Genomic DNA, 57875 nt, shown 5'->3' with positions numbered 1-57875 from the left:
ATAGTTTTCATTGTAGAACCTCCTTGGTTAGATTTATTCCTAGGTATAGTTTTTTAGGCTATTGTGAATGGAATTGTTTTCCTGATTTCTTTCTCAGCAGATTTGTTGTTAGTATATAAGAAACCTATTGATTTTTGTATCCTGATTTTGTAAACTGCTACTTTGCCAGATTTGTTTATTAGTTCATGACCCACTTTGAGTGAACAGATTATAGAAAGGAAAAAGTATAACTTTGTTGTGATAGAACCTGGCAGATACTAAGTGCTCAAAGTAAAATTACCAATAATATGGACACATTGATGTAATGTACCTCCTGATATGATGACAACTAGGGCATATCATCTCTTCTTCCCCCAAATGTGTTTTTCTCAAAATTCCATTCACTCTATAATGATGAGAAATCAACAAATTCAAATTGAGGGACATTCCACAAAATGTACCCTTCAAAAGTGTCAGAGTCATGAAAGACAAAGAAAAACTGAAGCACTGTCAGAGATTGGAGGAAACTGAGAACTAAATGCCACATGTAGCATTCTGGATTGGGCACTATAGGGAAAAAAAGCCAGTGGGAAAATAGGAGGAATATGAATAAAGCCTGTCATTTAGTTAACAGCATTGTTCCAATGTTAATTTCTTATTTGTTTTTGTTTGTTTGTTTTTTGTGGTACAGGGAATTGAACTCAAGAGCACTTTACCACTGAGCTACATTCATAGCACTTTTTATTTTTATTTTGAGACAGAGTCTTGCTAAGTTGCTAAGGCTGGTCTCAAACTTGCAATCCTCCTTCCTCAGCCTCCTGAGTTTCTTGGATTATAAGCCTATGTCAGCATGCTGGTTCCTTCTTAGTTTTAATAATTATACCATGGTTATGGAAGATGTTAATATTAAGGGAAACAAGATGAGGTGTATGCAGGAACTTTCTGTACTATTGCTATAGTTTGAATCATAAATGTCCTGCAAAGGCTGTGTTATGGCTTGGTCCTCAGGGTGGTGCTACTGGAAGGAGGTAGATAGAGGCTTTAAGAGGTGGAGCCCAGGCCCGGTGGGTTCAATCCCTGGTGCCAAAAATATAAAAATAAAAATAAAAGGAGGGGGGATCTAGTAGGAGGTCTTTAGGTCACTGAGGGCGCCCTATCAGAGGAGATAACGGGTTCCCAGTCCCTTCTCTCTCTCTTGCTTCCTAACCATGAGGGGGACAATTCTTACCTCACATATACTCCCCACCATTATGGGCTGCCTCACACAAAACAACAGGGCTGACTGATCATGGACCTCTAAAATTTTGAGTCAAAATAATCTTTTATCTTTATAAGTAGAATATCTTAGGTATTTGTCATAGTAACAGAATGCTGACTACTACGATTATCTTTGCAGCTTTTCTCTAAGTCTGAAATTATTTCAAAATAAAATGTTAAAAATAAGTTGGTTGTGTGGTTACCATGTTAAAGTCCCTTGTTTGGTTACAAGAGAGAGAAAACCAACTTAGAAAGAAAGAGACGATAGGAATAAGCAGAGATCCAGGTGTGGTAGTGCAGGCCTACAGTCCCAGCTTCTTGGGAGTCTGAGGCAAGAGGATCACTTTGAGGCCAAGAATTCATAAGCAATGAGGGCAACACAGTGAAAGCCCCATTTTTTTTTAAATTTTTATTTATTTATTTTTTGTTTTTCTTTTTGGTTTTTGGATTTTTGTTGTTTTTTTTATTGTAAACAAATGGGATACATGTTGTTTCTCTGTTTGTACATGGTGTAAAGGCATACCATTTGTGTAATCATAAATTCACATAGGGTAATGTTGTTTGATTCATTCTGTTATTTTTTCCCTTCCCACCACCCCTCCCACCCCTCTTTTCCCACTATACAGTCCTTCCTTCCTCCATTATTGCCCCCTCCCTAACCTAACTCTAACCCTAACACTAACCCCTCCCACCCCCATTATTGTCATCATCCACTTATCAGCGAGATCATTTGTCCTTTTATTTTTTGAGATTGGCTTATCTCACTTAGCATGATATTCTCCAGTTTCATCCATTTGCCTGCAAATGCCATAATTTTATCATTCTTTATGGCTGAGTAATATTCCATTGTATATATATATATATATATATATATATATATATATATCACAGTTTCTTTATCCGTTCATCAATTGAAGGACATCTAGGTTGGTTCCACAATCTGGCTATTGTGAACTGAGCAGCTATGAACATTGATGTGGCTGTATCTCTGTAGTATGCTGATTTTAAGTCCTTTGGGTATAGGCCAAGGAGTGGGATAGCTGGGTCAAAGGGTGCTTCCATTCCAAGTTTTCTAAGGAGTCTCCACATTGCTTTCCAAAGTGGCTGCACTAATTTGCAGCCCCACCACCAATGTATGAGTGTACCTTTCTCCCCACATCCTCACCAACACCTGTTGTTGCTTGTATTCTTGATAATTGCCATTCTAATTGGGGTGAGATGGAATCTTAGGGTGGTTTTGATTTGCATTTCTCTTATTACCAGAGATGTTGAACATTTTTCCATATGTTTGTTGATTGCTTGTAGATCTTCTTCTGTGAAGTGTCTATTCATTTCCTTAGCCCATTTGTCGATTGGATTATTTGCATTCTTGGTGTAGAGTTTTTTGAGTTCTTTATAGATTCTGGAGATTAGTGCTCTATCTGAAGTATGATTGGCAAAGATTTTCTCCCACTCTATAGGCTCTTTCTTTGCATTGCTGATAGTTTCCTTTGCTGAGAGAAGCTTTTTAGTTTGAATCTATTCCAGTTATTGATTCTTGCTTTTATTTCTTGCTTTTATGGGAGTCCTGTTGAGGAAGTCTGGTCCTAAGCCAACATGTTGAAGCTCTGGACCTACTTTTTCTTCTATAAGATGCAAGGTCTCTGGTCTGATTCCGAGGTCCTTAATCCATTTTGAGTTTAGTTTCGTGCATGGTGAGAGATATGGGTTTAGTTTCATTCTGTTGCATATGGATTTCCAATTCTCCCAGCACCATTTGTTGAAGAGGCTATCTTTTCTCCATTGCATATTTTTGGCCCCTTTGTCTAGTATGAGAAAATTGTATTTATTTGGGTTTGTGTCCGTGTCCTCTATTCTGTACCATTGATCCACCTTTCTATTTTGGTACCAATACCATGCCATTTTTGTTACTATTGCTTTGTAGTAGAGTTGAAGATCTGGTATTGCGATACCCCTTGCTTCACTCTTTCTGCCAAGGATTGCTTTAGCTAGTCTGGGTTTTTTATTCTTCCAGATGAATTTCATAATTTCTTGCTCTATTTCTGTAAGGTACATCATGGGAATTTTAATTGGAATTGCATTGAATCTGTATAGCACTTTTGTAGTATAGCCATTTTGACAATATTAATTCTTCCTATCCAAGAACATGGGAGATCTTTCCATCTTCTAAGGTTTTCTTTAATTTCTTTCTTTAGTGTTCTGTAGTTCTCATTGTAGAGGTCTTTCACCTCTTTTGTGAGACTGATTCCCAAGTATTTTATTTTTTTCGATGCTATTGTGAATGGGGTAGTTTTCCTAATTTCTCTTTCTGAAGATTCATCGCTTATGTATAAAAATGCCTTAGATTTATGTGCATTGATCTTATATCCCGCTACTTTACTGAATTCACTTATGAGTTCTAAAAGTTTCTGGTGGAATTTCCTGGTTCCTCTAAGTATATAATCATGTAATCAGCAAATAGGGATAGTTTGAGTTCTTCTTTTCCTATTCGTATCCCTGTAATTTCTTTGGTCTGTCTAATTGCTCTGGCTAGAGTTTCAAGGACGATATTGAATAGAAGTGGTGAAAGAGGGCATCCCTGCCTTGTTCCAGTTTTTAGGGGGAATGCTTTCAGTTTTTCACCATTTAGAATGATATTAGCCATGGGCTTAGCATAGATGGCCTTTACGAGGTTAAGGAATGTTCCCACTATCCCTATTTTTTCTAGTGTTTTCAGCATGAAGGGGTGCTGTATTTTATCAAATGCTTTTTCTGCATCTATTGAAATAATCATGTGATTCTTGACTTTAAGTCTATTGATATGGTGAATTACATTTATTGATTTCCTGATGTTGAACCAACCTTGCATCCCTGGGATGAAACCCACTTGATCATGGTGCACTATCTTTTTAATATGTTTTTGTATGCGATTTGCTAAAATTTTGTTGAGAATTTTTGCGTCGATGTTCATTAAGGATATTGGTCTGAAATTTTCTTTCCTCGATGTGTCTCTGTCTGGTTTAGGTATCAGGGTAATATTGGCTTCATAGAATGAGTTTGGGAGGGTTCCCTCCTCTTCTATTTTATGGAATACTTTGAGAAGTATTGGAATGAGCTCTTCTTTTTTTTTTTTTTAATTATAAAATTGTAAACAAATGGGATACATGTTGTTTCTCTGTCTGTACATGGCGTAAAGGCATACCATTTGTGTAATCATAAATCTACATAGGGTAATGTTGTTTGATTCATTCTGCCATTTTTTCCCTTCCCCCCCTCCCCTCCCACCCTTCCCCTCTATCTATACAGTCCTTCCTTCCTCCATTCCTGCCCCCCTCCCTAAACCCAACTCCAACCCCAACACTAACCCTTCCCACCCCCCATTATGTGTCATCATCCACTTAATAGCGATATTCTTCCTTTGGTTTTTTGAGATTGGCTTATCTCACTTAGCATGATATTCTCCAGTTTCATCCATTTGCCTGCAAATGCCATAATTTTATCGTTCTTTATGGCTGAGTAATATTCCATTGTATATATATACCACATTTGGAATGAGCTCTTCTTTAAAGGTTTTGTAGAACTCGGCTGAGAACCCATCTGGTCCTGGACTTTTCTTTGTTGGTAGGCTTTTGATGACTTCTCTATTTCATTACTTGAAATTGGTCTATTTAAGTTGTGTATGTCCTCCTCGTTCAGTTTAGGCAATTCATATGTCTCTAGAAACCTGTTGATGTCTTCGAAATTTTCTATTTTGTTGGAGTATAGATTTTCAAAATAGCTTCTAATTATGTTTTGTATTTCAGTCGTGTCTGTTGTGATATTTCCTTGTTCATTCCGAATTTTAGTGATTTGGGTTTTCTCTCGTCTTCTCTTTGTTAGTGTGGCTAAAGGTTTATCAATTTTGTTTATTTTTTTGAAGAATCAACTATTTATTTTGTCAATTTTTTGTATTGTTTCTTTTGTTTCAATTTCGTTGATTTCAGCTCTGAGTTTAACTATTTCCTGTCTTCCACTACTTTTGGTGTTGGTCTGTTCTTTTTCTAGGACTTTGAGCTGTAGTGTTAGGTCGTTGATTTGTTGAGTTTTACTTCTTTTATTGAATGCGCTCCATGAAATAAATTTTCCTCTAAGTACTGCTTTCATAGTGTCCCAGAGATTTTGATATGATGTTTCTTTGTTCTCATTTACCTCTAAGAATTTTTAAATTTCCTTCCTAATATCTTCTGTTATCCATTCATCATATAATAGCATATTATTTAATCTCCAGGTGTTGGAGTAGTTTCTGTTTTTTACTCTTTCATTTATTTCTAACTTCAATCCATTATGATCTGATAGAATACAAGGTAGTGTCTCTATCTTCTTGTATTTGCTAACATTAGCTTTGTGGCATAATATATGGTCTATTTTAGAGAAGGATCCATGTGCTGCTGAGAAGAAAGTGTATTCGCTCTTGGTTGGATGGTATATTCTATAAATGTCTGTTAAGTCTAAATTATTGATTGTGTTATTGAGATCTATGGTTTCTTTGTTCAATTTTTGTTTGGAAGATCTGTCCAGTGGTGAGAGAGGCATGTTAAAATCACCTAGTATTATTATGTTATGATCTATTTGGTTTCTAAAATTGAGAAGGATTTGTTTGACATACATGGATGAGCCACTGTTTGGGGCATAGATGTTTATGATTGTTATATCTTGCTGATTTATGCTTCCCTTAAGCAGTATGAAATGTCCTTCTTTATCCCTTCTAACTTTGGCTTGAAGTTCACATTTTCTGAAATGAGGATGGATACTCCAGCTTTTTTGCTGAGTCCATGTGCATGGTATTTTTTCCCCATCCTTTCACCTTTATCTATGGGTATCTCTTTCTATGAGGTGAGTCTCTTGCAGGCAACATATTGTTGGGTCTTTCTTTTTAATCCAATCTGCCAGTCTATGTCTTTTGATTGATGAATTCAGGCCATTAACGTTCAGGGTTATTATTGAGATATGATTTGTATTCCCGGTCATTTGGTTCATTTTTTAAAATTTTATTTATTTATTTATTTTTTTGACACAACTTGGTTCCTCCTTTATTTGACAGTTCCTTTAGGATAATTCCTCCCTTTGCTGATTTGCTTCTTTGTTTTTTATCTCTTCCTCATGGAATATTTTGCTGAGAATGTTCTGTAATGCTGGCTTTCTTTTTGTAAATTCTTTTAGTTTTTGTTTATCATGGAATGATTTTATTTCATTGTCAAATTTGAAGGTAAGTTTTGCTGGGTATAAGATTCTTGGTTGGCATCCATTTTCTTTCAGAGCTTGAAAAATGTTGTTCCAGGCCCTTCTAGCTTTTAGGGTCTGGATTGAAAAATCAGCTGATACGCGTATTGGTTTCCCCCTGAATGTAATTTGGTTCTTTTCTCTCACAGCCTTTAAAATTCTGTCTTTATTTTTTATGTTAGGTATTTTCATTATAATGTGCCTTGGTGTGGGTCTGTTGTAATTTTGTGTATTTGGAGTCCTATAAGCCTCTTGAACTTGATTTTCTATTTCATTCTTCAGATTTGGGAAATTTTCTGATATTATTTCATTGAATAGATTGTTCATTCCTTTGGTTTGTTTCTCTTAGCCTTCCTCAATCCCAATAATTCTCAAATTTGGCCTTTTCATGATATCCCATAGTTCTTGCAGATTCTGTTCATGATTTCTTACCATCTTCTCTGTTTGTTCAACTTTGTTTTCAAGGTTAAATATTTTATCTTCAATATCTGAGGGTCTGTCTTCCAGGTGTTCTATCCTATTGGTTATGCTTTCTATGGAGTTCTTAATTTGGTTTATTGTTTCCTTCATTTCAAGGATTTCTGTTTGGTTTTTTTTCAATATCTCTAACTCTTTATTGAAATGATCTTTTGCTTCCTGTATTTGCTCTTTTAACTGTCGATTGGTGCTATCATTCAATGCCTGCATTTGCTCTTTCATCTCATCATTCAATGCCTGCATTTGCTCTTTCATCTCATCGTTTGCTTCCCTGATCATTTTAATTATGTACATTCTGAACTCCCTTTCTGTCATTTCTTCTGCCATGCTGTCATTGGATTTTATTGATGTAACATCTAGATTTGTTTGGGGCATTTTCTTCCCTTGTTTTCTCATATTGTTCAGGAATCAGTGGATCATTAAGATATTGCAGATTTCCTCTATTGACTTATAATGTCCCTGAAGATTGCTAGTATATCCCCTCTTATCCTTCAATAGCCTGACGTCTTGGAGGAAGTTGATAATGCAGTGTTCCACAAGGAAGCTGCCTCTCTAGGGGTGGTGACCCTCAGGTGGGGTATATTCCCTGATAGTGGGCAGAGGTGCCTCCACTTGTTGACCAATGGTCATCCAAAGGGGAACTAGGCTGCAGGCTGAGGCAAGGCCTGTTTGTGCCTGCGTCTCTGGTTTTATGTCCTTGTGGGAAAACCTCACCTGACGGGGAAGACTCACCCGGTGGGGAGGTCTCGCTGGTCAGTTCCCCTCCTAGAGGTTCCCCTCAATCTACAACTACTGCCTGGGCTGGGCTGTCTTCCTCTGCAATGTTCCCAGGGGCCCGGACCTACCTCCTGGGCCTGGGAGTCTCACCCTTCGCAGAGGAGTCTCCTCAGGCTGCCTCTCCTCAGAGAATCTGCCCGCAGTCCTGGAACCTTCACTCCGCCCCTAAGCATGTCTCTGTGCAGCTCTTCCACCAAGAAGCCTCCTAAGTCCTGGGACCCTGCTCTGCACCTAATCGCCTGGCTATGCGGCCCCTCCTCTGAGTCACCACCTGGAGCCCTGTACAATAGCTCCGTGTCCCAGAGACCCGCCACACACCTCTTCCTCCAGACAGTCGCCTGGGGTTCCAACGCAGTCACTAGGAGTCCAAGCAACTCACTTCACGTCTCCTCCTCCCGCCAACTGCCCGTAGCCCTAGGCAGTCACTCCGAGTCCAAGTGACCCGCCCTGTTCCTCCTCCTCCTCGGGGTAGCCCCCCGGGTGTTCAGGAGCAGTCGCTCAGAGACCAAGTGACCCACCGTGCTCCTCCTCCAGGCAGGCCACCAGTGTTCAGGAGTGGTCGCTTGAGTCCAAACAACTCACCACTCGCCTCCTCCTCTGAGCAGCTGCGCGGAGCCTCTGATGCAGTCATTCCTAGACCAAGTGACCCGCCATGCTCCTCCTCTTCCTCCCGGCAGCCCCCCGGTGTTCAGAAGTGGTCGCTCTGAGTCTAAACAGCTCGCCACGCAGCTCCTTCTCTGGCAACCGCCTGTAGCTCTGATGCAGTCACTCCTAGACCAAGTGACCCGCCACGCTCCTCCTCTTCCTCTGGGCATCCCCCGGTGTTCAGAAGCGGTCGCTCTGAGTCCAAACAGCTCGCCATGCAGCTCCTCCTCAGGCAGCCACCCGGAGCCCCAGTGGTTGCTCTGAGTCCAAGCGCTGTGCTGAGCAGCCACCTCTACGATGTTCCCAGTTGTCCGTGTCTACCGCTCCAGCGGGGGGAGGGGCGTCTCACCGAGCAACTCTACTTCACAAAGTTCCCTGCGTTCCGGGACTACCGCCCCATCCGGGACACCTCCCCAATGGGAGAGACTCACCTGGCAACTTTGAGTTGATCCCAAGTCTCTCACTATCTCCTCTTTTGAATCCTGCGTCCTGGAGCAACATGAAATGCAGCCTCCCTCTAGTCCGCCATCTTGAAACCTCCAAGAGCCCCATTTTTAAAAAATGAAGGAGAGAAATTAGAGAAGGAAGGATGTTGAACAAAAACAAACTCTGAATCTTAAAAACAACCATATCTAGGGATGTAAATGACATCAAGGTTCCAAGTTTACCTTCTACATCTTTGCTTTTTCCTGTTTGGTGTCAACCTCTTTGACTTCAAAATATCTTCTTCAAAAGTGGGAAAAACAGCTGCAAATGGCTGGTGGATTTTACATCTTATGCCACCAGAGAACTTGGTTTCAAGGCCCTCAGTACCAAATTTTAAAATCCTAGTGGAAGAAATTGGTTCAGTCTGACTCAAGTCACTACCTCTGCACTAATTATTTGTGCAAAGTGTCATGTAAAGACATGGTAGGTTCACTGGAACACTTATTCTACTTTATAGAATGAAGTGTTGCCTGATTCTAGAATTTAAAAAATGAAGGTAAATATGATCTTTACACAAAATAAACAACATGGCAGGTCTTGGGTTGATTAAATTGTTGGAGGAAGTCTCCAGGAGATGACAACGATTAGTTCAGTTTTTATGTAGCAGTCCACTACATGCCAGAACAAGACCTGACACACAGTAGGTGATCATTAATTTTTGGTCACTTGTCTCTTCTTGCTTCATCATCAGAGACATATAGTATATATCCAGGTAGAGGTAAAAACACTGAGGAATTTTAAATGGAAAGTGACATTGTCAATTTCTTTCACAAACACTGCTATGCAGCAAAACTGTATAAGGAAGTTTGGCATTGCTTATCTTTGTAACTTAACCTTCAGTTATAGAATGTCCTGGTGGGGTTATAACTGAAGAGCAATTAATAGTGTCCAAGGATGCTACATATAATGACTGATGACGCTTTGTCTTCCTTTTTATTTTTTCAGGAGGTTAACAGTGGCTCTGTTTCTACAATGGATATTGCACCATGTTAAATGGAAGCCAAAGTTGAAAATGGATGTAAGAGTGGAAATCGCTGGGTGAAGTGCTGCATGCCTGTAATCCCAGTAACTTGGGAAGGTGAGGCAGGAGGATCACAAGTTCGAGGACAGCCTTGGTAACTTCACGAGAACTTGTCTCAAAATAAAAAATTTAAAGTGACTGCCCAGTGGCAGACATCTGTAATCCCAGCAACTTGGGAGGCTGAGGTAGGAAGATAGCAAGTTTGGGACCAGGCTAGGCAACTTATTGAGGCCCTAAGCAACTTAGTGAGACCCTGTCTCAAATTTTAAAAAATGAAAAAGAACTGGAGATGTAACTCAGTAGTAAAGTGCCTCCAGGTTCAACCCCCAGTACAAAAAAAATAAAATAATAACAAGGACTAGGTGGGTAGCTCAGTGATAAGAGTGCCCCGAGTTCAACCCCTGGTACCGCAAATAAAAAATAAATAAATAAAAATTATGCTTGTTACCCATTAAATTGATTTCACAATCACTGTCTTGAACCACAGTATGAAACAGCACTGGAGTAATTTTCTGTCCCAAATTCATACTTTCTCCCAACCCTCACTCACTCCTCCTCAAAGGAGTCATTTATTTGAACAGGGAGTTGAGAAGCAGACAGCTGAAATGCTCAACCCAGCAGCTTCTGAGTTGCCCCTCTGGCTCTGCCCACCTGCCAGAACTGGGCTTTGGGTTGCTCCCTACTTCTAGGGGAGGAGAGTGGCGACATTTTTCTCTCCTTTGGCTATCTTCTGCATCTTCTCAATTAGTTCTAAACTTGGGGAGAGGAGGTGTTATTTAAGACCTCCTCAGCATACTCTCCCTATTCCTACCTCCAGACATCACCTATCAAATAAGTTATAGGAACTGCTCTACACAAGTGTTAACATAAAAATAAAATTTTTAAAAAGCTGGAAGAAATAAGTAAAAATTTAAGATGGCAGGAGAACGGCATAAATAAGTAGCCAAAGGTAAAGGGAAGTCAAGTAAGACGGAGTAGAGGGTGGGGGAAAGAGTCGGGGTACAGAAGTACTAGGAACTATAAGGAAGTGAAGAGTTGTGACACTATACTGGGGGAGAGGCAGGCCCTGATGGGCACTGAAAGCCATTACTTCACAACCCTCCACAATTTGCCCCACTGAAGTGGCAACGATGCTGACGGTGCCCCCACTGAAATGCCAAGGGACGGCTATACCTCAGGCGTTTCTCGTTCCTTCTCGTGTTGTTATCTGGAAGCCTTGGCACTTGAGAGTGACTGAGGACAAGGTAGTGGGCTTAAACATTGTGACTCCTGGCCCTGTCGGTTTTAAAGTGCCCAGGACCCCAACACAGCCGAGCCCTTGAGCTCCAGGAAGTAGCCAAAGGAGAATAGAGGTTACTAGCAGTAGGGGACTGGTTCTAGTCCCATCTCTGCCACCCCATAACCGTGCATCCTGGATCCCAGGCATCTTCTTTCAATTTCCTCCCCTAAGTCTCGAAGGATGCCCTGAAGGTAGATTGCTTGGGTTTATATTCAGGCTGCACCAAAGTACTACCATGAGAATTCGGGGAGGTTACTTAACTCCTGGGTCTCAGTTACTTTTGTACGACGTACTGTTGTTAAGAATTAATAGAGAAAAGCCCTAAGCCAAACCCTTGGCGCCCAGGAAGTACCCGATAAAAACTAAGGAAATATTGCCCAGTCCCACCTTCCCCACGCTTAGCCTAGCACTCCGCACAGCACCTGGCAGTGGAAGACTGAGGTCTCCCCTCGCCGGCGGGCGCCCCCAACCCACGCCGCCAGGTCGCGGGCAGCCTGTCGCGACAGCGGCGGTGCATTGTGGGGCTTGTAGTGCGCGGCTGGGGTTGGGTGGGTGGGCGCGGCCGCTGCAGTCGTAGCGGGGCCATCTTCCGCGGGCGGGCGGGCAGGCACGGCCTGTGCAGCCCACACCTGCTCCCCTAGCCTGGCCCAATGGCACCGCGCCCGCTGGGCCCCTTGGTGCTGGCCCTGGGCGGTGCCGCGGCAGTACTCGGCTCGGTGCTCTTCATCCTCTGGAAAACCTACTTCGGCCGTGGACGGGAGAGGCGTTGGGACCGGGGCGAGGCCTGGTGGGGCCCTGAGCCTCCCCGCCTACCCCAGTGGGACGAGTGGGACGTGAGTGCCGGACCGGGGTCTGCAGAGGGGCTGGGCGGCCGGGGTCTGCGCCTCTGCACGTGTGGCCGAGGGGTGTGTCTGTGGCCTTGCCATAAGAGCGCCAGAAGCGCTGTCTGGGGCTTGGCCGCCACAGCGCAGGTGAACACGTGACGGGCAGTAATGGGGTTCCGGAACCGAGATACGCGCCAGTGAGCTTGGGTATGTGTGGCGCCGTCGTGCAATGCGGTGGGACTGGACACCCAGTCCTCAGGGTGCGGCTGAGGAGAGAAGGTGCGGCCCCAACCGGGTCTGGCCGGCGCCTGCGCAGTGCGCGCGGCACGAAGCCCGGGGGGATGCCGGGAGAAGTTCTCAGCCCCACTGAGGCAGGCAACCTGACTGCGCTGTAATTATTGTATCCTCGAGGTCCCGGGACTGGGGTCGGTAGTCTGGGGAAATTGAGGCTCCCCGAGGGGAAGCAATGTGCCCGAGATCGTTCGGAATGGCGGGGGAATTGACTCAAAGGCATCTCTAACGTCACTCCTTCAGATCCACCTGCCTGTCCCTGGACGGGAGGAGGGCAGGGATGGTGCCTTTGGTCTTTGCTAGCGAAGGGTGAGGTAGGAGGTTGCCAGCCACATCCTGTCTTCTGTCCCGCAGCCCGAGGATGAGGAGGAGGAGGAGCCGGCGCTGGAAGAGTTAGAGCAGCGTGAGGTTCTGGTGCTGGGACTGGATGGCTCTGGGAAGAGCACGTTCCTGCGTGTGCTGTCGGGGAAGCCACCGCTGGAAGGCCACATCCCCACCTGGGGCTTCAACTCGGTGCGGCTGCCCACGAAGGACTTCGAGGTGGACCTATTAGAGAGTGAGCAGAGTCCCCCTATTCCATCTCCTCATCATCACTGCTGAACCTAGGCCTGGATTCTTTAGAGAGAGAGGGAGCCAAAAATGCATGTATAAGCAGGACACTCCTCTGTATGAAATTCTTGGCACCACTCCCAGAGGCACAAGATACAGTTCCAGCTCCACATGCTGGCATTTCAGACACTTTGCAATGGGTTTCCAACATGGTCACCTGCCCCTCACTACTAGTGAAGTTCACATATCTTAACACTGAGAAACTAACAGCTAATGGTTCTATGCCAATCACCTGATAGGCATTACCTAATAAAAACCTCCCAATAATTCCCTAAAACTAGAATCAGTTACTACCCACATCAAACAAGTTCATTCACTAAGCCAAGGTCATCCAGCTTTTCCCAGTTCTAATGCAGTGTCTGGCTCTGGGCCCTCGCTATCAAGCACTGCGCTACATTGCTTGTTTCTGAAGGGCACTTGCTGGTCTCTTTCTTATCTTGTCCTTTGCATGTACTGTTCCCTCAGTCTGAAAAGCCCTTCTTCTCTTGATAAACTGCTATTATCCATCAAACTTTAACATGACATATGTTTGAAACTTTCCCTAATTCCCAAGCTAGGTTAAGGACTCCTCTGCCCTCCCCTTCTGCTGTAGCTTATGCTGCTGACTAAGCCTATGCACCTTGGACACACATATTGGTCTGTTTCATCTCTAACCACAAGGGCTCAGCCCCAAGTAGGTAGCTAGCAGAGCATGTAGAGTGAGTGATCAGAGAGGTTCTTGAGGAACCCCTGTCTTCAGTTCTAGGCTTCTTGATATTTTAGAAGAGAATAGCAGAGAGGGTATTGAGATGCTATCATACTTACTCACCTGTGTCTGGCTTAGTCTCATTGGGAAGGACAAGTGGACTTCTTTATGGCCACAGGACTCACAACATAAAGACTGGGTGCGTTTAAGTGCTAGGAGTTGGAATCAGACTTTGAGGTCCTGACTCTTGGCCTGAGTAGGCTTTTTTCCTCTAGTTTCAGATACTTGCCTGTTGGACTGACTTAACCATGTCTTCTTCTCTTCCTGCTTATAGCAAACATTCACCCAGAATTCTGGTACTTACACCAAACTTTCTCAGGCTCCTCTTCATGTGCCAGGGACACAGGTTAAATGGGGACTCTGCACTTGAGGCCTTATTTGTCAGCAGAGACAATATCGCTTTTTCTCCAGCTCTGCCAGAAGGGGATGGGTTTTTCATGCTTCCTAAAGGTCTTACAGGTAACAGTCTAAGCTCAATGGAGACACTCAGCCTAGTTTCAAACTCAGAGCTCTCTGTTAAGGACTGGTACCTTCCTCTCGCACAATTCCTTCACTGTGACCCCTTATAATACCTACCCAAGAATTGGTGACAGAATGAATGAATTCAACACTTTGATGACTATTCCCTTCCCCACTTCCTGTGCCCACTTTATTAGCCAATTCTGTCAGCTGTATCCTGATATACTCTGTATTTGTCCACCTCCCATCTCCTCTGTTGCTCCTTGGTTCAAACCACTGTCATCTCTCCTGTCAGTACTATAATAGCCTCCTTGTTATCAGAGGGAATGGCTTTACCATTCATTGCTCCAATTAAAACTTGGGAGGCATGCTAGCAAGGAAGTGGGCTTATTCAAAGCCAGTTTTGAGAAAGGTAGAGGAGAACTGTCTGTCTCAAATTCCATATTGGTGGTTGGGGTTGGGTGGGGGAGGCAGCCCAGGGTCTTTTACAAGAAGAGAAAAGGCAGAGAGGGGCAAAAAGTAGAAAATGTACATATGTAGATTGAATTCACTAACCAGATTTAGCTAGATTAATCAAAACATGTCAGTCCTGGGTTCCCTGACACCTATCAGGTCACAGAGAGGCAGCCCTTCAGCCTCAACTCAAGGAAATATGGGATGCTGAAAAAGTTGTCAGAAAGTTGTCCTTAATTTCAAATGGAGTCTTGAAGTTTTGATCCCCATGTCACACACAAAAACAACCTACCTATATACACACATATGTATTTTGTAAACTAAGTTATAATGCAAATAGTACACTTGAGAAAACTCTTTTAAAATAGCCAGTCTTATCCTATATCAAAATCTTAAATTTGACTTGAGATAAAGAATGAATAAAGCAGGATTGCCTCTCATCAACTATAGAGACATGGTTCATGTTATTTAAAATGACTACAAATAATACATAAGGTATTATTACTTAGTGGGCTTAGTAACTTCACAAAACAAAACTTGGGAAGCATGCTGGCAAAGTAACTAAAGTTACCTCTACAGTATGTTAAGACAACAGTCATGATTTACAGCATTATATCCAGATTCAGATTTCTAAAGCTTTACAAAGTGTTTGAAATATATCATTATAAAAATAGTGGTTCATTTAACCAGTTATAAACCAAAAAGAGACTTTAGAACAAATAAATATTTTAATAAATCCTAATTCTTATAGGACTTAAATCTTATTTTAAGCAATCAAAAACTAACAAAGGGCTAGGGATATTGTTCAGTGGTAGTCTGCTTGTCTAGTATACACAAGGCTCTGGGTTTGACCCTGGCACCAAAAATAAAGATAAATAAATAAATAATAACAAAAGCAGAAAACATAGGAAATTATCTTGATAAAATTTTTGGTAAGTCATTTTTTATAAACTTTGTTAAGAGCAGATCATTATTATAAGAAACCCTTTAAGTTCCTCTGGAATTTAAACATTAATCAAACAAACCAGAATAGTGTAATGGTGAAAAATATTTTATGTATTTCTTTTCCATATCTCATATGTTGATTTGTTACAAAATAGGTTTTCTCTGACCTCTGGTACTATCTAATGGCATAGGACAAGGTCTCATCAACTTTACATTGCTTTGAAGAAGTAGTCATTTAAATTTAATTCTCATTATTTATAAGGTCTTGTTATTTATAGGAGAGACCTATATCAAACCTGAAAAAAAATCTTTTAAGGAAAAATTCTAACTCAAAAGAAACAAAACTTGGACTGAGGCTGTATATAGCTCAGTGGTAGAGCACTTGCCTAGCATGTGTGAGGCACTGGGTTTGATCCTTGGTACCACATAAAAATGAGTAAGTAAAATAAAGATATTGTGTTCATCTACAACTAAAAAGAATATTTAAAAAAAAACTCACTATTATCTTATGTCTTTAGATCATTGAAAATGGAGAAAATAAAACACATTTAAAATAATATAGCTGGGTGTCTAATCATAGCAACTTGGAACACTAAGGTAGGAGAAACACAAGTTCAAGGCTAGCCTCAACAACTTAGCAAGACCCTGTCTCAAAATACAAAATAAAAAGGACTGGGATGTAGTTCAGTGGAAAAGCACCCTTGAGTTCAATCCCCAGTACCAAAATAATGTAGATCCTAGGGGGATATACCTGTAATCCCAGAGACTCAGGAGACAGACAGGAGGATCATAAATCAAGACCCAGCCTTGGCTGGTAAGACCCTATCTCAAAATAAAATTTAAAAAGGGCCAGATGTAGTCCAGTGGTAGAGTGCCTCTGGATTCAATTTCCAGTACCACTTTAAAATTAAAAAAAAAAAAAAAAGATATTTGAGGTGTGAAAAGACTAAGATTTCTAGCTATGAATTAAGGTTTCCTTATAAAAATAAAACCATTTTTTAAACTACATTTTTAAATGGAGTATGGTGGGGCACACCTGTAGTTCCAATTTCTGAGGAGGCTGAGACAGGAGGATTGCAAGTTTGAGGACAGCCTCAGCAACTTAGTGAGACTGTCTCAAAATAAAAAATAAAAAGGGCTGAGAATGTAGCTCATTGGAAGAGCTCCCCTGGATTCAATCCGATAGTGCCATAGTTACTAATTTTAAAGAATCTAATTTAAGAAAAGAATAATTTGGAAAATAGTAGTAGCTCATCTATTACAAAGAAGCAGATAAGCCTTTTTAATTTTTATCATAGACTGTTGGCATTAGGTCACATAAATAATTATATCTGGTGACCATCAATTCTATGTGGAAAAGCCTTTATTAATGGTTTTATTTATTTATTTGCAGGCCCTGGGTTCAATCTAGGGCCTTGTACTTGCAAGGCAAGCACTCTATCAACTGAGCCCTATTAATGAGCTTTTATAACAAAACAAAGAATATTTTTCTAAAGAACTTAATGACCATTTGCAAATGTATGTCTTATATTTTCATCTAATTTACTAATTTTAACAGCTGTTTTGAGACTACTCATGGGCATTGAAAGCATTGAACAGTATATCTTTAATGTCTAAATCCAAGTTGGTTTAGTAGGTCAGAAAAAAGTGCCACCAAATTGTAAAGACAGTCTTATTATCAACAAGTTCAAATTAACTTTTTGTCATAGATTTACTAAAGTCATGTGAATCAAAACGTATTTGAATGACAGGTTTCAAATTATGTGTTACTTATCTGTAAGTCAACTTGGTGCCATGCAAACACAATAGATAAGCATATAAACATATAGGCACACACAAAATTTCAAAGCTTAGATTTATTTGCTAGATTAGCAGTCTGTAAATCTTAAATATGCATCATCAGTTGAAGTCAGGTAAAAAATTTACACCTCAAAGATTCAAACCAGCAAACCTTGAATAACCATTTTCTTATTAGAGAAAATCAAAAGTTTTTAATCAGACAAAAATGTGGAATTTAAATGCACAGAATCAAAAAGAGAATAACCAGAGGAAAAACACATGAGCTCAAAATAAAGTCATTGTGGATAAGTTTTATCCATTTTGTTTACAGAGCCTCATCTGATGATTGAAGCAAGAGTCATGCTTGGGAAAATGGAATTCTCTATCTTCTGCAGATAAATCTGTGCTGTAGCCATCAGAGTTTAGTCTCTTAAGCCAATTGTCAACTTAACAAGCAGTTGCATTAAATCAGTGTGCACTTTCAGATATATAGGCCATGCTGGCATCTTTTTTTCCAAACCACAACCAAACCCAAAGGAGCTCTCCAAACCAACCAACAGAATTGCTGGAATTTTTGCCTTGAATCTTACCTCATCAATCGGTACACTGAAATCAAGTTTCAGACATTGGAGAGAATTTACCTGATACCACCCTGTATTGCAAAATTACCCACTCAATGTCTAAAGCCTCTAATGATGGAGATAAAATTCTCAGTGTGCATCTGATGTGACACCCAACTAGTGGAACTTGGTTCCCAAATAGCCTTTTCCCCTCACCAACAAAGCATTTTCAGGTAGCTGATGCTACAGCAAAGATGAGAGATGGGATTTTTCCCTGAAATTCCACCTGTAGGTTCAGCTAGCCATGAGCAGGGGAGCCCCCTTCTCCTTGGAGATTGCTGTGGGTTTGAACATGCTGCTCAAGGGCAGGATCCTGGCCCCTGGCATGGCTTGCCAAAACTAACCTGAGGGAATGGCTTTACCGCTCCTTGCTCCACTAGAAACTTAGGAGGCACACTGGCTAGGAAATAAGTTTAATCCAAGCCAGCTTTGAGGAAGATAGTGGAAAACTTTATGTCTCAAATTTCCATCCTTGGGAGCCTCAGGGGTGCAGAAAGTTTTTATAAGAGAAGTCAGGGTGGGACAAAAGATAGGTAAATTTACTTATGTAGATTTACCTAGAGCTAGGCTGTGTTAATCAGAAATATGTCAGTCTCCACTTCCCTAGACCCATCAGACTTTCAGCCTCTATCTCAATATGAGGACATATGGGATGCAGAGAAACAGTTATCAGGAAGTTGCCCTTAATTTTCAAAAGGTGGTTTTTCATCTTTACTGGTCTTTCTGCTTCCACTTATGTCCCTAGTGTCAGAGGTATCTTTCAGAAACCCATGTGAGATGTCAGTCTTACTTAAATTGCCCAAGGGGTTCACTGTGCCACCATTGACCATCCTCATCTATCATGCCCTCCTCCTTCTGGTGGTGCCTCAGCCACAACATACTTCTTTGTTTCTCAAGCATGTCAAGCTTCTCTCTGCCTGTGATGCTTTTCTCTGCCCCTTCTTTTGACTAGCTCCTTATCATCCCAGACTCAGCACCCATGCCACTTCTTCACAGACCACTTAATTCAAGGCCATCCTTGCCTCCAGCCACTTTCCCTTGTTCTGTTTTATCTCCCGCCTTTCTAGAATGTGTGTTTGTTATCACCTGGTCCATCCTGGTTAGAAAGGGAGCTCCTTGAGAGCAGGGCCCTTGCCTGCTTTGTTTACCTCTTTATACCCAGCACCCAGATCAGTGCTTGGCACCTAGTAAGCACTCAGTAAATACTTGATGAGTGCCTGCTATGTGCCAGGCATTGTGCTGAGGCTTTGGGGGAATCCAGAGGTAAGTGCCTCTAACTGAGAGCTCAGAGCACAAGTATCAGAACCAGAAACACTGGGATGCAGGTGACCATGGAGACTGGGCAGAGAGGCAGAGAGGATCAGGAAGGCAACCAAAGATGGAGACACTACGTGGACAACCAAGTGTTGGTAGAATTGAGTATGGCATTTCCAAGAGAAGAGAACAAGATGACATGAGAGCAGGGAATGACTGAATAGGCAGGGCAGAAGTCCTGTCTTCTCTAGGCATCGGGACTTGTGATTTCTCATCAGAGCCATCACTGACCTGGGAGAAAGCTAGGAAATGGTAAGAGGCAAGGCAGCCCGGAGTGAGAATGGTAGAGCACCTACATGCCACTCCTGTGAAGGGTGCATTGCATATGGTAACTTTGGGTTTTAGTGCAATCCCTGATAACTTCAGTGAGGAGGGGACTGATGCTCAAAGTAGCTTCTTCCCCTAAGAGACCTGGCTGTCAGAACTACAGCCAAACTCAAGTCTGATTAGTTTTGAACTCTGTGGTCCTTTCATTGCCCCTGGTTGGTAGAACCTTGGGAAGCAGGAAGTGGGGTGGGGTTGGGTTGTGAATAGAGAATCAGGCCCCAGGGAGGCTCTGATCTGGCGGCCCCTGGCCTCTTCTCAGTTGGTGGCAGCCAGAACCTACGCTTCTACTGGAAGGAGTTTGTGAATGAGGTGGATGTGCTGGTCTTCATGGTTGACTCGGCTGACCGGCTGCGGATGCCCTGGGCCCGACAAGAACTGCATAAGCTACTGGACAAAGACCCTGACCTGCCTGTCGTCGTGGTTGCCAACAAGCAAGTAAGGGTCATGGAAGGCTGGCTGAAGCCAGTTGGACTTCTCACGTGTGCCTTGTCAGGGCAGAGAGCACTGTAGAAGGATTTGGGCCCATGCTTGGAGGACTTGGCTGAGATATTGTCCCCCGCCTCTTCTACCTATACTCTTTTCTCATTCCTCCTCTTTTCTGATCCCTACCTCTGTCTTCTCTTTGTCTCCCTATCCTCTGTCACCCTAGAAACATAAGGGAAATAATTAGTAAGTATGTACTGTATACCAGGTGTGGTTCTGAATGACATTTCTTCTTGGGCTTCTGTTGACCCTACAAGCTGTGGGATAGTCTCAGAGAGGTTTGTTATCTCTCCAAATTTGTGGAATTGGGAGAAGAGGAGTGGAATTGGGATGTACCTTTGCCTGGGTATGGTGGTACATACCTGAAATCTGAGCAACTTGGGAGGCTGAGGAAGATCATTGCAAGTTCAAGGCCAGCCCGAGCAACTTAGGGAGACCCTGTCTCAAAAAGTAAAAATGTCTGGGGATATATCTTAATGGTAGAGCACCCCTAGGTTCTGTCTCTGATACTAGGAGGGAAAAAAAAAAAAGCTTTGTACCTTTTCCTCTCTGCTGTGCCCTTTCAACTTCTGGGTATAGACCAGAGAGCTAAAGTGACAAGAAATAGAACAGGTTAAATAATAATAACATTTATTGTGTGCTCACAGTGTTCCAGACACCTAACAACCATGATCTCACTTAATTCCTACAAAAGTCCATGATGGGCCCTGCGGTCATCAAATGCCTGAAGTTATAACTTCAGCAAAGCCAAGACTCAAACTCAGGTCTTCCTTAATGTTTCTGCTCTTAACCATAACAGAGGGCTACCTTGGGTCCAGCAAACTTCAACATCACAGAACCTTAGGTGCCATAGGGCTCTGCAGTCCAGAACCCTATCATACTCCCTATGGCCTGTGCCTGTGTGTCTGGTTTTTTGTTTGGCTTTTGGTGGTACTGGTGATTGAACTCAGGGCTCCAAGCATGCTAGGCAAGGACTTTATCACTGAGCTGTATCCCCTGTCCTGTGGAACACGTTTCTAACCTGAATTGGAGAGAAGCTGTATGTCTTTGACCTCGGATTCCCCCTACCTATTGGGAGATACAGTGACCCATGACTGGAGGTATAGCTCAGTGGCAGGGCACTTGCCTAGCATGCACAAAACCCTAAGTTCAATTCCCAGCACTGCAAAAAATAAATAAACCATGGTGACCATTTGGCCTGGTATGCTTCAGCATTCCACATCTATACCTATTACTCTGCTGTGACTATTAATAATTTCTAGCCTCTGAAGTACCCTGGTTTAGACAATAAATTATATCATCATCCTATTTATAACTCATAGCAGTTTTACACCTTTGGGAGATAATGCCTAATTTATAGGAGGTTTTTTAATATAATTTTTGGTTCCTATTCACAGTAGCTTTAAACCTATAGGAGTTAACACCTAAGTTAACACCATTCTATGAATTGGTCCAAGAGAATCCTTTTAATCTTGAGCCATCTTTGAAATTAAAATATATCATCACCAGCCATGCCATGAGTAGTTTATTTTTTTCTTTCAGCTAGTTTTTAGGGTATTGTCTGGAAGTGGAAGTTTTTAGGGTATTGTCAGGAAGGAACCCTACTGTATGAACTCCACTACTGAGTTTAGAAAACTTAGTCAGGATTTACATAAGGGTCAAAGCTTGGTTATCAGGGCTGGGGATATAGCTCAGTTGGTAGAGTGCTTGCCTTGCAAGCACAAGGCCCTGGGTTCAATCCCCAGTACTGCAAAAAAAAAAAAAAAAAAAAAAAAAAACATGGTCATCAGACCAACCTGAGTTTGGAACCTGTCTCTGCAACTTTTCATTGTTACTTGGGCTAAAACACTTCACCTGTGAGAAATAAGTTTGGGTATATAAGTACCTATCATGGTGGCTGACACATAGGAAGTGTTCTGTTTCTTACTGTATTTACTGATGGTGCAATGAAAAGAGAATTTTGGGGTTTTGGTTGGTTTTTTTGTTTTTTGTGTTTTGTTTTGTTTGGTTTGGTGTGGTGTGGTGTGGTGTGGTGTGGTGTGGTGTGGTTGGTTGGGTTGGGTTGGGTTGGGTTGGTGTGTTGTTTTGTTTGTTTTGTTTTGTTTTGTTTGTTTTGTTTTGTTTTGTTTTGTTTTTGGTACTGGAGATTGAACCCAGGGCACTTTGCCTCTAAACTACAACCACATTACCAGTTTTTTGTTTTGTTTTGTTTTACCATGCTGGGGATTAAACTCAGAGCCTTGGATATGCTAGGCAAGTACTCCACCACTGAGCTACATGCCCAGCCCACCCCTAGTCTTCTTATTTTTTGAGACATGGTCTCACTAAGTTCCTGAGCTGGCCTTGAATTTGGATCCTCCAATGTCAGCCTCCTGAGTTGCTGGGATTGCAGTTGCACCACCACGCCCATCAAGAGTAGTGATTTTATTTCAAGGTACCCAGAGGTGGCTCCTGGAAACTTGGGCTCTGATGTTCCCGGGAATAGCCAAAGAATAATTGAGTTCATGGATGACAAGGGTGGCATTGTGGGGAACCACTGTCAGCTGTGTTCTAACTGGCTTCTGTGTCAACCCTAGGACCTGAGTGAGGCCATGAGTATGGTGGAGCTGCAGCAGGAGCTGGGCCTCCAAGCCATCGACAGTCAACGGGAGGTTTTCCTCTTGGCAGCCAGCATTGCTCCTGCTGGACCTGGCTTTGAAAATCCTGGCACTGTGCACATTTGGAAACTGCTCTTGGAACTTCTCTCCTAGGCTCACTGCCCAGCCTGGGGACCACAGTTCCCCTGCCTCTTCCTTCTTCATCACCAGATTGGGCCTGGGGTAGGAACCACATGGCAGCACTTCCTTTCTCCCCTCCTTGCCCTCTCAAGAGCAAGGCCAAGTCCTTGAATAAGCCTTCCTGGTGAGGTAGCCATGAAGTTAAAATAAGGAGGTGGGTGAGGCAGAGAGTAGAGAGGTAGTTTCTGGCTTATTCCAGGCTGGAGTGTGGATCCAGTGTTCCCTTCTATTACCTGCACAGTGAGATGCTTAGTGGGCTCAGTCCTCCCCTCCCTGAAGGTCCCAGTGGTTGAAGAACCAGTGCAGATGTCACAAATACTCTTAGCACCTCCAGGTCTCCCAGTATAGACTGTCCCTCCTGATGACCATGCCTTTCACATGTGAGCAGGTTCTGGGTGGTATGGAGTCAGCCCTTGCTTCCAGCTCTGTATTGTCCTTCAGCCCCTGGTCTGCCAGCAGAGCTCAATGGCACATACCTGTAATCCTAGTGACTCAGGAGACTGAGGCAGAAGGATTGCAAGTTCATGGCCAGCCTGGGCAACTTAGCGGGTCCCTGCTCTGCCTAACTGGCTTGTGGCCTTGTGTAGTCTCTGCCTCTCTGGTCCTCAGGCCATCATTTTTAAAGGGAGGTGATCCCCATGTTCTTTTCTAACTGCCAACCATGGAGATGTGAAGTACTAGGAAGAACCTGGAGATCCTAGCAAGGACCTTGATCAACACCTTCCTGCTTTTAAGGCCTGGATTGCCAGCTTCTCTTGACTAAAGAATAAGTACAGTTCACCCACCAGACAGAAAGGATTAAGGCTGGGTTTCCCCGCTGATCTGGAGACAAGCTGCTGCTCTTATACTAACTGTGCCAATGCTCATGTTTACATAAGTCTGGGGAAGGAAGGAGCCTGAGTCCCTGGGAATGAGACTGTTGACTGGAGCTAGAAGTCAGCCTCAGAACTGTTTTATTTATTTATTTATGTATTTATCAAAGGAACAGTCCAAAGTTCTAGGTTCTGTTTCTAGGTGCTGTAATCACAACCCCAGGTGATTGTCATAGAAAACTTGGAACTTTGAGGAAAATAGCTGGAATCCTGGTGATATTGAGATAACCTACAGGTGACAATGGAGACAAAGCTGTAGCCACACCCCCTCCCACCTTTGGGATTGTAATTGATATAATACTTCACCATTGATTCACATGAACTTAAACTTCAACCGTTGGCTCAATATGTTGAAGGGACACAAACCCCTTCTGAATAGATAAAACCAACTCCGAAATTTCTATCATGTAAGTCCCATAAAAAGATGAAAAAAACCATTTTTCATCATGTTAATCTATAAGGACAGGAATAGCAGACCAGCCAAGGTGGTCTTGAGCATATCACTCAGCCTTCCTGGACCTTTTACTCCCCAACGAAAGCTAAGTTGGACTGAATTTCCAGAATTCTCTCCAGTGCACATTCCATGATTCTGTTAATAGTGATCAGCCAATACTTCTTGATGAGACAGGCAAAAGAAGGAGCCACTGAATAATTAACAACTGCAAATGGACTTATTTTTTTAAAGTGATATCCCACTCAGTTGGCTTTCTAATTGAGAATAGAGTGTGTGCCTTTGTTTCACTTGACATCTACCAGCATGCTTCATACCATACTATGGTCAAGAAGAGGCACCTGGAGGGGCAGTGCGTGGGAAGCTTTTAAGTCCAGAAGTAAGTGTGATCCGTGGGAATGTGGTCCACTGTGCCCTTGGACTGTGGGAACATTATAATGGAATCACTGTTCTTTTAGATGCCGATTCATTTTCCACGGTAAGAAGTGATTTCTCTGCTTTTGTATTAAATATTTAAGGAATGACTTGAGTTTTAGAGTAGCCTTCAAAATTTTGCTGGCAGTTTTTCATCTTGTCATTGGAAGGGTAAAAAACTGTGTCTTTGTTCTATAAACTCTACCTTGTTCTCCAGTGCTTACAGGTTACCTTCAGAACCAGCATTGATTGTTGAGAGGGATCCTTTTTTTTCCTAATTAAGATCTGCCTTTGTCTAATGAATATCATTATGTAGTACAATTTTTAAAGTCCCCAATAGGGGGAGATGAACTTGAAGAATAAAGAACTCTACTATGTCCACTTGAGCTGCTTTTATAAAGACCATTCTCAGAACCTCAGGAGCTAGTGGCACACTGAGGAACTGGAGTATCATCACCACCCCGTCCTTGTACAGCATACAGGAATTCTAGTGGCCTCTGAGTGCTCGTACACTCACATGGTGGGGCTGCTAGCATTTTATTCTCCCTATCTGCCTGGTCTGGTGGTGGTTTTTTTGTTGTTGTTTTGTTTGGATTTTTTTGGTACTGGGGAATGAACCCAGGGGTGCTTTACCACTAACCTGTAACCCATTCCTTTTTATTTTTGAGACAAGGTCGCTGAAGCTGGCCTCAAACTTGTGCTCCTTCTGCCTCAACCTCCTGAATCACTGAGATTTTAGGCATGCGCCACAGTGCCCCACTCCTTGTGGTGTTCTTACCCAGCTGCTGGTGATTGAACCCAAGGGCATTCCACCACTGAGTTACATCCCAAGCCCTTTCTTATTTTTGAGACAGGGTCTCCCTAAATTGCCCAGGCTGGTCTCAAACTTGTAAACCTCCTGCCTCAGCTCCTAAGCTGCTGGAATTACAAGTGTGCCACCACACCTAGCTATTTCTAAATAGTTCCGAATAGTACTTTTTGGATCCAGAAGCCCAGAACACCTGACTCTTGGAAATCAGCCAGTTACCTGCAGCTTCTCATCTCATATATGTTGCCCAGAGCTTGGATATTTGGATGGTCAGGGTGAGGGGATTCTGCAGGCTTCTGGGACTAGCTGCCCATCCTGTCCAGTAACCCTTGCTGCTCAGAACCGCAGGTCTTAAGCTTGTGCTGATGCCATGATACCTGGCAATGAGGACTGGGAAGTCAGCCCATCAGAGCCTTATGGTCTTCTCTGGAGAAATGCTGATGGAAATTTGACACTTATCTGCCAGTCTGAATGAACAGATTCTCCAAAAATATTTCCACTTACACCTTTTGAAAAACATTTTGTTATTCTCATGCTGGTTTAGGAGAACAGCCAGCATTTGAACCAGCTGCAGGACAACCTTTGGTGTCCCCTCTCTTGCAGCTGTCCCAGACCTCAGATCTGAGATATTCTGAACAGACTGCCCTCCCCTCACAGCCTCAGAGGTGGCAACTTTGAACATTAAGTTCTATCTAATAGCCACGAAATGGGAATCTCCAACTTTTCCTCATCTGCTGCCTCTGGAAAATGGGCCCATAAAGGGACAAGGGGAGGATTTCTGTCAAAGATCTGGAAGTAAAGGGACCTTGCTGTCTTGGCCTGTGCTCCACAAACCCAGATGCAAAAGGCTGCCAAGGACAAACTGCATATACTGGAATTTTAGTAGCTGTTTGAGGTTAAAAAAAAAAAAAAAAAAAAAAACTCAAACTCTTATACAGTTCAGTTGAATTCTCATTTTGAGTAGTATATGCTAAGTGCTTACAGTTCCAGTGAAGGGGAGCTGTGGAGGGTGGGCCCAGAACACTTCCTTGTGACACAGTAATGTGCTGGACAGTCTCAGGTCCCTATGTGGGACAGTACCCCATTTTGGGGTACAGAGCAGGTGGATAAGAACATCAGCTTTGGCCTAACTCAGTGCCTTTGGGGAGGGATCCATATTGCTGTTCCTACCCATGGAGGGGTCTCAACTAAAGACAGAGGGTGGAAATGGGAGCAAGGAAGTCTCCTAATGGCCTCAGCACTAAAGGTCAGAAGGGAGACCACAAGCCATGCAGACAGGTGATTCCATGAACATTCTCCCCAGCACCTGCCTTGGGCCAGGCTTTGGATTCCCAGGCAAGATCTCTGTCCTCAAGCTTACTCTAGCAAGGGATGTTAAACAAATAAGACAATTTATGATTGCTGAGCGCAGTGGTGCATGTTTGCAATCCCAGTGATTTGAGAGACTGAGGCAGTTAGATCAAAAGTTAGAGGTAAGCCTTGGCAACTTAGTGAGACCCTCTCAGAAAGTTAAAAGGGCTTAGGATATAGCTCAATGGCAAAGGACCCCTGGGTTCAATTCTGAGTACCAAAACAAAAAAGGAAAAAGGCAGTTATGGGGCTCAGGGGTATAGATCAAGTGCTTGGGCCCCGGTTTTGATCCCTAGCACCACAAAAAATAAGTATGAATTGTTACAGGAAATCTAGGGGTGGCAACTACAGGATACACCCAGCCTGGGGGGCAGAGACTAGTAGTAGGGAAGGCTTTCTAAAGCACCTTACTGGGTAAAGAAACAAGGTAAGGGGACGGCCCGGTCCAAGGCTAGAATTTGGAATTCTATAGACAAAGGAAGTTATGAAGCCAAATAGGCCCTCAGAAGCTCCTCTAGACAAGATCCTAAAGACTGCTCTCAATGCTTACAATGGCTAGTTCACTGCTGAAATCTAAGTCTGGGTCCAGTAAGGGGCATTCTGGGACTCTCACAGCCCACCTTGATAGTTGGACTGCAGAGAGCCTAGAAGATTTGACTTCAAGCCCAATTTTAATCCCTCTCCAGCCTGTTTCTTTTATCTGTAAGATGAAAGCTTGCACCTCACAGGATTTCACATGCAATGAAACCAAGCCTTTCTTTTTTTAAAATTTTGAGACAGGATCTTGCTAAGGTGCTGATGATGGTCTTGAACTTAGGACCTTTCTGTATTAGCCTCCAGAATTGCTGGGATTACTGTTGAGTACCATAGATAGCACCCACGTCAAGCCCTTACTTTCAAGAGCAGTGAAAGGGTACATTATAGATGCTTCTAGAAAAAACCTTGAGAATGAGGATGAAGTTGGGGATGAAGTATTAGGACTTAAGGAAATACCCACCCCCGCACCCTGTAGCATCACAGGTATCATTTCCTCATCATTTTGCAGCAGCATCACAGGTATCATTTCCTCCCATGTCACTGCATTAGGCCTGGCTCAAGGATGGCCACATCATGTAGAGCCCAGTGCATTGTTCACAACAGAGTGGTATGCAGCAGTCCACTATAGTCCCAGATGGCAGGTTTTGGGCCTAGGGTTCACTTCAGGCCAAGGCCAACACAAGCAATCCAAAGCAAAGATGGTAGATCACTTGGAGGGCAGACAAGGAGTTGGCTCCTTACCTTTTGGCAGGGGTGGGACTAGAATAGCAAGGCAGGCTCCCTCCAAGCAGCTGAGGTTACCAGTGACTTCTATGGGAGGGTAAATAGAACTGCTTCACAGGAAACCAAGGCAGAGAGCAATCGAGAAAAGGAAGGAGACTGTACTTACAAAAGCATGTGCATGTGGCACATGCTTGTTGAGCTGAATGGATTCTGCACTGGTAGGGATAGTTTTCACTGGGGCAGCCCCAGGACTTACCTGGGACTCAGAAACAAAACCAGCAGGAAATTAAATATCTGATTTTATTATGTACAGACTATATTCAAATAAAGCACTCACTCTGAAAACAAGAAGTTCTGGCTTTTCTGAGAGCTCCCAAAAGAATGTAAATTGGAGCCCCTAAGACACCTCCTTTCCCAGAGTGGGAGGGTGTGTATAACCTGATTCCACAGATTGGTCAGCCTCATCAGAAGCCACACTCTCTCTCTTTGCCTTTAACCCTGGCTCCAGCTTCATAGTCCGGGGGAAGCCTCAGCCTGAAACAGGTATAAACCAGTCACTCAACCTCCATTTTATCCTTCTGCAAAGAATCGATGAAAGCTTGCCACTCCACTGGGTAAAAACGTTTATAGACGTTGATCTTATTCCGAATTTGTTTGGGAGTATCTTGATAGTAATTCTTCTCATCCCGAGCCATGGCCTAAAGAAGAGAGGAGGGCTACTTGAAGAGAACTAGACAGGTACAAAGTTTTAAATCATCTCTGCCTGAAATGAGCAAGCCATTACCTACCCTGAGGTCCAGATGCCTCACCTCAAAAGCCATAGTATATGTGGAGCCCTACAGCACGAAGGGGCTAGGGAAATGGGTTCAAATGCCCTTAGGGACCAGGCAGGACCAAGAGTTCAGTAGGCCAGCAGGCACTATAGCCAGTTTAAGGAGCTCATGCCCCACTGATAGCCAGCTAATCCTGCCTGGGCACAGGGGTCCAGTGTAGCCAGCTCTTTCAATTAAAAAAAAAAAAAAAAAAAAAGGGGGTGGACATTGGGGTGCATGCCTATAATCCCAGCAACTCAGGAGAAGCACAAATTCAAGGCTAACCTCAGCACTTTAGCGAGGCCCTAAGCAACTTAGTGAGAACTTATCTCAAAATAAAAAATAAAAAGGACTGGGAATGTAGCTCAGTGGTAAAGCACCCCTGGGTTCAAAGCCCAGTACACATATACACCCCCCAAAAATATATAGACTTTTATTTAAACCCTCCCATAACTAAAATGGCAACTAGTTCAAGTTCTTTAAAAATAACATGGAAGTCAGGTACAGTGGCACATGCCTGTAATCCCAGAGGTTCAGGAGGCTGAGGCAGGAGGAACCTAAGTTCAAAGCCAGCCTTGGAAACTTAGCGAGATCCTGTCTCTAAATTAAAAAATAAAAAAGGGCTGGGGATGTTGCTCAGTGATAAGTGCCCCTAGGTTCAATCCCCAGTACCAAAACAAACAAATAAAAAAACAGCATGGAAGCAAAACAACATATTTGTGAATGGATATGAACCACAAGCCACTGTCCATCCTTACTGTTAGCATTCTGTTCATATTAGATCCCTGTCAATGGGATCCCTTTCCTAGAACCTCCTTCCTCCCTTTCTACTCAGTCTCAGGAAACAGGCAGTAGACAAGCAGAAAAGGCCACGAATAGTCCAGTATGCCTTCCTAACAAGTCCTTCCTGTCAGCCCTGAGCCACTCACCTTATAGTCCTCCCCATGGTTCTCCACCATGTAGTGGACGTAGTCAATGAGATCCCGAGACAGGGTGTTTCCTTTCTTTTCTGGGAGGCTGGCTTCTGCCTCTAGATCTGGAGTAAGAGAAGCCAGGAGACAGAATGAGGCTTTGCCTTCTGCATTATTTGACCTACCCAAACACCCCCTTACCCAATCTCAGGCCACAAGAATTTCTTAATCATCCCATTCCCAAATTCACTGCTGGAATGTTCTTTAGCCCCTAGGATCCCAGACTCTGCCTATGACACAAACATCTGTCAGTATGGCAACTATCTGAAAAGCAACTCACTTCTCTCTAGGACTTAGATGGATTTAAAAAGAACCACACTACCAATCTCTAATGCCAGGTTCTAGGACTAAGAGAGATGAAGATACACTGCCTTCCCAGAAAGCAGGGTTCCCAGTGGTACAGCACTTGCCTAGCACAGCTGAGGCCCTGGGTTCAATCCTTAGCAGCAATTAAAAAAATAACAAACAAATAAAATAAAGGTTAAATTCTTAAACAACAACAAAAGACTCATCTTTTCTTGGTGTCTTATACCAACACAGGAAATTGAAAGGTCTATATAATGAAAACTAGAGCTGCAGGGATTAGGAGGGCATTTCTCCGTGCAAGGAGAAAATTCAAGCTATGGAGCCAGTTGCTTCACTTTAAAATAACAAGGTAGACTGAGGGTGTAACTCATCAGTGGAGTGCTTACCTAGCACCATAAAAAAGCTAGGCAAAAACCTTCCCATTTCTCATCTATGAAGGGAAGAAAATAGCTACTTCATAGAAATGAGGTTGTTTAATCTAGGGGTTAGGTGCTAATATTGCTTATAGTCAAAATTATGTTTGTCATAGCTGGAGGTAGGGAAACGGAGTTGTTTAACATGTATAGTTTCAGTTTTGCAAAATCAAAGTTCTAGAGATCTGCACAACATTGTGAATACACTAACACCATTGAACCATACATTTAAAAATGGCTAAGATGGTAAATTTTATTTATGTATTTATTTATTTATACGAGGGACTAAGCCCAGGGGTGCTTTACCACTAAGCTACATCCCCAGCCCTTTTTATTTTGAGACAGGGTCTCACTAAGTTGTTTAGAGCCTCACTAAATAGCTGAGGCTGGCCTTGAACTTGTGATCTTTCTTCCTCAAACTTCCAAGTCGCTGGGGCTTACAGGTGTGCACTACAAACTCCCAAGTCACTGGGCTTACAGGTGTGCACCACCAAGCCCAGCCAGATGGTAAATTTTATGTAATTTTTATAAGCCACAATTTAAATTTTTAAAAACTAAATTTTTAAAAATTTTATTACAATGAATACATGTGCCTTTGTGTACACAATCCTGTGCAGTATTTTTTTTCCACATTGAACAGTGCAGTAATTCTTATGAGAACCACAAAGACAAGCTACAGATAGGAACACATGCTGAGGCTCAATCCTTTCCACTGAAAAAAATTACGAAAAAGCAAAACAAAACCCATGAAAGATAAGGGAAAGGATCAATGAGTGAAAAATTCTAGAGTATTCTTGTTTTCCTGCAGGGTTTACTCTCCTGTCTTAATATCAGTCTCTAGCTGGGTGTAGGGGTACACACCTGTGATCCTAGCAACTCAGGATAATTACAAGTTCCAGGCCAACCTGGACAACTTAGGGAGACCCTGTCTCAAAATAAAAGAAAGAAAATAGAAAAGGGCTAGGAATATAGTTCAGGGTTCAATCCCTGGGATGGCCAGGGGTGGGAAATCTAGTCTCCTTAGTCTTAATACACATGAAATTGATTTGCCATTTGAAAAATTAAATGAAATGGTGGAATCTCTAAAAATAAGTTCATCTTTAAAATCATGAGAAGTCAAATACATGCCTGAGATTTAATGGTTTCTTTTCTATTCTCTCAGGTACCTGGCTATATCCCCCTGAACGTCTCTTGACTTTAGTTCACATACTTTTTTATTTTTTGTATTTTATTTTATTGTTTGTAGTACTGGGGATTGAACCCAGAGACACTTTACCACTGAAATACATCCCCAGCCCTTTATATCTTTTATTTTAAGACAGGGTCTCCCTATGTTGCTCCAGCTGGCCCCAAACTCGTGATACTCCTAAGTCTCCTGAATTGATGGGATTATAGGCAGACACCACCACACCAAGTTCACACACTTAAGTTTAGTAAATACTAGAATGAAAATAGCTCAGTGGAGGACACAGTCCTAATTCTATAGAACCCTAGACCAGTTCCCTTCTGCTCTCTGGGCCCTGATCTCTCCAGTTTTAAAATGAGGACATCCCAGGACTCTTTCCAACTCTGACAGTGTAGGACAATGAACTGGAGGAATAAGGCCCATACCCACCATTTAGCACATAAGGCTTCCGCACAAGCTCCTTAGGCCTCTCCTCCATGTCCACGGCCTTCACCTGCAGAGAACAGAGGCTGTGAGACAGTAGATAAGGAAGGTCCTTTAATCAGGGAAAGTATGATCACAATCAAACAAGGATCCTGCCATCCAAACACAGCTATATTACCCCTAAGAATCCCTGCCCAAGATCAGGCAGAACTAGATTACAAGAGCCAGGGCCCTGAGGTTTCAAGAACTAAAATTCATAGTCCTCCCAATCCCCCCCAAAAAAAAATCACATACAGGCCTATGTATATGCCTATTTATAAAATGAGTATAATACTCTTTGCATTCCTCATTTGGTCATATGACAACTGAGCTGAAACAGATGTAAAGTGAAACAACTGAAAGTGAAAGCACTTTATAATTTAAAATTGGGGGAGGAGGGTCTACCTGACAGTGCTCAGCTCATAATTGTTCAAGAAGCAGAAGTGCCATTTTCCTCTGGCATGAAGGAATAAAAAGCAATTTGCCTACAGACACAGGGCACATTCATTCAGCAAGCCCATTCCTTAGGTTATCAAGTTACATCCTAAGCACATTAGGGAAAAACAGGAGATTCTGTTAGTCACCAAAGAAATTATGTTAAGGGGAAGATGCAGAGACAATAAACAGATAAGCAAATAAGTTAATATGCATAATATACCATCATGTACTTACAAGTGCTATAAATTAAAGCAGGGAAGAGATACTGGGTGAAAAGAAGTGCTGTTTTTGAACGTTTTAAAGCATTGTCCAGAAAAAAACTTTTGAGGGAGAAACTAGTCCAAAGGAAACCTCAGGGTAAGGATGACTGGGGGAAGGTGTAGAAAATAATAAATAAAATCTCAAAACTCTGGGGCGTCTTTATTAGGAAAGTCGTGGGTAGAAAAAGATAAATTCTGGAAAATAACCTTCAAGATGCCAAGGGTCCCAAACAGGTTAATTTCCTAGGAAAAATACTGAGTAGAGGAAGAAAAAATAAGCTCCAAACGTGTGCTGAGGTGTGTGAGAGGTGGTAAAGAGACCTTTGACAAGAGTCAGTACAGGCTGACCGAGTGGACTGTGGGGAGGTAGAGAAAAGTGTGAGGGAGGATCAAGTTCTGAATCCCCGCAAGGCAGAGGAAGAAGGAAAAAGGGATAGAAAAATTAGGAAAGGGAGCAAATAAAGGAGAAGAGGAAGGAAGGAGAAAAGGAAGAGGAGACAAAGGCCGGGATGCTGTCTTGTCAGTACCTTTTTCTTACGAAGGGGAACCGCCTTATTGGGGTCCATGGCCAATCCCATCTCTGCCAGGTTCTGCCGCACGGATTTGGCGTGGTCCCAGGCATGTCGGATGTGGGAGCTACCAGCAAAAAGAGAGATCGCAGTTCTATCACCTCCTGGGCGATCTTTGCCGATACCCCCTGCCTCCCAAATCCCGAGCCCCTCACCACTCGATACGTGGCGCTGCCTTCCGTCGAGCATTCCGGTTCAGACGCTTTCGGTTGACATTATAGCCGAACTTCTGCCTTCGAGTTTTGCCCTTGGCCTTGGGCATCGCGCTGACAGCCGCACCAGCAGCTCACCCCTGAAGCCTCACACTTAGAACCTCGTGTTAACAGACTCCTTCCGGTGGGTGAGCGCGGGGTTTTTTGGGAAATGTAGTCTTTCCCATAGCATTTCCGCGTTGATTACTACGACTCCCAGAATGCAACTGGTCCTTGCACCTGCGTACTACACTTGCACGTTCGTTTTCCCCGCCCCTTTAGTGACTTCATCAGGAGGCGGAGTTTAACGTCCGGAGTATCTCCTACCTTTGTTGCCCCAGACATGGCAACTCCTAGCCCTGTGACTCCGGAGACACCCTTTGAACCATCGAAGCCCCCAGTCATTGAGGGCTTTAGCCCCAGTGTTTACAGCAATCCGGAAGGCTTCAAGGAAAAGTTCCTTCGCAAGACTCGTGAAAACCCAATGGTACCCATAGGTAAGTGAGTGCTGTAGGAACTATAAACGAAGAGGACAATTATGTCGGGGGGAATAAAATAGGGGAGGACCGGGGACTCCAGGAGGTACCGAATGATATCTAACCCGAGAGGTGGGCGAAGGGGCGGGGCGGTAAGGGGAAAACTGGAATCCGGTTAGTGCAGTTTTGGCTGGGCCAGGAAGGGATGGACTCTTTGAACTCTCGAGGAAGACCCCGCCTCATCCAACCCCTCCCTCCCTCCCTGCTGCTGTCTTGTTCTTGGTGAAGTGGGAACTAAATCCCTAAGGTACCTCCGGGGCCCTACCTGTTGCTCCCCTAGTTTTGTCCCTTCCCCAGGCTGCCTGGGCACGGCGGCCGCCCTCTCCTACGGCCTCTACTGCTTCCATCGAGGCCATAGCCAGCGCTCACAGCTCATGATGCGTACCCGGATCGCCGCCCAGGGCTTCACGGTCGCAGCTATCTTGTTGGGTTTAGCTGCATCGGCTATGAAGTCTCGACCCTGATTCCACTGCCAGCTCGTGAAAGCTCCGCGGAAGATCATTCCAAACCCCAGGAGCAACCACCAACCCTGCCAAGAGACTCATTCCCTCATCGCCTCCACAGGCCTGTGTTTGCAGAGGAAGTGGCCAATTGTGTGATCGACAGATTATTTTTTTTCCCCCCAGAAATCCCAGAGTTGATGGTTTGGGTGTAGCATATGTCTATTTGCGCTGCCCTCCCTCCCTACTTAATAAACTCTAATCCACTAATAGTATGGTGAATGCATTCTCAGCCTCACCCCCATGGTTAAAAACCATGGTTTGGAGTCTTTGGTTTTAGGAGGAATCAGACTGGAGACTGGAGTGACCCTTAGAAATCATGGAGTCTAGTCATTCCCAAACTTTTCCTGGTTAGCAGTCACCTGGGATACTTGTTAAAAAGAGATTTCATGACTGTGACAGGAGGATTTCAAGTTCCAGGGTACCCTAGGCAATTCAGGGAAAGCTATATCAAAAATTTTAAGAGCCTGTAATCCCAGTGACTTAGGCGGTTGAGTCAGGAGGATTACAAGTTCAAGGCCAGCCTTAACAACTTTGCAAGACCGTCAGCACTTAGGGTGAAATCAAAAGGCCTGGGGATGTAGCTCAGTGACCACCCCTTTGGTCACTGGTTGTTATACCTAATTCATAGAAAGGTACAGCTAAAGGAGCAGGTAGAATAGGCAGACCAATAAGCCCTCTACATCCAGAGGGTCCCAGCCAACTCCACCAGAAGGGGTCTGGCAGAGGCAGCCTTTACTAGCCTCTCACCCAGGCTTGGAAAAAGTCACCACTGGGGATGTCTGGTCTTGCCTGTTTAATCCCACTGTAAGCCACATCCCCTCTGAGAGCCTTAATGTCCTTGGCTACATGTGAGAACAGCAGAATTCTTACTTCACAGGCTTGTTAAAGGATCCTAAAGGATCAAGTTTACAAACGCATTCTGACTGGGAGCTCTTGGGCTTCCAGGGTGTTATGGTTTGGATTGGGAATGTTCCCCAAAGAGCTTATGTGTTGAAAGCATGGTCCCCAGTGCAGCAAGGTTCAGAGGAAGGGCTTTTAGGTAATGATCAGAACATGAAGGCTCTGACCTCATCAGTGGATTAATCCATTGACAACTAAATAGACTACTGGGAGGTGACTTCTAGTTGAAGGAAGTAGGTCACTGGGGGCATGCCCTGGAACGGTTTATCTTCTCCCTAGCTCTTTCCTTCCCTCTTCTCTCTTGTGGTATCTCTCTCTTCCTCTCCTCCTTTACCCCTCCTTCCCATTTGGAGCTTGCTGACCCTGTGTAAACTGAACCTCTCGAACTGGGAGCCAAAATAAACCTTTCCTCCTTTAAGTTGTCTTTTCCAGGTATTCCTTACCTTCTTCCAAGGCCATGAAGTTGGGAAAGTTCTAAGCACAAACAGCCCTGACACCAGTTGTGGCTTCCAGAGAAATGAGGATGATAATAAATAGGTGTAAAAAGAGTTAACAACACACCCTTTAAGCCAAGAAAAAAAATACATCAGGAGGGACAGTCACAATTGAGTGGATACAATTGAGTGGAGGAGGCATGAGGGGCTGGACCATAGGGCCAGGAGAGAGCAAGGGACCAAAGGGGTCAGGGTCCTCTTTCTCAGCCCCGGGAGACAGAGAGGAACAGAATAGGCTGTGTGTAGCAGCTGTCAGTGGAAGTTTCCACCCTGGCCAAAGCAGCTGCTGTTCCTCTGCCCTGGTGCGGCCCGTGCTTTGTGATCATGCTTGTGGCAGGCACCTAGCGGGACAGCGGCGTCTGCTTCAAGGACATGAGCACCGAACGCAGCCGGGACACATCTTTGCACTGCTTGCTGCTCTTGGGGTTGAAGTCACAGAGCTGGGCCACCTTCTCCCACTCTGTGCCTGGAGTCTCCTCCTTGGATTCCTTCACGAACGCCTCCTCAGATGCCCTGTGGTGGAGATGGGGCAGATATTTCTTAGTGGTCCACTTTCTGATGCCCTGCCTACCTGGGGATACTTTATCCACAGGTCTTCTCCCTAGCCCTTATACCCTGTGACCTCAGCCCCCCCAGGAACAGGTTTGTTGTAAGAGGAAGCCTAAGGCTGAGGGTACAGTTCAGTGGTATAGCACATAGCATTTACAAGGCTCTGAGTTCAATCCCTATCACCAAAAAAAGAAAAGTTCAGTCCTGCTTCAGGACCTTTGCACTTAATTGTCACCTCTTCCTGAAAGACTCTTCCTCCACATCTGCTTATGACTTGTTGCTTCCTTTCATTTAGTTCCCAGAGCAGGCCTCAACTCAGAAAGATCTTCCCAGTCTAGGCACTCTGCATTACCACTCCCTCTGGAGGTTCCAGCCTGGTGATCCTGACACCTAAAGGCCCTTGGAGAGACTAACACAGTACCTCAACTATGCTCAACATTTCCAAAATTTTGACCTAGAAAAAACATGGACTAGCCATCTACCTCACTGAAGTATGTGATTCAGCATTGCTGTATAAGTGTTCTCCAGAAAAGGATTGTGTGAATACAGAGCCTTTTTCAGCCCAAAAGAATCATTAACTTTGTGGAGCCACAGCCTGGGGATTGGAGTCTTTACTTTTGGTTGGAATCAAGTTAGGATGAAAACTAAAGTGGTCCCTTCTTCAGAAGTTCACCTTGGGCCAGGTGTGGTGGCACCCACCTGTGATCCTAGCAACTCAGGAGAAGTTCACCTTGGTAGTTTAAAAAACTGCTTATCTACCTAGAGGTGTAGCTCAGTGATAAAATACTTGCCTCAGTGAGAAAATGTGTGAGGTCCTGTGTTTGATCCCCAGTACCACAAAAAAAAAAAAAAAAAAAAAAAAAAAAAAAAAAAAATCACTGAGTAAGGGCAATAGGGAAACAAATAGTAAATACAGCTGAGGGGGACTGGGGTTGTGGCTCAGTGGTGGAGTGCTTGCCTGTGTGAGGCACTGGGTTCGATCCTCAGCACCACATAAAAATAAAATAAATAAAATAAAGGTATTGTGTCCATGTACCACTAAAAATATTTTTTAAAAATACAGCTGAGGGACAAAATCTAAACATGAGTGTCATTTAAAAAAAAAAAAAAAAAAAACACAGTTGGGAGAACTGGATCTGTGTCCTCTTTGGCCTACAGGGATCCTTCCTGGGGAATTCCTTTTTTTTTTTTTTTTTCTTAAAAGCCCCTCTATCTCTAGGCTCCTAGCTTCCACCCTGCTGATCTGGTTCCTGGCTGACAATCCAGTAAGATGGCTGGTGTGTGCTGTGTAGAGTCTGATGGTGAGAAGAGCTGTCCCAGGAGCTGCCCTCCTTCAGAATCAAGAAACTCCCTTCTGGGGCTGGGGTTGTAGCTCAGGAGTAGAGCATTTGCCTAGCATGTGTGAGGCACTGCTTTCAACCCTCAGCACCATATAAAAATAAATAAAGGTATTATGTTCATCTGCAACTAAAATATGGAAAAAGAGAGATTCCCTTCTGTCCTTTGTGCTGAATGTGTGGTTCATTCTCCAGGGCCATCAGTGTCACCATGGAGATTATTAGAAATATAGAACCTTGAGCCTCATCTCAGTCTTCCTGAATCAGAATCTGGATTTTTCAAGATCCCCTGGTAATTCAAAAGGCATGTACAAGTCTGAAAAACCTTGTTCTAGACTCTGCCTCTCTTCAGGGTCCTCTTACATGCTCTCTGGGCCATTACCTTGGGCTCAACAGGACACTTGAGTCCCCGTGGGATTCCATAGAACCAGAGCCTATGGGACATCCTCTTCCCTTGCTAAAAACCTCTCATGGCTCCCTGCTGTTTTCAGGATCAAGTCCAAGCTTAGATTAGCAAAACAGGCACTTTGCAATACCCAAGCTGATACCTCCCAGCTTCAGCCCCCAATCACTGCCACAAAGCAGCCCTGGCAGCATTCCAGACACTGCAGGCCACTAGGTAGTTACTTTCTCTAGGCCTTTGCCCCAGCTAATTCTCTCACCTAAAATGCCCTTCTCATCCCCCCTCCCCACCCAGCGAGTTCCTTCTTGTACTTTCATATGCAGCTGAAGGTCACAAATCTGAATCCTGCCCTGGCTCTCCCAGCTTAGGGTGGTTTCCAGAGCTCCATTTGTCCTTTCACACATGGCTCATATCACAACATACTCCAGTCCATGAGCAACTTGTAGGGACAGACTATGTGTGACCTCTTTCTATTTTTTTTAAATATATTTTTAGTTGTAGATGGACACAGTACCTTTATTTTATTTATTTTTGTGGTGCTGAGGATTGAACCCAGTGCCTCATACATGTGAGGCAAATGCTCCACCACTAAGCCACAACCCCAGTCCACCTCTTTCTGTTGACCAGAGAGTGGCATAGGGTAAGTTTCCAAAAAGCACAGAACAGACAGGAGAGGGGATGGAAGGAAGGACAAGAGGGCTGCTGCCCTGCTGGACCCTGCATTTTGTGTGAGAGAACGTAGCCCAGAGAGCATTGGAGAATGCAGTGTCACACCCAGAGCAAGGAGTGGTTCCAGCAGGAACAGCAAGTACTTGGCACACTCACATGTGCCAGACATCACTCAGTAATAACTGCATTTTTGTCTTTGGTTTCAGAATCCCCAACACCACCCTCGAACTTGTCACAACCAATCAACTGAGATTGGCATGAGAGGAAGCCTGTTTGCCATGTCTACATTAGTCATAGTGCCAGCAAGACACCAAGCCCAGAACCATGTGATAGGGGTTGGTGGTGGTGTGGACACGGTTCATGACCAATGTCAGGGCATTGGGGGTAGAGGGCAGGGATTAGTGTACACATAAAAGCATCTCTTATTCTTTATGCCTTCACTACCTTATACTCAGTGTTTGTTTTGTTCAATAAAAGATCCCTTCAACCCACCCACCTACCCACCCCAAAGGCATCTTAGAGAGAAGGAACTGGGGGCTGCTTTGCCCTTTGCCTCTCCTACATGGCACATTCTTGTCTCTGCTCTCACCCTGTAGGGCTCTCTGATTTAACAAAGCAGCCTCCAGTTTGCTGGAGAGATAGAAGTGAGGGTTAGCCTCTTCATGTGCCCTGGGTTTAGCCCTGCTCTGATCATCTCCCTAAGCCCAGCCACACTGATTTATATCCCAAAAGTAGAAGACTCCAGAAGGCTTGTGCCAGCCACACGCACACCTGGGTGCCTCTCCAGATCCCTCCCAGCAGAGAAGCAAAGGAGACACGTACACATAGCCGATGATATCAGCATCTGGCTGCTGGTAGAATGCTTTGTCAGCGATCCTTGAGGGAAAGGTTAGGAGAAGAGGTTAGGTGGAGAAGGCCAGGCAGGCAGGCAGAGGGTTAAAAGAAAGAAAGAGCACATTAGTACCTCCAGCGGGAGGTGTGTTAGGAAGCACAGTTTGAAGGCTCAGCAGTTATGCACAGCTCCAGAGGGGATCTTCCACCCTGGTCACAGTGCTTTTTCTAAAATTCAGCCCTGATCATATTACTCTCCTGTTCAAAACCTTCAGAGGCTCCCCACTGCCCACATTTGTGCCCAAAGCCCTCCCAATGTGACCCCCATTTGCCCACTTGCTGTCTTTTCCACCATTCTCTGACTCCATGTGGCCCAACACACCACATCTTTTCTTTCCTGCCAGGTGGTTCCCAGGTATAGTGCCCTTCCCTATACCAAGCCCTTTTATTCCTGATGAACTCCTAGTTATCCTCCAAAGCCCAATCTCCAGATGCAAGAATTCTTCCCCAGCCTGCTCCCTGCTTCCCTTGTTTCTATGATTTTTGTGCAGAGGGCCTCACAGCTGCACCCATGTGGTTCTCTCCTCTGAGCTCTTTGAGGACATAGACCAAAGGATCTTCCTTATCTAGGCCCTGGCATACAGTAGTTTCTTGAACACAAGGTGGCAGATTCCTAGAATGTGTCTTTCCCTTCATGGAAGGTTTTGTACCTTGAAGGGAACAGCCTCAAAGGCAGTGGTCACGGACAGCATCCTGTATGAGACCATTTTCATACAGATATTCTTTGATGGACAATACCATCTTTGCCTGTCAGGTATTCATGCCCCTTCTTTCAGGAAGGGTGCCCTGACTGTCCTTTGTGGGATCAGGCTGTTCCAATGGCAGTCCCTGTGGTTTGTATGGGACTGACTCTACTGCAGAGTCCAAGGAATGGGACTTTCACCCATGGTGGGTGGAATAGGTGCATCCCTCCTGGCTACAGTCACTGGGCCTGGCACAGATATATAATCCAGAACAGACCAATGACAGTCAGGTCAGACTTCAGCTGGAACTGCTGGCCACCTGATGTTCTTCTCATGGAGGTTGCCAAGAGAACAGGACAGAAGTTGGCCATTTTTACCCCATATTTCAGGGCTGTGTGCCCAAGAATGACACCAACATAGAGGAAAGCAGAGCTGAGCAACAGTAAAGGTGAATGCCTATTGACTTTATGCCTGCAGTCCTACCCCTGACCTCTTCAGTTACGTAGGCCAGTAATTTCCTTTTAAACTTCAGTCATTCTGGGTAAAAGTGTTATAAAAATAAAATCCTATACACCAGTTGGCTCTTCACTCTCAGCCAGGTCTGTGCCTTCTCTGACTCTAACCCTGACCATGGAGGGCCCAGGGCTAGCTGTTGGCTGCTGGGCCCCTGGACAGTCTGGCTCTAGGACCCTTGGAGATGTTCTGTTGACTCACAGACCCTGCGTCCTGTCATGGACAGGTGGAGAGGGCTCAGTAGTAGACCATCTCTAAACTACAGGGACACAGCCCTGGAGGCTTCACCCTTCCTCCATGTTCTTGCCACCAAATCACCCATCTCAAGAAAGTCTCTGATATCATATCCAGCTCCCCTAACTGCCCCCATGGCTTACCTCAATCCCCAGGCCTCCCTCATGTTTCCATAGCTCCTCTCATGTCCCTATGGCTCTCCTATCTCTTTGGCCCCCCTCATGTCCCATGTCTCCCTTCATATGCCCACAGCTCCTTTTATATCCCAAGAGCTCCTTCATGTTCCAAAGGCTCCTCTCACCGGTTGTTGATCTTGTTCTTCTCAACTTGCTCACTCTGGCGCTGGTTCCACTCTTCCAGGTCCTTTTTGGCCTTCTCCCGCCACTCCTGTTCTGTCACCTTAGAGGCAGCATCTGTGAACCCAACAAGAGAATGAGTGACAGCTTTCCAGTGGCCCTACTGTCCTGGCTACTCCTCCCCTTGGCCCCTGCCAGGACCCACCTTTACCCAAAACCCACATTAAAGCAGTGTGGGCCTCCACAAATCCCATGGCTTCCCAGCTCCACCCCTGCCACCACCATGTCCCAACAGCCAACGCTGCCAGAACCCAGCTCCCAGTCAGCCCTGCCTTTACCCAGCTCTTGCAGCCGTTTCTTCTGCTCCTCTCTCCATTTGCGTATGCTCTCAGGCTCCTGAGTCAGCCTATCAACTTGGGCAATTGCAGCGTAGCCATCAGCGGGGCCATTAGCCTCCTAGGCATAAATATACCAGTCATGTACCCAGCCACATCGGCCCACTATTTCTGCTGCCCCTCTGGGGAGCCTTAGTACCAAGGCACCCTTCACATCAGGACACCTCAATAGCCTCAAACAACTGTACACTGTCTCCTGTGACTATTCATTCCCTGGCTTCGCTCTTCCCTTTGCCAGCACCACTACTTCCCCTGTGTGACCTTAGGTTACTCAACCTCTCTGTGCCTGGCCTTTGTCCCAAGCCCAGCAGCACTAATTTATACTCCACTTTTTTTTATACCCCATCATAAAATAGGCCAAATAATAATGCCCACCCCACGGTTTTTTAGAAGACTGGAATTTAAAAATGTAAAGAACTTGGCACACAGTGAGTCCCTTGTGTTACTATTGTTAAAGTTGCTTTCTATTAGAGTAATAGTAACTGATAACAGGTATTCCGTCTAAAATAACTAAACTTTTTAATGTGTTTATTTGTCCATCAGAATGTCATTTTTGTGACAGCAAGGACCTGGTCTGCCTTGCTCACTGCTGTGTGTACCCAGAGCATAGCGCAGTGACTGGTACATAGCAGACACTCAATAGATTATATTTTGGGGGCAGAGGGAACCAGGGATTGAATTTAGAGGCACTTAACCACTGAGCCCTTTTAATTTTTTTTTTATTTTGTGACAGAGTCTTAGTTGCTTAGGGCCTTGCTAAATTGCTGAGTCTCTCTTTGAACTTGGGATCCTCCTGCCCCAGCCTCCTGAGTGCTGGTATTACAGGCTCCCAGTTTACATATTTGTTGAGTGAATCACAGTCTTCAGAACAGGACAGCCATGGCTAAGCCTGTGCAGTGGTGAGACAGCCAGACTGTCCGGGTTTGGATCCCATCTCTTATAAGATGTGTGTATGACCTGGGGCAGGTTACTGAACTTTCCCAACCTGTTTTCTCATCTGAAAATGGAAATAATGGTAAAAACAACCTCTTAGAGTTGCTGTTGTGATTTGACGCCTGGCAAAGAGTGAAGGTTCAATGAATGGCAGTTAGAATTATTACTATAATTATTAATTCCCATTTTATAGGGGAAGAAACTGGCCTGGAAGGTGGAATGATGCAGTAGCTGGAGTTTAGGTCAGGGCTTTGTTCACTTCTCCCAGCCTCCTACTGGATCTAGGGGCAGAGTTGCCAGGGCTAGGGACAGAAACATTAGGGGCACGCCCCCTTTGCCCACCCCTCTGGCATACTGCAAGCTCCACATTCCTGTCTGCAGACACCCCACACTGCCTCCAACTTTGCTGCCATACCTGTCTCCTGATACTTTCAGCCTGAAATCATCTCCCCTCCTTCTCTAGCTGGTGAAATCTTACTCCCATGAGTTTCCCTGCTCAGGAGTCACCTGCTCTGGGATATTTCCCAGTGGTCCCAAAGAAGTCCCCCCTCTCTGCACATAGGTCACAGCCTACTCCACCTCCTACCAGGAGCTCCTGGTGGCCAGGACAGGGCCTTGTTTATAACCCCAGAACAGTTGTTTTATCATCTGGTGACTCCCTATCCTCCTCCAAGCTTTTGTACAAACTGTTATGATTGCTTATGCTGTTCCCCATGGGTCAGTGTCCAGCGTGCCCTATCTGGTGGTGCCCACCAATGTCCTCAGCACATAGTAGGTCTTCAGTAAGCAGTGTCTGAATGGGTAAAGACCCATGAATCTGCAAGTGTGGAGTTGGGAGAAGGAGCTTGATAATTGGTTTTGCTCAAGGGGTGTGGGCAGGTGGAACATCTGGGCTGTCTTCCATCATCTGGGGAGTGAGGGAAGGGCGGGACCCAGGGCAGGGTGCCTCCAACTAGGCTCTGCCCTTGGGTGGGCAGTTGGGGTCCACCCTTATTCCTCTTTCCTGCCCAGCACTACACTTCAATTCAAATTAGCTACACCAATTAAAGTTCTTTCATGCTTTTCACCATTACTTTTCTGTTTGACTTTGCGGGTAAGTGGTGGACCTAATTGGTTGATCCTCCAAATCAGGCCTCTGACCTAGAACTCCAGTAACAACATCACCTTCCATCTTCTCTCCCTCCAGCTCCTGCCACCTCTGACCTGGACCACAGCTGGTCTCCTTTCTTCACCCACCAAAATGATCCAGGCACAGCCTAAACCAGATTATATCATGTCCAGTTTAAAAACATCTGAAGGCTTTCCACTGCAATTAGAATAAAATCCAAATGATCTGGTCTACCCTGCTCCCCTGCTTTTTGTCCTCGATCAGCACACACTTCCCACACTGCCCCTTAAACAATGCTGTGCCCCCACAGGGTCTGTCTGGAACATTCTTCTCCAAGAATGTAGGGCTTGCCTCTTCCTGGGCTTCCCCTGACTCCTAATTCAGGACCCAGCTCTGAGAAAGGCCTGAGCACCTGGCTTTAGTGACCTCTCACTCACTACAACCACATCTTTAAGCAATTGCTAAACAATCCACCCTCCCTCTGCATCTGCACATCCTTGGACTCAAGTAAACACTGATCCTGTACTACACAGCTAGGCCTACAATGGTTGCCTCTATACTCAAAACGTACAGAGTTTTCTTTCTTGGCATTATTCTCTCAACAATACAGCATAGGGGCTGAGGATGTAGTTCAGTGGTAGACTGCTTCCCTGGCATGCATGAAGCCCGGGGTTCAATTCCCAGGAATACACACACACACACACACACACTCACCAAAAAACAAAAACAAAAACAAAACAAAACAAAAAAAAACAGTGTACCAACTGTTTACATAACATTTACCTTGTATTAGTTATTATAAGTCATCTAGAGATAAAGTGATACAGGAGGATACACATAGGTTATATGCAAATGTGTTCTCTTTTTATAGAAGTAGCTTGTGTATCCTTGGATTTTGGCATTTGCAGGGGTCCTGGAATCAATCCCCCATAGATCCCAAGTTACAACTATATTTTATTTTCTTCATAACCCTTATTGCTATCTGAAATGACTTGTTTACTATCCGTCTCCACTCCCCCACCTCCCGCAAATAAATAAACTCCATGAGGACAGAGACCATCTGTCTCCATTGAATCCATAACAGGAGGGTCTGGCTATAGGAGGATTTCTAGAATATTTATTGGAGTCTGGAGGTATAGTTCAGTGGGTAGGGCCTAGTATGTGCAAGGTCCTGGATTTGATCCCCAGTATGACCAAAAAGAAAGAATACTTAATGAATTCATAGATGTCAACTTTGGGGACAGGGATGAACAAGATAACCCATCTCTTTGGACTTTGGGAGGGGAGTCTTTCACAGATAAGGACCATGGCTGGGGAATGTAGTATAACACAGACCAGGTAAAGAAGAGGGACAAAGGACAGCATGACCATTCCTACCTGGGAGCACAGGACAGCAGGAAGGAATGGGGAAGAGCATTTCAGGCCAAAAACCTGCATGTGTATAAGGACCACATGGTTCAGGTGCCTTTGAGAAACTCCAATTACACAGATGTTACCAGATGTGGAAGGAGATGGGGTGGGAGAGATGGGCTGGAGAAGGGCTTCTAGGCAGGCATCTCTTCTCATTGTGTCCTTCAATGCCCACCATCTCCAGAAAGTCTGACTTAAAATTAAGATTCTAGAACACTTGCAATTAAATGATCTTTGATCTTTACAATTTTATGTGGAGGGTTTTATTATCCTTGTTTTATAGTAGGGCAACTCTAGTTTCAAAGTGCCAAGGTCACCCAGTCAGGAAGTGACAGAGTTGGGATTCAAATTGAATTACTAGCTGTGAACTCCCTTGCTAACAGGGGCCTAGTATGGTGGCACACACTTATAAGCCCAGGAACCCAGGAGATGGAGACCAAAGGATCTCAAGTTCAATGTCAGCCTCAAAAACTTAGGAAGACCCTGTTTCACAATAAAAAGGGCTGGGAATGTAGCCCAGTGGTAGAGCACCCCTGGGTTCAATTCCCAATGCCAAAAACAAAATTCAATAAAAACACAAAGTTCTGTGTAGCATGATTTCTGTGCTTCCTTTTTGTCTCCCTGATGAGTGCATCTTAGAGACTGTGTCCCCTTCCTCCCCCGCCCCTACACCCCATCCTCACCTCTCTCTCTTTTACATGCTCACAGTAGGCCACCCCTCAGTTAACTCAGTAGCTGGGTGAGGAATTTATAAGAAGCTTCCGGAGCTACAGAGCACCTTTCTCAACAGTCCTGTGAGAGCAACAGGGCCTTGAATCCCCATTTTACAAATGAAAGACCAGGCTCTGAAATGTTATATAACTAGTTCAAGTTCATCTAGTTGGGACACCCATACAATGAAGTTCAGGCCTTCTGAATCCATCCAAATTTCTGCTGACTGCAGTCTGGGTATGGGAGTTCCTCAGCCCCTGGAGCAACTGCAGCACACATCCGGAGCCCACTCAGTGTGATCCACAGTGTGAAACCTGCCAAGCTGGGTCCACCTCCTCCAACCATGTGCTCACCAGCAGTGAGGCCCACTAACATGCTCTGGCTGGGAATTAAGCATGGCTCCTCTGCTGCCAGGAACACCAGTTCTGCACCTTAGGTTCTCTGGGCTCTCCTCGCACATCTCTCTGTCTTTGCACAAGCTGTTTCCTCAGCCAGTACAACCCGCATCCCCCTGGAGAGCCTCAAAACCCACTCCCAGCATCCCTTTCCTGTTGTGCTCCCTGACTAAAGTGCAAGCTCTGGTGCTTGAGCTTGGATTCAATCTATGTAACTAGAGCAAGCCATTAAGCTCATGTAAAATGGGAATAATGAAAGAACCTGCATCCTAGGGTGTTGGGAGGATTACATGAGTTAATCCTTGCAAAGCTCTTGGATGGTGCCTGACCCATAGAAAGAACTCAAACTATTCATTCACTCTCTTCTCTCTCATTCTCTCTCTCTCTCTGTCTCTTTCTCTCTCTCTTTTGAGATGGGGTCTTTCTATGTTGCCCAGATTATCCCCAAAGTCCTGGACTCAAGCAATCAAGTAGCCGAGACTATAGGTGCATGCTACTGTAGAAAGTAATTCTTCGAAGACAAACCCCACACTGGATCTACCACCCCAGCAGCACAGGGTGTTGTACTCAAAGAGTGTGAGTTAATTAAGTGACTGGACAAGTTGCTGATTATAAGTGAAGTGGAGGCTGCAAGAAAGCATTAAACTCAGCATCAGAGGGACTGGGATTTAAGTCCCTCTCTGCCATTCATTGGGTGCATAACTATCGAGAAAGTCCCTTTCCTGGGCAATTTGGATTTTAAACCTGTTAAATAAGAATAACAACATCCCACTCAAGGTGCAAAAATGAGGATTCTATGAAATGACTGTGATGGAAACACCCTGTTGCCCATAAAGGTGTCCATGAGGGATCACATAGCTATTGTGGTTCACTGTTGCAATGTGACAAGGGCTCCATACATTCTGGTCCTCATTGCACCATGATCAGGAAAAGCACAGAGTCCTGAGAAACAGTTTCCCAGTTCTTTTCTGAACTGCTCTGGATTTGTTTTCCTGCCTCTCCTCTTGTCAGTGAGTTTTGGGACCACAACTAGAATTTTCCTTAATCATTTGAGCACCCCAGGTGGGAGACAGGGTCATTGCCAAGAAGACTGGCAGCTCATCAGACAGTAGTGACTACAGAAAGAGTCTGAGCCCCTCCAAAGTCCCAAAGAGGGAAGGGGTCAGGAATGGTTAGCACCAGAAGTCAACAGTCAGGACCAGGTCGTCTCAGCCCAGCTTCTTAGTACCCCTCTCCTGAGGGATTCCTCTTCTGGGCATTGCCCAGCACTTCAATGGACCATGCTGGTCAAGTTTGTGCTGTGACTTCAGGGAGGGACTGAAGGATAAGGCATATCCATCTTCAGAACTGACAAAATAAGCCAGGCATGGTGGCACGAGCCTTTAATCCCAGCAGTTTGGGAGGCTGAGGTAGGAGGATCGAAAGTTCAAAGTCAGTCTCAGCTACTTAGTGAGACCCTGTCTCAAAATAAAAAGGGCTGGGGATGCAGCTCAGTGGGTAAGTGTCCTTGGGTTCAATTCCTGGTTAAAAAAAAAAAAATCCTGACCAGCGAATGCCAAGGTAAGTTGAGCTGCTGATTTCTTTGAGGATCTCAAAAGAGGATAATGGTAGTATGTGGTGGGGAAAAGGAGAGAGAATTTTTGCAGGATGGTGGAAAGGGGGAGAGTCCTGCAGGGGCTTTCTGTCCTTGTCCCTGTTCCTAGTGATGCCAAAAGGAACTGGAATAGGTGTAGGCAGGCTTATCCCCAGGCCACAAAAGATTAAAGTACAAAATCTCTTCCCAGGTTGGGTACTGTGGTGTACACTTGTGATTCCAGCAACTCAGGAGGCTGCCAGGACTTTTTTTTTTTTTTTTTTTTTTCTGAGTTCCATCCCCAGTTCTTTTTATTTTGACTCACTAAGTTGCTGCTGGCCTTAAACTTGTGATCCTCCTGCCTCAGCCTACCAAGTAGCTAGGATCACAGGCATACACCACTGCATCCAGCTCACCAAGACTCTTAAATGCTTTTTAGAGTTACACAGGCCAAGGCATCTCCCCTGAAAGGGCAGACCAGACACTGCTATGTTCAATCCTAAAGAGTTTTCTGGGGCTTACCACTAGTAACCTAGCCACTGTGACTGGCCAGTTCCAGGAACAGAAAGGTAGCAGAGTACAAAGCATATTGATCAGGGATCAGAAGATGCATGTGAGCAGGGCATGGCGGTACACACCTGTAATCCCAGTAATTTGAGAGTCTGAGGCAGGAGGATTACAAATTCAAGGTCAGCCTCAGCAACTTTGTGAGACTTTCAGCAACTTAGCAAGACCTGGTCTCAAAATTTAAAAAGAGCTAGAACTATATAGTTCAGTGGCAAAGCATTCCTGGGTTCAATCTCCAGTAAACCACTCCCCCCCAAAAAAAGTAGATGAGTTGGAGCAAGTTGGAGTAAGTTGGAGTTTTGTCTCTAAGTTTCTGAGTGATTCATCTCACCTGGGACCCTCCCCTGCCTGAAAGGATTCTAGGATGGCACTGATGGTGAAATGATTTACGGATAAACATGCCTGGGGTCATTATTACTAGCAGTGAGAATAACTACCAAAGGATTGGGAAGGAGCCCTAAGGTTCGTCAGATCCACCAAATGCAAAGTAGGACTAGGGAGGAAGAAAGTAGGGGAGCTAAATCAACCAAATGAGGAAAACTTCAAAACTGACTGATTTCCTGTGTGATTTTGCGTTAAGACACTTCACCTCTCTGTGTCTCAAGTTCCTAATTGATTGAAAAATAAAATTACCCTGTTCACAGTATTCTAGGTACTTTTAATCTTATCTCCAGGTACAGGACTACTTAAAAGTAGTGGAGTGTTTGTAGAGCCTGATGATCTAAATCTCAAAGATCTAGCAAACTGCAGGAAGAAACGGTCATTGTTTGGCTCTGTCAGCCTCAATTGGATATGAAACTGCTAAGACCTAGAGATTGACTTTTTTAGCTTGCTGAGAGTTGAGTAATTTTCCAGAAACAGAACTTGGCTAGTTTCCCTGAGTAAGGTACCAGCCCATCCCACTTACATAAGAAAGTATTGTTTGTTTTCCCAGAGGATTCCAGAGGCCAGCTTCTCTATGGGGCGGGGCTCAGGAGTCTCTGCCACAGCCCGGGGATTAAGGGTCTTTGACCCAATCTGCGTGGGAATTAAGGCACATTCAACGGAGGCATGGCCCCAGTGAGGCAGGAGGTGGGGTTGCAGGGTGAAGGCTGTACATCTATGAGGTTCTAGGGTTGCCACTGTGCTATGCGGTCTCTCAGTAAGTATTTTCTCTCTACCTCTCCCCCAACCCCTCTCTTTTTGTGGTCCTGGAATGCTGTACATTGCATTATACACTCCCAGACATTTTTTGGAGACAGATTCTTGCTAAATTGCCCAGGCTGGCCTCAAGCTTGTAATCCTCCTGCCTCAGTCTCATGAATAGCTCAGTCTAAGTACTCCTAAACCTATCTGTGGGTATATGAGGGGACAGATTTGGGTGGATGCAGGGAGAAGCAATCTCGTTTTGTTGTTTCTTTTGCAGGGCTGGGGATGGAACCCAGGACCTCACACATGCTAGGCAAATGTTATACCATTGAGTTACATCCCCAGTCCCTAAAAATATTTTTTACAGATTTGCTCCCCGCCCCTTTTGTGGTATAGGAACACTACAACGATTTTATTTTTTTAATACAGTGAAAATGAACACCCTTTTCTTATTCCCCTGGGTCCTCCTGTCCCCGTCTCCCCAAACTCCAATTCTCTCCTCAAGACCAACCATTGTTAACAGTTGGTACACATCCTTTCAGATATTTGGCCTGAACATTTAAAAATAAAAACCAGGACCATACTGTGCATAATATTCTGCAAGCTGCTTTTTCCAGTAATATATCATGGGCATCTCTGCATGCCCACAAGGAACTCTGATTGCCCTTTGTAACAGTGGCATGGACTTTCAAGCTGTCTATCCAGGCCACTGCTAATGAACATTTAGATTGTTTCCAGTTTGCCTGCCATTATAAATAATCCTGCAAAGATCTGGATGTAAAAACAACAAATAAACAAAACACAAGAATCTGGGTGTCTTTCTCCAATTATTTGCTTAGGAAAGATTCCAAGAAGTGGAATCTCTGCTTCAAAGGATCTTCCCAGCTCAAGTGCTCACGTATGTGAATGATGGTCACTCAGTTCGGCCTCCCACCAGTGGTACATGCTCAGGCAGGGTCCTGTACTTTCTTTGTTACAGGCAACTGTGGGCCGCTTTATCTCTCCCTCCTAAAGCTGAATGTCATCATGGTCAACCGGAGGCTAATCCTCATCAGTCCCTGTCTCTAGAGGTCCTTATTCTTCACTCCTCCCCCTTCAAAACCAGAAAACATTTCAAAACCTTTCTCTACATTCCCACCCCAATGCATCAGACATAATGAACAGAACTAGGAGCCCTGAGCCTACCAATGATGGTGCCGTGAGTCACTGGACCTCAGGCTATCACCACTAAGACAGAGTCTTGCTTACCTGAAACACATCTCCATTGACAGTGGTCCCCATGTCTTCAGAACCAGCTAGAAAGAGAACAAGAAGACAGTATCACTCATTGTTCAGCTTATAGCGAGCATACAATGGTTTCACCTTAGCGCCGGAAGACAATATCTGTATATGCCCATGTATATTGACCCCACACAGGTAAATATATGGATACACAAATAACTATGGCTCAATCCTTCACCTTTCACAATGCCTAATACAGCTGTTACACCTGATTTTCACTGCAGCCTTACAATGAAGTTGTTAACAATGCATTTTACAGATTCTCAAGCACGGTCTCAGAGAGGCTATATGTTTGCCCAAGATCATCCAGACAGTAATACCTCCTTACCCACCAGAAGTTAATTGACCAACAACAGTCGTGTGGGAATGATCCAATGGTGTGTGGAACCCGTGCCTACTGAGTAGGTGCTGGGAGGTGCTGCAGGCTTGGGCGAGGGCTACCAGGGGCAAGGAAGAGAGAGACCTGTGTGTCTCTGCCTGTCCTGGTGGAACCTTAAGTAACTGCTCTACCTGGGAGAGCAGGAATCACAGTTCCCACTGGGCAGCACCTGGCCTATTTTTTCTCTCTATGCCTCTCCCAGAAGAATTTTATTTTGCCTTCTGCAGTGACTCCTCCCAATCCTTTTGCCTGACATCCAATTAGTCACACATTCTTGCAGCTTCTGGTGGAACAGTGACCCTCAAAGTTGTGCTCTGCTGATTCTCTGATGTCCAGCCTCAGCCTGGGACCTCACCATCTCTGTCCTGCACATCTGCTTTGGTCTGTCTGTTCTGCTAGTGGTGAACACCTGGTAAAGTATAACTCTCTCTTTCTCCTTACCATGGTCTTCCCCAGAGCCCCGCATGGGATTTGCCCCTTCGTAAGAGCCAATAACTAGTTGTTGAATAGATAAATGAATTATTTTTCGTTCGTTTGTTTTCAGTGCTGGGTATTGAACCCAGGGACTTGAGCATGCTAGGCAAGTGCTTTACAACTGAGTTACATCTCCAGCATCTCTTCTTTTTCTTTTTTCCCCCCTTCTTTTTAAAAAACAGAGTGAATGCATGACTTTTGCCCATTCACTGGCCTCCCTGACTCCAGCTTTACCTTCTCCAATCCCTCTTTCAAACTAATTGCCAGGGTGGATATTTTGAAAAACATAGACTTGTTTATGTTCCTCCTCTGACTAAAAGATAATGAGAGTGAACCAAAAAGAAATCCACTTCCCCTGGACCACAGGGGCCTAATGGGACTGCTCCTGCTTTGGGGACTTTGCAGGTGCTGTTCCCTTTGCCTGGAAATCTTTCCTACATATTCCACATGGGTTCCCCCATGACTCCTGTCTCTGCTCAAACACGGTCTTAACACATGGTTTCCCTGATCACAGCTCATTCAGCCCTCAGGCACCAACTGCCCCCATGTTATTTGCTTTAGAGCACTTACTACAGCCTGATAAGTTTGCTTATATATGTTTTTATTATCTGTCTCCCCCACTTGAAAGGACCCTTCATGAAGACAGGGACTTTGTTTTATCCTCAATGGGACCCAACATCTGGAACAGTGCATGAAAGAAATTCAATAAATAATTGGCAAATAAATGCATTTAATCCTAGAATCCAGTTCATGAGGAGCTTTACAATCTGGCTCTGCCCTTTTATCCTGACTCACTTCCTAAAGAATCCTGTTTGGATCCATTCCTTCTCCAAAGTCAGTTCACAAGTCACCTCCTCCAGGAAGACCTCACCTACTACCTTTGCTTCCCTCGACACTGCGGTAAAGGTCTTACCTCTATGGTATGCCAGAATATTGCACGGCATCCCCTGCTCTGTTGTGCAATTACTTGTAACCCCCTGGAACCAGGTACTCCCTTTCCAGACTGTATCCTATCAGCTTCTAAGGGCTCCTGAATAGAACAGGTAAGTAGCAATTATTGGCTAAATGAAAATTGAATTGCTTTTTGGGGGGGGGTCTACTGTAAGAATCAAGAAAATAGTCAGAAAGTGCAATACTTCCTAGCAAAGTGCCATAGGAGGCCACCAGAGGTAACTACAGATGGACAAATAATACTACCAGCCAGATAGGGCCGTGAGCAGCAGCAACCATGCTTTCATCCTGAGTACTGAGATACTTAATCTCATGGCAATGAGCCCCAGTTAATATGAATTATAATTGACTTTACTGAATCAGGCAGTGATTGATTTTGACCTATGAGTCAGCTGTCACTGCCACATGTTGAGATAGAATTTCTCCTGCAAATCAGGATGAAACCAATGAAGTTTTGGAGGCAGTCTCTTCTCTGAAGGGTCTTTTCCTGGGGCACCTCCTCTACCAGGGCCTGATATTACCAGGGTCCATTCATGATGATGTGGGTCTGTATTCAATGGTTTTTGGAGAAGTTGCACTACCATCCTCCATCCTGACCAGCTGTCTTAGACCCCTCATATGCAGGCAGATGCCAAGTACCTACCTTGGCCTCTGGAAAAATCTTTCTGCCCCAGGCTGTCAGTCCTGTGAGTGTCCCTCTGGAGATGCAGTTTCAGCCTCTTTGGGAATCCACACACCCACCCACACAGAGAATTACCAGTATCTGTTCCCACAATGCTCTATGATTATTACACATTTATTATCATGGGTCTGCAATCAGAGCCAGTAGAACAGGAGTAAAGCAAATCCAAGTCCCATGAATAAACCCCTGGGTGTGTGACTTCCCTCAGATGCCTGGCCCATTTTGGAACAAGTTTAAAGAGGGTCCAGAACATTCCTGTGAGCTTACTGAGGCCCAGAAGGGGAAATGGACTTGCCCAGAACTGATGGGCAAGTCACAGCCATGTCTACTGCCCAGAAAACTGGGTGTGAAAATATAAACCTTTGGGGCCCTGCCCAAGGCTGATGAATGGAAACAAAGTGTCCACCACTCAGGCTGGCCACAGAGCCAGCCCAGGGAAGAGAATCTTGTGACTCAGGCTCAGACCTACACCAAATACCTCTTTTCCCTCATTCCTCAGGGGCCTCTGGGAGCACAACATCAGGGTACTCAGCATAGGGACTGCTAATCAGAAGATCCATCATTTAAGAAAGGGTGACTCAGAGGTGTTGACTGGTGGCTGCTACTGGAGCCAGCTTCCACCCAGTTCCCAATAGGCCAAGGCCCTTCCTCTCAGCCCCTCCAAGTTCATTGCTCTCATCACTGATCAGGGGAAGACTACCTGTCCAGTGCTGCCTAGTCTAGAAGGGTCAGATCAGTTCTATTTATGTCTGGTCACCCACTGAGCGACCAGATTGCCACTTAGGTGGGCAGCTGAGCATTTGTAGCCTCAGCAGGTTTGAATTTCAGAGACACTTAGAGGGCTGTGTTCCTGGCAGCTGCCTAGAAGAAGAGAGCATGTCGATGTTTCTCTCCCTGTCATCTCAGGTCTGGGGCCAGTCAATGCCCTACTGTGTCAGAGAGGGAACCCTTCATCCAGGCTTTAAAACCCAGGAGCCCCACTGTCCTGGGACAAGCCACAACTCCCATTCCCTTCTGGTGACCTTCAGCTGGCATTCTACTTGCACTTTTCTTTACTGGGGTTCTGGCAACTTGAGGCCTCTTGGAACCATCAGGCTAGATTAGGGAATGGGGTGGTCTCACGGAGGAAGTGTGAACAAATGAATACCATTGCATGAACTTGGGCAGACATTTCTTAGGAATTCCCTGGGACATGGAAGGGTCCATGCTGAGGGACTGGGAGCCACTGCTTCAGAAGACCTCTACTGCTGACTGTTTCAGGTAGCAAAAGACACCTGCCCTCCTCCCCCAATATCCAATGGCTTCCCACAGCATTTGAAAGAACATGAAACAAAAAAAGAACATGAAACCCAAAGCTAGGAGGTCTGGAATTAAATCCCAGATCTATCACTCATGCTGTGTGACTCTGGGCAAGACACTCAGACTCTCTGAGCCTCCAGTTTCTTTTTCTTTCTTTCTTTCTTTTCCCCCACCCAGTGTTGGGGATTGAACCCAGGACCTTGTACATGTGGGGCAAGCACTCTTCCACTGAGTATATTATATACTTAACCTTACTTATATTTTATTTTGAGAAAGAGTCTTGCTAGTTGCTCAGGCTGACCTCAAATTTGTGATCCTCCTACCTCAACCTCCCTAGTAGATGGGATTACAGTCCTGTGACACCCTGTCTGGCTGCTTCCAGTTTTTCATATGTTACAAAAAGCTTGTTATATTTCTCATATCAAGGGAATAAAGAGTTGCTTCAACTACTCAGCCACAGAAACTGTCTCACTGGTTTCTGTATCCCCAGTGGGGCCTGGCACATAGGTATTCAACACATGTTTTTTTAAAAATCTTTTTTAGTTCTTTATGAACACAATGCCTTTACTTTATTTCTTTTTCGTGGTGCTGAGGATCAAACCCAGTGCCTCACACATGCTAGGCAAATAAATGCTCTACCACTGATCTATAACCCCAGTCCCTCAACACATGTTAAATGAAAACAAACATGACTGTTGAAAAGCCTTGTAAATAAATAAATATATGTGTGTGTACATAGATATATATACACACACAGACACATATGTCTGTATATATATATGTCTCATATATATATATATACACACACACACTCATACACACACACACACACACATATATATACACTCTTTTTCCAATAGGTCTGTTGGCCTCTCCAAAATGACAATAATAAGAAATAAGTTCTGTATGGGATGTACTCATGAAGGTGATATCTACTTTTTTACTAAATATTTTAAGAAATTGTTTTGGGGGACCAGAATTAGAGTAGGAACATCACTGATAAATATGATATTGCAGGGACCAGACTGTGAACCCTGAGTTCTGAAGTCAACTCTAATAGCACTGGACCATTTTTGGAAAATCATTAAGTGAACAGAAACCTCTGAAGGGCAGGAACACTTCTGAATGATGCCCCTTTGTGCCCCTGCCCAAATCCCAGTTTCTAACTCAGAGCCAGGTACATGGAAGACGTTCGGTCAATGGGAGGGGTTTAGGATCTGACAGAAATGGGTTTAATCCTTGAGTTACCGTTACTAGTTATTTCAATAGCATACCTTTCTTCCTCTCTTCTTTCCTCTCTTTTCTCTCTCTCTCTCTCTCTCTCTCTCTCTCTCTCTCTCTCTCTCTCTTTCTTTTTTGTTACTGGGGAATGAACCCAAGGGTGCTCTATCACCGAGGTGTTTCTCCAGGCTTTTTTTTTTTTTTTGAGGTATGGTCTTGCTAAATTGCCTAGGTTTGCCTTGAACTTAATGATTCTCCTGTCTCAGCCTCCCAAATTGCTGGGATTACAGTCATGTGCCACTGTGCCCCATTAATAGTGTACCTTTTGAGCCTCAGTTTTGCTGGCTCTGAAATGGGTTCACTAATGTGTATGAAATTATTAAATGTAATTAACATGCCTAGCCCAGTGGCTAAGGGAAGACAGGTGGTCCCTAAGGACTACCATTAATCCCCATTTTCCCAGATGTGTGAAAGCTAAGGCTGAGGGGCCAGCAGGTCTGTGTTCTTCCCACACCTGCACCACTTAGCTGGAAGCCTGGATCACTCAGACTATTAGAAGGGTCAAGAGGGACTCTTAGAACTGGGCGGGCAATGAATTCCAGAGCCAGGCAGTGGTGAAGTTGGCCTTGGAATAAAATGTCATGACCGAATTCCTGTCCCCAGAGTCAGCAGATCCACAGTCCCAGGAGAGGCCTCAGCTCATCCCCCAGCTCAGAGATACTAGAGGTGAATCTCCAAGATTGCTCCCTACTTCCCCAGGCCTTCTGCTCACGGACGCACACAGCCCCGGGCCTGCTCCTCTGGCCTATACCAGATCCTCGTCACTGTCCCGCAAGACTCCTTGGCCAGGTCTGTGAAGGGCCTGGGCCACCGTCCCCAGGTAACAGGTTCAAGGCCCCCAACTCCCAGGCCGCTGCACCGACTCACCCCCACTCGCAGGTCCCGGCTGCGCCGAGACCAGCTGGCTGCCGGCAGGTGCCCCGAAACCCTCGTCATTCTCTATGCCTGCGATCTCGCTCTCCTGTTGGGCCAGGAAGGCAGCTGCTGGGTCCTCCTCAGTCGCCTCAGGGGCCCCGCTCTCCGACGACGAGAAGAAGCCAAAGTCATCAGCCATTTTACCCGCGTCTCTGCTGAAGCCTCTGCCTGGCTCTTGGCTGCCCGGCTCTTGCCCCGCGCTGTCCTCGGCGGCCGCGACACTGTCACCCAGCAGCCCGGGGAGCCGGCCTGCGCGGAGACGGGCTGGGCGCCGCGGCCCCGCACTTCCTCTCCGCCACCGGGCGGGGCTCGCCTGTCACTGCCGCTGCAGGCGCCGCGGCGGGAGGAGCTGGGAACGGGAATGCGGTGATGTCACCGACCGAAGGAGGGTGCCCGCAGGACGGCGGGGAGATCGCTTCGCAGCTGCCACAGGAGGGCGGCAGCAGGACAGCGCGCGGCCTGAGGGGCGCGACCACCGAGACAGCGCTGCTGGGCTCCCTCCGCTCATTTCCAGAACACCGGAATCAAACGCGGATCCTACCGGTCTGCGGGCGAAGAGAACTGGACAGCGGTCATACAGTACACACTGCCACGACAGGAGGACAGTCCCGGCCTCCGGAACTCCGAGAGGGTGGATCTGGACTGATGTTGCTAATAATTAATTCCACAAAAGTTTGTTTTTGCAGCGCTGGGGTCTGGTGCTTGTTAGGCAAGCACTGAGCTACATACTCGGCCCTTTTTACTTTATTTACATAGTGTCTCGCCAAGTTACCCAGGCTGACTTTGAGTTTACAATCCTCCTGCTTAGAGTGGGATTATAGGCGTGTGCCACCGCAC

The 57875-nt window shown here is 44.9% G+C and overlaps 4 protein-coding genes across 5 annotated transcripts; 2 read left to right on the top strand and 2 right to left on the bottom strand.

Moving 5' to 3' along the window:
* Positions 1–11741: 11741 nt before the first annotated feature.
* Arl10 (ADP ribosylation factor like GTPase 10) lies at positions 11742–28949 on the top strand. The gene is made up of 4 exons (XM_047556671.1): positions 11742–11992; positions 12629–12830; positions 19785–19960; positions 22585–28949. The coding sequence occupies exons 1-4, from the start codon at positions 11810–11812 to the stop codon at positions 22756–22758; spliced, it is 735 nt and encodes a 244-aa protein (XP_047412627.1). The 5' UTR covers positions 11742–11809; the 3' UTR covers positions 22759–28949.
* On the bottom strand, positions 28222–33743 carry Nop16 (NOP16 nucleolar protein). Its single transcript, XM_047556674.1, has 5 exons — positions 33513–33743; positions 33316–33424; positions 32058–32121; positions 29682–29788; positions 28222–28638 (listed from the first exon to the last, which is right to left on the bottom strand). Exons 1-5 carry the CDS (start codon positions 33617–33619, stop codon positions 28495–28497), a joined length of 531 nt encoding a protein of 176 aa, XP_047412630.1. The 5' UTR covers positions 33620–33743; the 3' UTR covers positions 28222–28494.
* Positions 33744–33830: 87 nt separating this feature from the next.
* Positions 33831–34796, top strand: Higd2a (HIG1 hypoxia inducible domain family member 2A). The gene is made up of 2 exons (XM_047556675.1): positions 33831–34045; positions 34382–34796. Exons 1-2 carry the CDS (start codon positions 33892–33894, stop codon positions 34546–34548), a joined length of 321 nt encoding a protein of 106 aa, XP_047412631.1. The 5' UTR covers positions 33831–33891; the 3' UTR covers positions 34549–34796.
* Positions 34797–36031: 1235 nt separating this feature from the next.
* On the bottom strand, positions 36032–57498 carry Cltb (clathrin light chain B). 2 transcript variants are annotated; one of them, XM_047556672.1, is made up of 6 exons: positions 56991–57498; positions 51025–51071; positions 41895–42012; positions 41562–41673; positions 39762–39815; positions 36032–36494 (listed from the first exon to the last, which is right to left on the bottom strand). In XM_047556672.1, exons 1-6 carry the CDS (start codon positions 57175–57177, stop codon positions 36323–36325), a joined length of 690 nt encoding a protein of 229 aa, XP_047412628.1. In that variant the 5' UTR covers positions 57178–57498; the 3' UTR covers positions 36032–36322. The 2 variants fall into 2 exon arrangements, with proteins under 2 accessions (XP_047412628.1, XP_047412629.1); XM_047556673.1 differs by lacking the exon at positions 39762–39815 and having other exon boundaries at positions 56991–57389.
* Between the last annotated feature and the right edge of the window lie 377 nt (positions 57499–57875).

Source organism: Sciurus carolinensis, chromosome 6 (genome assembly GCF_902686445.1).
Source record: "Sciurus carolinensis chromosome 6, mSciCar1.2, whole genome shotgun sequence".
NCBI lineage: Eukaryota > Metazoa > Chordata > Mammalia > Rodentia > Sciuridae > Sciurus > Sciurus carolinensis.
The sequence above is the reverse complement of the archived record's forward strand: the minus strand, read 5'-3'. Positions and strand labels throughout refer to the sequence as shown.

Excerpts from the sequence above, each read along its gene's own strand:
- Arl10 (XM_047556671.1), top strand. The coding sequence starts at position 11,810 with ATGGCACCGCGCCCGCTGGGCCCCTTGGTGCTGGCCCTGGGCGGTGCC. Across the intron at positions 12,831-19,784 it reads CGAGGTGGACCTATTAGAGA|TTGGTGGCAGCCAGAACCTA; the intron begins GTGAGCAGAGTC and ends GCCTCTTCTCAG. Across the intron at positions 19,961-22,584 it reads TCGTGGTTGCCAACAAGCAA|GACCTGAGTGAGGCCATGAG; the intron begins GTAAGGGTCATG and ends TGTCAACCCTAG.
- Nop16 (XM_047556674.1), bottom strand. The coding sequence starts at position 33,619 with ATGCCCAAGGCCAAGGGCAAAACTCGAAGGCAGAAGTTCGGCTATAAT. Across the intron at positions 29,789-32,057 it reads GAAGCCTTATGTGCTAAATG|ATCTAGAGGCAGAAGCCAGC; the intron begins GTGGGTATGGGC and ends CTCTTACTCCAG. Across the intron at positions 28,639-29,681 it reads ACCATGGGGAGGACTATAAG|GCCATGGCTCGGGATGAGAA; the intron begins GTGAGTGGCTCA and ends TCTCTTCTTTAG.
- Higd2a (XM_047556675.1), top strand. The coding sequence starts at position 33,892 with ATGGCAACTCCTAGCCCTGTGACTCCGGAGACACCCTTTGAACCATCG. Across the intron at positions 34,046-34,381 it reads AAACCCAATGGTACCCATAG|GCTGCCTGGGCACGGCGGCC; the intron begins GTAAGTGAGTGC and ends TCCCTTCCCCAG.
- Cltb (XM_047556672.1), bottom strand. The coding sequence starts at position 57,177 with ATGGCTGATGACTTTGGCTTCTTCTCGTCGTCGGAGAGCGGGGCCCCT. Across the intron at positions 39,816-41,561 it reads AAGAACAAGATCAACAACCG|GATCGCTGACAAAGCATTCT; the intron begins GTGAGAGGAGCC and ends CTTTCCCTCAAG. Across the intron at positions 36,495-39,761 it reads GCTGATATCATCGGCTATGT|GGCATCTGAGGAGGCGTTCG; the intron begins GTACGTGTCTCC and ends TCTCCACCACAG.